This window comes from Papio anubis, unplaced genomic scaffold (genome assembly GCF_008728515.1).
Source record: "Papio anubis isolate 15944 unplaced genomic scaffold, Panubis1.0 scaffold364, whole genome shotgun sequence".
Lineage (NCBI taxonomy): Eukaryota > Metazoa > Chordata > Mammalia > Primates > Cercopithecidae > Papio > Papio anubis.
Window position 1 is genome coordinate 1 of NW_022163789.1, and position 72,089 is coordinate 72,089.

At 36.0% G+C, this 72,089-nt stretch overlaps 1 protein-coding gene across 1 annotated transcript; it reads right to left on the reverse strand.

The window, feature by feature from the left end:
* Positions 1-175: 175 nt before the first annotated feature.
* On the reverse strand, positions 176-34,313 carry LOC116273109 (cGMP-inhibited 3',5'-cyclic phosphodiesterase A-like). The gene is made up of 8 exons (XM_031662050.1): positions 31,573-34,313; positions 28,887-29,041; positions 23,563-23,678; positions 15,054-15,273; positions 11,386-11,471; positions 10,104-10,258; positions 7,747-7,884; positions 176-5,155 (listed from the first exon to the last, which is right to left on the reverse strand). The coding sequence occupies exons 1-8, from the start codon at positions 31,792-31,794 to the stop codon at positions 5,030-5,032; spliced, it is 1,218 nt and encodes a 405-aa protein (XP_031517910.1). The 5' UTR covers positions 31,795-34,313; the 3' UTR covers positions 176-5,029.
* Between the last annotated feature and the right edge of the window lie 37,776 nt (positions 34,314-72,089).

Here is a 72,089-nt window from a genome sequence, read left to right on the forward strand (position 1 = left end):
AGAAGAAGAAGAAGAAGAAGAAGGAGAAGAAGGAGGAGGAGGAGGAGGAGAAGGAGGAGGAGGAGCAGGAGGAGGAGCAGGAGGAGGAGCAGGAGGGGGAGCAGGAGGAGAAGGAGAAGAAGGAGAAGGAGAAGGAGAAGAAGAAGAAGAAGAAGAGGGAGAAGAAGAAGAAGAAGAAAGAAAGAAACTCAGGAAAAAATAGCAAAACTTGTATACCTGTGTCAATCATAAATATGAATACCAATATTATCTGATAATTGAAAGAGCAATTTTATTAAGATTGGCGTCTATATCCCTGAGTATAGACCATCTCAAGTGATATAAGCCCATTACATTTACAAATAATTCACAGGCAACACAATTACAATCATATTTTATGTCTGTACTTGGGCTATTTATGAAATTGATCATACTAGAATTTTCTGGATTTAGGACAGGTATGGTTTTACCTCTGCTATAATATTTATTATTCATGCTAACTTGGGTGAGTTACTTAAAATCCACTTCCTTATCTTAAAAATAAGATATAGTAAAAAGTCTCATTTCTTTACCTTAAAAATACAGGAATAATATTGCCAAATTCATAGTACAATTGTGACAATTACAGAAGGAAATAGATTTTAAAGGGCCTGATACACGGTGAGTTTGTAATTTGTGTAAACATTATTCATGTAAAATAAATTGCTGCTGCAGAACAAGATAAAACGAGTATAGATTACCAGCTTTCTCCCAGAGTCAATGCTGGATTTGCAAGAATAAAATAAAGTATCTTCTACCTCTATCGGTAGAAGATAGTAATGACCTGGTATGGTAGGAAAATGGCAGTCTGGGAGTAGGGTACCACTTTTGGGATATATGTTGGAAGCCAGCTTCTTAGTTAAATTATCTTCTCCTGTTGCAAGCTGGGAAGATTACTATATGCCAGTAGTTAATATTATTATTGCAAGTCAGAGAAACCTGTGCACGAGCATAGCAGTACAGAGGTGGATGGGGGGCAGTATCATAGTGTTGGCAGAGCCTGTTTGGGGTAAGGAATCGATAATATCTATTCCAGGTGAACTCGCAGCTTTTGAGCTCTAATCCTCCCCGCCCTGTCCCCCACCCCAAGGCCCAGGCCCAGAAAACTTTATAGGTAGCGCTTTTTTTTAAAAAAACAAACTTTCAACAAGCAATCAATTCTAAGTAAATAATCTAGTGCTGAAAATATAAGCAGAAAAGCTGCCAAACTCATTTTATGAGACTGGTACAATCTCGATTTAAAAACTAGGTAAAGACATTTTTCAAATATATATTTGAAAAGGTTCCTTTTGCTTTCGAGTACAGGTTTAAAAGTACTAAATTTTAAAAAAATCGCTAACCAAATCTCCCTGCTGATTTAAATATATACATCAAGTTGCATGTGTGTATGTGTAGGAGAATAACACCATCATCAATCACTTAGATTGAAGAATAGAAAACCATCTGTCCTGTTAGCAGTCAATAACATGTTTATTAATCAAATATTCACTTAGCATGTACTCGGTATTATGCCAAGTGCTGGCATCTCCATTGTTCTTGTCATTAATTCTCTGGTAACCCAACCCAGGAGCAAAGACACCCAGGAAAGAAGCTAGCAAGGTCAATGTAAGTTACTGACAGGTTTCTATGTGATACATAAAAATGCTCAAAGATTACTCTTCTTGTTCTGGCCAGGGTAGGCAACTGAGAAGGATAAGAAACGCTATCAGAGCTATCCTTATTTTATCCTTAATATCATCATACTTCTTCCTTCATCTCTGCATTTTGGACAAGCCTTCTCGATGACGCCTTCACTTACGTGGCAACCCCCTCGCCCTCTTTAATAACAAATAGACGTACATGCATACACTAGCACATGGTACACCCTACCTCTTTCCCAGAGTCCGCCCATCTCCCTCTTCCGTCTTGAAACACTTGTTTTCTCAACTTTCTCCTTTTCCCTCAAGCACAGAGTTGAAGTGAGCTGGTGTGGAGGGTTGGAGTTGTATGTAAATTCACAGATTTTAAGATCCAAATTTATATATTTTTTATTTAAAATTTTGTCTATGCTCCTACGCACCATAGGGGAAGCGGAAGTAGTAAAGAATAGAGGTAACACTTCGAATATTTTGTTTTCTCTTGGAATATAGCTAATACTCTGGTAGTTCTGCCCCTCTAGCATGTACCATGTCACTTCAATATCTATCTTTAAAATCAGTGGGCACATCATGTACAGCTTGATTGAACTGAACTAAATATAGGTTGAGCAGGACTATTCTCATTGCTGCCATGAAATAGCTACATGATCACAGGTACTTCTGAGGCATTCTCCCCATTTCCCAAACTTAAATCAGAATGAGAGATGTTAGGGAGAATATACTTTAGAGAGGAAACTCTTTGAAAATAAAAAAACTACCATCAAAAATACTGGATTGATGAATGAATACAAATGGATTTTTGTTTAATAAGCAAAATGCCCAACTGAAAGGGACTATGAATGACACCAAACATTATTTATCTCCTTATGCAATTGGGTATTGACCATACATTAATTTATCCTAAGTTTGATTGAACAAATACATTTTTATCACATTTATATTATTGAGTTGACCATATTTCTTGTCTTTCTATTGCTACTAACAAGAAATTTCCTTATTTAACTCTCTGTTTAAATCTAGATCCTTCAATTTTTGTCAGGATTCTAATTACAAATTTAAAAGCTTTCCTACTTACCCTCTTCTCTTGAAAACTGTTAAAGGTACACTTAGAACTATAATAAGAAATTTAGTTTCTAATATTAGCACACATTATCATATTAAAGTTAATCCAACCCTATTTTAACTTCGGTTCCTCTTATGCTTCTTTTCAACTAAGGATTTATTTAGATAGAACCATTAGAAATATAGTCCAAAGTAAATATTAAAATAAGTAGGTACATAGCAAATTTTTGTACGTGCTAATTATAACTAATAAGTGAAGCTTTTAATAAATATTCATATTAATTTACAATCTCAGCACATATGAAACATTATTAGTTAAAAGTGATCACAAATGAAGCTAGAGCTTTCCTATGAAAAGATGTAAATAAATTCCCTTTATGGAGAGTATCCGGGACTTCTAATAGAACAAGCAGGTTTATTATAACAAGTTCTTTTCACCTGGAATAAAGAACCCACTCATTCAGGGAAAAAAATATCCATTTACTTGTAACGTATAAAAATGTAATAAGAAAATGTAAAAGTGAATAATAAATCTTAGAATCTGAAAACTTATTTTTGTACTTAAACACTTGCCATCTTTCAACTATGATTTAATGATACACTACCTGTGAAAAAGTTGGTAGTTTTTATGTTTATGGAGTTTAGTATTACTTTGAACTCAGTGGAACTTTGCTATGGCTAATTATATCATTAAAATACATTTGAAAATATAACATGAATTTGGAAATTCAGTCTAGTGATTAGCTGTTTAGTGTTTTTAGTGGCTTCCTTTCTATAAAAGTTTATTTATGTAACTCCTTAACCTTTGAGAAATTGTGAACACTTAGGTCAATCACTGGCATCCAACCAGGGTGGGCCCTGGGAAAATCGTATTACGAAAGCAAGGCTTATCTTGAGATCCTTTCCAACTACCCCTTTTTTCATATTTCTCTTCCAGCTTCCATGGATTTGTCAGTCAGATGTTCCCAGGGGCCCTGGTACTGTTCAGCTTCTCTTTGCCTTACTCCAACTGCCTTACTCTGACTGTATTTTGGTCCCATATTCTTCAGAAAATCTCATTGGTAGATTCAGTTCTTCATTCTTTTTTTCTATGATACACTATCTGCTGTGCATATTGATTCCAATGTAGCATGTGGATGGGATTTTGAAAACAATATGCTCATAGTAAATCCCTAGGTTAATGTGATACCGCTTCCTGGAAATACTTACGCTTTATCAGTATTAATTTTTTTTTTAATGTAACTTCAGCTCTTTACAATTATGAAGAAGTTACGGGACTCTGAAGTCTGAGGTGCATAAAAGCAAATATAAAAGCTTTTAAAACTTTTAAGCTTAAAAGTTTTAAACTTTAAAAGTTTTAAAAGTTTAAAAGCCAAAACACGATTTAAATAACATATTTCCAAGACATGCTCCAATCAACATATTATGTTTGATTATTTTTCTTCTATGTATTTATTTCCTTAATGTGTTACATGGTTTTTGAACATCTCCATAGTTTCCCTGTTTGGACCTATAGACATTGTCTCCCAAACCATATATTTTGTAGCTCTGTAGGACCATTTTACTTATGTGTTCTGATTGATGGTTCCTGAAATGCTACATAATGAAAATTTAACATCTCCTCTGTGTTCCAATTTCTTGTTATTATAAATGGGAAACTTATTCCCACAAGACTCAAAGCTTGAATTCTTGATTGTGTGTTTCCCTTGGGTCTTCCCATTTACCTGATTTTTTAAAATGTTTCTCATCATTTTTCCATAACCACTTCCAGATGTCTCTTCTATTTTATTCATCAGACCATCATCCTCCTGTCCCTCTAAACACCAGCCAACTTTATCTTATGTGGAGAAAACATATATAGTGACTTAACTCTTCAGATGCCACAACAAAAGTTGAATTCACCCAATAAAAGAGATGGGTTACTAAATGAGCAATAAATTTAGTATTTATTTATTTCCAAAAAATAGCCATATTAAAGTGGACTTATGTTGGAATTACTGTGTGCCAGGCACTCAAATAACCTCTTTAAAATTATAATCTTATTTGATCCCAACAATCATATGAAGCAGGTATTATAATCCTCATTTTATGGACTAAGAAATGAGGCACATAGAGCTTAAGTAAACCCTAGGGTCTCATACAGCTGAAAAGTAAAGGAGCCAGGATTCTAACACAGGTGATATCTCCTAATCACCATATGATGTCTCCATATTGAGTGTCTACCATGTGTAATTCTGTGCTACCTGCTAATGATTCACTATCCCACTTACCCACAGCAAATTGGACATATTTTAAAAGTATTATTTCACAAATCAAGCATACTTACAAGGAATATCCCTGTATCCAATCTCCAAAGCATGAAAATAATTCATAAATTCCCTAATTGGAATTTTAAAAGCTTCAAAGAGGCCCATGTCTTCAAAAAGTCTGTAAGATACCTGTTAAAAAAAAAAAAAGACAAAGCCTTATGAAACATGAAACATCTCTATGTGTGTGTCAGACGTAAAGAGAACGATGGTAAATATTGGTAACTGAAAACACTAAATGCCTTTTCAAAATCTGAAGGATGTCCTTTTAAATTGGTTAAAATGATAATTATCAAAAGGCAGGCTGTATATTGAAACTGAGGACTTATTTCCATTGTACATGTCTCTTTAAAAATCTTTTGAAATTAGACTTTTTCCACTTAGTCTCAGCCAAAAGGTGATGTATTGGAATGTTCACATTAAATCATTTCACTGTCCTAAAGTTGTACTATGGCAAAAATATACGCATATTTTCCATAACCAAAATTTCGTAATTTTTGTTCTTGTAAACTCAAAAGAAAAAATCTCAAAAAGTTCTACTGAGCAAGTCATCAGAAGCTGCATTTGTTCAAAGTTTAATGTCTGGGAAATTGGGAAAGTAAACAGTGACTAATGAGGATCATATATCAATATATTACTCTGTTTTTGGAACATGATTGGAACAAAAGATACATTATTGAATTTTGCATGAATCTAATTGTTAATTATCCTTAATCTTTTTATTGTCTACTGGTATCCAGGACTCTTAGAAAACATTGTGTGGCAATTTTGGTCAAGTTGTTTTCTCCCATTCCCAGCTCACAGAACTTCAAGGGAGTGGTTGGTACCCGTAATGAAATTCTGTACGCCGTCATTTGTGCTGTAAAACCGACTGTTATCATAACCACTTTTCTACTAGGTCCGAATCCTCATTTGGAGAACTTGAACATATAATAAGTCAAGGTGTTTTATGAAGATATGAGAAGCAATTGAAGGAATGTAAAAACCCTGGGCTTCTGATATGGATAAATCTACTTTGGAATCCTGGGTTGAATATTTACTAGATGACTTTAGAAGAGTAGCATATCCTCTTTTAAGCCATAGTTTCTTCTTCTATAAAATACATATTTTAAAAAAATCCTGCACTAAATTTACTGTGAAGATTAAGTTTTTGAGAGTCTGTGAGATATACATCAAATATAAAATGAGATGAGATGTGTGTCTCTATACCAGGGAACATACTCCCTAGTGAAAAAAAAACTAAAATAAAATAAAGAGAGAAAATGCTTCTTGGTTCATTGCCACATCCTGTGGCCCTATTACAGGCTTATTTGCAGGAAAGATCACTCCCTCAAAGTTGCAGTTTGCCATGGGTTTCAGAAAGAAGATACACAGTCTTCCAGGTAAGGTATGAGGCTAAGGTGAATTGGACAGAGCAACTATCCTTAAATCTGTCCTTAAGATCAGCTAGTGTGAGACGTTGCTTAGCACTGAGAAGAAAGGAAGGGAAGAAGAACAGGACTCTCAACTCCTAGTAAAGTGCAAGGGCTGCCATTATATTCCTCAACATGGTGATGGACAGAATAGTCTAGCAGAGGCAAAATTGAATATTTTACAGACTTTGTAAGAATTTTTTGTCTCATATTCCATCAATAATGTTAGTGTACCCCCAGACTAGACAGCCATATGTGCTTGTAGAAGCAAACACTAGAAGAAAGGCCTGCTATCTTTTCCCTTCAATCTTCACAGATTAGGATCCTCACCCCAAACGAAGTTCCACATTGAGACATGTGTTGAGTGGTCCAAAGACAGCTCATCTCTGATGCACTGCGTAGAAATCAGCATTTCAGTGACTTCTCTTCTATTGTTTTGCAGAGAAGTGTTAGTGGCCCCAATAAATCTGGGTTGGGTCCTGAATTCTTACCTAAGTCTGATATTCACAACTTTGATGGTCCTTACTATCTCTGCTGTGATACTTACTCAAATTGATAAGAACACATCTAAAACGTGTGAAGATAAGCTGATACACATTATCGCACCATCCTCTTTATTAATTAAGGGTGTGTATTTCAATGGGTATTCCGTAGTACAGCAAATCTATCATTTTGTTTTGTGGTTTGAAACATTTTCAAATTCTTAATTTCTACTTGTTTTCTTTCTTCTTCAGCAAAACGAATAATTATTTATGTGAAAAGCCATGAAAGTAGTCTAGCCTAAAGAAAACAGTACTCAGAGGCTGGTTATGCAGCAACAGTATTATTCTATAACTCTATGTGATGTGTTTCTCAGAGCACTAAGAGGAAACACATTTTGGCACAATGTATTACCTTTGATAAGGTCTAACTGCTGTAATATTCGAAAGTTTTTAAAAAGTCATTGAAAATAATTACAGACAATAAGTTAGTATCTCTAAACAGGCAGTTTTCTTCTTTTAGGGGCTTCAGTCAGATTTTCTTTTGCTTAATTCTATGAATTCTAGATCATTTGTCCCTTGTCTATGTATCTCTATCCCCGCCTACTTTGTCTTTAAAAATAAATCATATTTTAATTGTAGAATATGACATCCGACTCACTTGAAGTTCCAGTTTCTTTTGTTAACCCACCACCAAGGAATCTACAGTGTTCTAAAACTTCCTTTCTCCACACAACACCTATCCACAAGTGTCAAGAATTTACAGAGCTTTAAGCAACCAAGGAACTGTTTTTCCTATATTTAAATTAGTGTGAATGAATGCATTTCTTACCTGACTAAGAATACGGCCACATTTTCTTCCTATATTTTCCACTAAATCGAAAATCGGAAAATTCCAAGTATTTAGCTGCTCCATAATTGAGTCCAGGTTATCCATGACAAGAGGTTCGGGAGCAAGAATTGGTTTGTCCTGTAATGTTTAACGTTCAAATACTTAAACAGCATGCAGTTTTTCTACAGGGCAATTTGTGCTTTGCGAAATTCAGTAACAACTGTGGCTATCGGAAATAAATGACTTAAAACTCCAAGGTGAATAAGTGATTTTGCTTAAAAAAGTCAAGATGAATGAGACATTGACCCCAAAGTAAGAAGGAAAGGAACGAATGCTATTTCAGATATAAATTTTGCACTATTAGGTGCTTGCCTATCACTGGTCCATATACACTCCAGCAAAAACATGGATGTTTCTTCTATAAGTTAGTATAACTACTTTGGGTCTACTGTAAGGTTCTTAAATAAAGTTTTAAAGACTTCAGAATATTCTGTAATTGCATGTAAATTTACGTCTCTTCATAGTTATGTAAATTTTTCAGAGATGAGGGTTCCCTCCTTAAATTAAGCTCTCAAAAGAAATCCTGGCCGGGCGCGGTGGCTCAAGCCTGTAATCCCAGCACTTTGGGAGGCCGAGACGGGCGGATCACGAGGTCAGGAGATCGAGACCATCCTGGCTAACACGGTGAAACCCCGTCTCTACTAAAAAATACAAAAAACTAGCCGGGCGAGGTGGCGGGCGCCTGTAGTCCCAGCTACTCGGGAGGCTGAGGCAGGAGAATGGCGTGAACCCGGGAGGCGGAGCTTGCAGTGAGCTGAGATCCGGCCACTGCACTCCAGCCTGGGCGACAGAGCGAGACTCCGTCTCAAAAAAAAAAAAAAAAAAAAAAAGAAATCCATGAGTAGGAGGACTTGATCATTCCTACCATTATTATTAAGTTTATATTAATGCTTTAAAACGGACATAGGATTAATGTTGCCACATTTTTTAGGGATTTTAATTTATTTCATGTGATCGACTGTTTCTTGAGAAACATGCACTATGTAAAAGTAAAGGTTTTTTATAATTGGTCCCAAACGAGGATGTTCTTAAAAGCACATTTGCCAAAAAAAAAAAAAAAAAAGATAATGAGGATAAGGAAACATATAAATTATTTTACCTGATGATCTATCTGACTTAGAAATACAAACAGTAAATACAGTAAAAGAAAAATGGTAATAGCAGCCATTGATGATCACTTGAGAGTCAACAGTTTTCTACCACTTGCCACCTCCCCACAATGAAGTTGACTCAAATGTATGCTTCCATCCTCCTTAAATGGATCTTTTCAAATACACAAAGTAAGTAATCATTAAAGGATATTTTAATAGGTGGCTAGTGCCAATATATGACTGACAATATTACAAGAAAAACAAATATTTGTTCATGTTCTAAGTCAAGGAGGTACTAGAGAAAACCAGCAGATGCCCTAAGTCAGTGAATATCTTCTTCCCTCCTTTCCTTCGTCTTTCTTTTCTGTGTTTATAAAATATTGTTTTAAGGAATGAAATAATACATTTTCCTGTATATACTTTTTGATTGGGTTAAGAAATATCTGTAATCATTGTGTAACTGTAAATGCTTATGCTTTTAATCACCAGATAATAGAACCACTAAGAGACCAAAAATGCTTGGAAAGAGAAAAAATATATTGATAAGTATGGGAAGGGCTGTAATACATGTGTAATCCAGATGAAATACATCTGTAAATCTCATGTTTCAGAGATTAATTTCTTTTTGTTTTGTTTTGTTTTGTTTTTTTTGAGATAGAGTGTCACTCTGTTGCCCCGGCTGGAGTACAGCAGTATGATTTCATCTCACTGCAGCCTCCGCCTCCTGGGTTCAAGTGATTCTCCTGCCTCAGCCCCCCAAGCAGCTGGGATTACAGGTGCCTGCCACCATGCCTGGGTAATTTATTTATTTATTTACTTTTTTTTTTTTTTTTAATTTTTTGAGACAGAGTCTCCTTCTATTGCTCAGGCTGGAGTGCAATGGCGCAATCTTGGTTCACTGCAACTTCCACCTCCCAGGTTCAAGGGATTCTACTGCCTCAGCCTCCTGAGTAGCTAGGATTACAGGCATGCGCCACCACGCCCAGCTAATTTCAGCATTTTTAGTAGAGACAGGATTTCACCATGTTGGTCAGGCTGGTCTTGAACTCCTGACCTCGTGATATGCCCACCTCGGCCTCCCAAAGTGCTGGGATTACAGGCATGAGCCACTGTGCCTGGCCTCAGAGATTCATTTCTAAGCCAGTATCTGTAACAGAAGCTGATCTCTCAAGTAAATGAGTGAGTTAAGTGATGATATGGGACTACCAGAAACATCATGGTCTCAGGAGCATAGGTGCTGCAAGCCGACGCTTTCCTCAGAGGCTCTCTCAGGCACTCTGTTTCATCTTCATTCTGTACAATGTCACTGCTGTCACTGTTGTTATTGGTTTCATAATCAGAGGTAACTTGAGCAGTGTCATCTACAATTAAAAGAGAACAACTTATTACGAGATCCACAATGGGGAAAGGCGGCTCATTTAAGCAAATTTTGCTAAGATGCATATGGTAAATATACTGTTTAGGGAAACAGGGCTTTCATGAGCTTACACTCCAAGAATATAGGATCATAGGGTGGAGAACATCACACATCTGTTAACAAAGTAAAACAGATGGAAATTATAATCTGTAATCCGCATGACATTCAATAATCCCTCAATAATATTTTTTAGATCAACAGTTCATACCTTTAACAAATCCTAGGACTTTATGTTTCTTTTTTCTCTATTTCTCTCCCTATACGTTAAACCACTGAGTGACTATAACACTCTAGAATGGGCACATGAGGTGGGAGAAATTGAATTGACATACCCAGGAGTAAAGCGCTCTGTAGAGCACAGAGTGATGGCATATGCTTGGGAGCATGGGAAATCCTATGTATCCAATCCCATTTCTTAGAATCCTGTGGCTTCCTTCCTTATCTGCCCTTTTTCACTGTCCCCATTTCAGTCAGCAGGAAACTGTACTAACTAAAAGACCAATCAGTAAATACCCAGAGTCTGACGTCTATGCTCTCTGAGCTCCTATGACGTTTCTCATAGCTGAGTAAGGTGCCTGAAGGAAGTTTATTGAGTATTTGCTATGTTTTGGGAACCACTTAAAGTACTTCCAATGTCAGAAGTAGCAAGATAAAATAGTATTTCTATATAGTTCTATATATTATATACAACGGCCTCTTGTGTTTTAGAAATATACACATGTATAAATGTATAAAAACATTTTGGAAAGCTTTGCACCCAAACTTTACCAATGATTAACTCCAGGGAGTAGGGGTACAGATGATTTTAATTTTCTCCCTTGTCTTTTTAAATCTGCAATTTAAAAAATCAGGCCAGGCGCAGTGGCTCATGCCTACAATCCTAGCACTTCAAGAGGCTGAGGCGAGAGGATCACTTGAGGCCAGGAGTTTGAGACCAACCTGGCCAACATCATGAGACCACGTCTCCCAGCACCCCCCCAAAAATCAGAAATGTAGGTCACCGTTTTGATCAGGAAAACAAAAATAAGGCAATTTCCATTTTGGGAAACAGAATCCAAAACAATGAATTACCTGTTCTACTTGGTGTTCGAGTGGCTACCCCACTTCTCTCCAGGGGCTCGTCAGCAGGATTCCCTTGGGAATATGGTCTGCCACAGCTAAAAAACATTGGAAAAGTCATAGGCACGTACCATCTACGTCTACATTAAGATAAACAACAATAATCAAATATTTCTACCTTCTGCTTATTTGTTTTGTGAAAATACTCATTTTGTTTGATACATAAATGCTGATATGCAGTGTACTACTTTCTTTTTTGTGAGACAGTAGTCACTACAAAGGATTAGAAAGTTCATTTGACTCTCAGTCTCCTCCTCCTTTACCTAGATCATATTTGAGGTGAAAGTGATGGTAAAATTTTGTTAGATTATTTAGAGAATACTGGTATAGGCTGCGACTTACTTATAGTGGCCATTTTGCAGGTGTTGATCTATATTTGGACAAGGGTTATCTGCCACAATAAATACCTCTGTGCCTGCTTAAAAGCCTCATTATGGGCCAGGCTGCTTAAAGGCTCATTATGGGCTCACGCTTGTAATCCCAGCACTTTGGGAGACCAAGGCAGTTGGACCACCTGAGGTCAGGAGTTCAAGACCAGCCTGGCCAACATGGTGAAATCCTGTCTCTACTAAAAGTACAAAATTTGCCAGGTGGGGTAGTGGACGCAGGAATCCCAGCTACTCAGGGAGGCTGAGGCAGGAGAATCACTTGAACCTGGGAGATGGAGGCTGCAGTGAGTGGAGATTGCACCACTGCACTCCAGACTGGGTGACAGAGTGAGACTCCATCTCAAAAAAAAATAAAAAATAAAAAAAAAAGAACCTCATTGTTAGATTTATTTATTTGGGTTACGATATTTTCATGTCTAAACAGACCTTTAAGACAGGATAGGTTGAAACAGAATGATAGTACATGAATTTTACGTTTTGCTACAAAATAAAAAATTGACTTCTTTTTATCAGATTGATCAGTTACTTGTTAAGGCCCTAGGGAAATGAACAAAAGACGGGTGCATTTTGATGACCAGTGAATGTATGACTGACTACAGAGGATGCTGGTTGAGAGAAACAGGCCCCAGAAGTACTATAAACCACCAAGACAAACAAAGTTAAGGGAGGTAAGCAATGCGCTCTACCAGAGGGTGTTGGAGGAATGAAGTTTGACTGTTTCAAAAATTAAACAGTAACCCCACAAATGACATGGCTCAGGCCATAAACTGGCTCTTCCCTCTTCTATCTTGTTTAGAGACTTCATGATTAGATTTTGATTCTGCATTTCGCTGCTGGGTTCTTTCTTTCTGACTAATATTACAAAGGGTCTCAGAGGATTTATTTGTTTGTTATTTAACCACAGACTACCCACTCTAAAATGAAAAAAGTAGTGATAGCTTATTGTTTAATATCTTAAATAACTCATCATTTTTTTTCCCTGAATTGTGCTCGTGTGTGCGCTAAGAGAAGAGCATTTTCCAGGAAGACCTCATCTGCATACTAAGTAACTTTACTTTTCAACCCTTGAGTGTAAATAGAAAAACATTACCTGTAAAATATTTCTAATTATTAAATCTGTCAGTTTGGGTTAGAGAACAAAAAGAAAATGATAGGACAAAAAGGAAAAAGAAAGGAGATGGAATTGGTAGGCTTACATTCTTAGACGAAGCTCAGAAGAAGTTGAGTTTATTAGTCTGAAAATTTTTTATTGCAAAGTAATACCTAAAAGGACCATTTAAATTAGTACTTCCAATATGCCAGCTCTCATGCCAGAAAAATAGCTTGTTGCATAGACATTACAGCAGCCAAGAGACTGGGATTCAACGCCAAACTCTTCAAGTTCAGCAGGGGAAACCACAACAATTAGTCGTGTGTTTCTGGAGCTCTCTGTGCCTACATGGGTGGCTGCCTTTAAGGCAATAATAAAACCGGGTTTGAATTACAGATTTATAAAGCCCAAACAAATAAAACACACACTACTGGATTTATAAACATTACTGAACAAGTAGACAGTGAAATCCTCTTGTTTTTCTCTGAAACCTTTTATAAAAATCCCATTGCATTCTTCCTGCTAAGAACACAAAAACAAACAAACAACAACAAAAAAACCACAAAAAACTACACTATGATGAAAAAAGCTATGTGAGTGGTAGAGCTTTTCTGAACATCTCTCTCCTTTCTTTAGGGGACTTATTTTCCCAAAGTCCGGAACCCACAGTGGGAGACTCTCCCTAAAAATGCTGAACCCAGATGTCCTTGATGAAGATTACTCCACTGGGCTTCATCTTGGCTCAGGGTGCATACAATAAAACAATGTTTCTTAATTGTGTTCTGCCAAACATTAGATTCGTGAGCAATTCTTGGGTGTTAACCCAAATAAATTGGTTCTGTGGTCAAATAAATTCAAAAAACACTAAATGAAACAACAAAAATAAATAAAGAGGGATTCTTTTAACAGAGCTTCTCAGAGTTTTTAATAAAGCCATGTGTGTTGTGAATTTCTAACAGGGAAGTATGATATATCTTCTGAATAGTTTACTACAAAACTTGCTTTTTTGTGGAAAAGAGATGAGATTAATATCCCGCAGAAATTATTTTATTAAAAAAGTCATAGAAGGCAGCAGAATAACTTTTGCATAGTAGAATAACTTTGGCTCTGGGCGAACAAATGAAAATAATTTCTCATTTAAAAATATCAGTAAAGAGAAAGGAGGTAAAAATAAAAATTATAAAGAACATTCATTTAATTTACAGAGCTTATGAGTAAAAATATGAAAATGAAAATTATAAGGCTTAATATAAGTTGCTATTTCTTAAATCTGAATAGATTGAAAAAAGCTGAGTCTGTGAAGTAATATTTGATACTAGAAAACCAACATGTTACTCATTTATTCAAACAGTTATCCTCATCAACCTCAGAAATGAAATACTATTTTATTCAAGGTACTCTCATAGTTAAAAACACTCAACTGTTTTTCTACTTAAAAAATACCATAATGCTTTAAGATAAATTATTCAAACTATTAGTGAAGAACAATAAACATACATTAACCAGTAAGAAGAGGTAATTATTTCTTGTGACAACCTTGGCAAAATAATTACTCTAGCCACGCTAGGCCATTTTTTTCTTAACCTCTGTGATAGATAACACTTTGTAATTTTGTTTCAACATGATAGAATAGCACATACAATTGCTTAAATTGCATTCAGAAAACTATTTGAGTCCAGCCATCCTGTGCGATGTATTATTCACACATTTTTAAGCTGTAAAAATGGGAAATGCAAACTGACGATTAAATATGGCTAATATCAATGCAACAAGTTCCCTGGAAAACAAGTACAAACATTCCAACAAAATGAAGCATTACAACAGAATACTTGATATCATTTTTTAGTTATAAATTTTCTATATTCACCATCAGGAAACAGGCAACATATACAGCTAACGATTTTGTATCCTCTCTAAAGATTAGCTGTATGAACTGCATGGATTCTAAACTTTGTTAATAGAAAACTACTAAAACATAAGTTTTTATTGTAGTCTATTCAACACAAATCACATTATCCTATACTTGGTTGTCAACTACTTTGGCAAATCCACCCCAAGCTGCGTGGGCTGGTGGTAGGTATTTCTAGGGGAAAACCATCATCAATTTTATTATTAAACTTCAGTTCATAAAAAATCCTTACCTGCTACATATAACAGGTGGAGTCAGGATTTGAGGGGATAGGTCAGGGGCACTCTGAGTGTAAGTTAAGGTCCTGTGAGAACCTAGACTTTGTTTGACAGTTGTGTCGGCAGATTCTGGAAACTGCACTGCAGAAATTTTGCTGACCAGGCTGCTGGCAGGAGTCCCTTGGAGAGGTGAGGAGCAGGGCGATGAAAGAGGTGAAATTTTAGCAAGGGCACCTGAGAAAGAATGAGAGTTAAGTAACTAAACAAATGTCTTTAAGATGCAAAATTGCAACTGTTGAACTTCACCTGGACTCTTACAAACTCAGTAACAACCACGTGCCTGCTCAGGTCACTGGGCTGGCCTCCTCCACATAGCAACATCTGAAGCCAGTGCGGTTGGGGTGTCTCCACAGCATTCAATGGGAGGAATGAATCATCATAAAAAAATAGTGGCAATGTTGGCACGTACAGTCAAAGCCTTGGTGTCCTGGAGTAACTTCAGGACAGGATATTATTTTCTCCTCCCATTTTTGTTTCTTCTTGTCATTCTGACATGGAAATAATAGTTAAAATTTTCTCATATGTTGATTTTCTCTTAGGTTGTGAAGGTTTTAGCAGGAACAGGATCTGCTATTGTTTTAAACATTAACCAGTATCTGGGGCAGAGTTCAGCAGGCATCAGATGCTTAAAATATGTAAATAAAGAAGATGCATTACTGAGAGGAAATTAACCTTCTTAACAACTCGCAGTTTCAGTGAAATAAGACCTTTTGGTGTGAAAGATTGCTTTGATCGAAAAAATTTTTGAAGAAAACATTTTAAAATGTAATATAATCCATTTCAGATCAAACAATAGACCTAAAGCTTCCATTTCAAGTGTGGGTATTTGTGCCAAACTGTCTGTATTTACTCTAGATTGTAAGAGTTTTACAGGACACTGGCTTAGATTTCAAAGTGTGGCTGTTGGAAGACAAGGAAGATATCTTTTGAAGTTACTCTCTCCCAAACACAGAGAAGGCAGCCTGCAATTAAAATGGAAAAAAGGAGAGAAATAACTTCTGGCCAAAAACCTGCTTACTGGTTTTCATGATTTTATGGCTGAACAATGTACTGTAGGGCAAATGAAATGACATTATTAAAAGTCGTTCTCTATTTCTCACCACTTAGGAAAATTTACAGCCATCCACCTTCACATCATCAAATTATGTGTGCGGTTAGCTGGCAGTTGGCTTACAGCAAAGTTTGTTTCCAGGATGTAGCTTCCTCAAAAGTTTGATTTGTCACACCAAAGGTTTTCTGGTCCAGTGAAAAGAATATTAAGTTTGTTGAGGGAGTGTGTGTGTGTGTGTGTGTGTGTGTGTGTGTGTGTGTGTGTGTGTATAATTTTCTTTTTAATTTATTGTGATTTATTTTTGTTGTTGTTGTTGTTAAAGATGAGAAATCTCACTCCCCCCTTGCTTCAGTGTGAAGAGCAGCACTCCCTTCTAGTTCTTTCTCAACCTATCTATTGTTAATTCCTAACCAGCAGCTCAACCCCCTCCCAGCCTTTATACTAAGCAAACAAAACCACTTAGACCCAGAGAGTGTAAAAAACCCTCCCAAGGTCACAGTACTAGTACTTGGAAGAATATAGAGCAAACTCAGCTATTCTTAGTAAAATGAGGCTTATAAGCCAGTACCTCTATCAGAGACTATCCAAGGGGGAAGTAAAATCAATGGCCTATTAGGCAGCATTTGCATTGCTCCTTATGTAATGCCTAATGGTTTTTATTTGGGTTTCTACTTCTATTAAAAAGACTCAGTTATTTTTCCAAAGATAACGACAAGCCTTCACATTACATAGTATCCTGAGCCAAAAACAAATCAAAACAAAAAATTAAGTTCACAAAGGTTTTAACTCAGAATTTCCCAGCCAATGTATGATTGTGTGCAGCAAGTGGGTTCCAAGTTTGCTGTGAATTATTTACTGGTTGAAAATATTTTTTAAAAAAGAAATATTTTATTTGGAAACTCTAGAATAAACTCAATTTTTAATATTATCTCCAATAGCTTATAATTAGTTTTTCTCATTATAATTTTATAAAATAAAGGAAATCTAGTTTTAAAACTCAAAATCCCTTCTCATTTCTCCAATGCTATGGTATTCACAAATACTATTACACATAGATGGGTGCTGTGATGTAAAGGTTAAAAAGGGTTGGTCTAATTTTGACCACTTTTTGGATTTAGACTGCAACTCCAGATAATCTTAGAAAGGTACCATAGCCGTTAAGGAGCTGAATCCTAGTAAGATGTGGTAGAAAGTTTAGCAAGGTATCTGTACTGAGTATCTCAAGGATTTATTCATCCAACAAGTATTTATTGTGAGTCTTGCTCCATGGATGGAGTAGGGTACAAAATAAAATCCCTGCTCTTAATGGAGCTCCCACCTCTTTAGGGGAGACAGAAACTAAAAAAATAAAGTCAATAAAAAAGAAAAGTTAACTTAAATTCAAATAAGAGGAAGAAAACAATGCACAGGGTAGAAGGCAGGGAAGAACATAAATGCTCTTTAGATAGGATGGACTGGGAAGGCCTTCCTGGCTGGGAAGGGGTGGGGGTGGGTAAAATTTGAAGAGAGGCCTCATGAAATACAGAAGACATTTAGAGAGAAGTAGCTGGGGAAAGCATGTTCAGGAAAGAGGGACATACCTGGGGGATGTCAGAGGAGCAGTCAGGGGGTCAGTGGTTGGCAGCTTAGCAAAAAGGAAAAAGAGGGGCAGGGAACGTGGTCAGAGAGGTTGCTGGGCAAGTCTGGATAGGGTTGGGTAGGGCCAGGGCAAAGTTTTATTAGGTTGGTGCAAAAGTAATTGTGGTTTTTGCAATGAAAAGTAATTGCAAAAACAGCAATTAAAAGTAATTGCTGTGTCATAAGAAAAAGAGATTCCTGATAGACACTGTGTTAGGCAATTCCTTAGTTGTTCTCATAGTAAACTGTGAGTTTTGGGACAGTTTTCTACACAATTTTTTTTTTAACAGAACAATAGTTCAAAGCCCATGAGAACATTGTCCATTTCTGTCTTGACACCCTGTTTTTTCTGAAGGCAATTTATGAGAAGAGTGATTTTTTTCATTGCTAAGTTTTAGTAGCTGCCAGCTGATTGCTTCAGATACATGCAATTCACTCTCAAACACAAATTTTAAAATTCACACAACCATTAGAGTTCTTGGAACTCACAGATTAACTAAATTTAAACAAACAAGCAGATTTTAAGACATCAAATTTACTGCCTGGGATGAAATTTAAAATAAACCTGTAATAGAGAAGCTCTGCTTCTGTAGTATTAGTCTACATATTTTGAACACTTTTAAAAGCATAACTCGGCTAGGCGTGGTGGCTCATGCCTGTAAGCCCAGCACTTTGGGAGACCGAGGAGGGGGGATCACCTGGGATCAGGAGTTCGAGACCAGCCTGGTCAACATGATGATACCCCATCTCTACTAAAAATACAAAAATTAGCCTGATATGCTGGCACATGGCTGTAATCTCAGCTACTCTGGAGGCTGAGGCAGGAGAATCACTTGAACCCGGGAGGTGGAGGTTGCAGTGAGCTGAGATCACGCCACAGCTACACTTCAGCCTGGGCGACAGAGCAAGAATCCGTCTCACAAAATTAAAAAAAAAAAAAAAAAAGGGTAACTCTCGGCAACACTCATGAGAAGCAGGGATATTTCTATTCTGCAGGTGAGAAGCTAAAGTTATAAAAGTGTAAGTTCTCTTTTTTTCCCAAAGCCAAACTACTATTTTTCCCAGTGTGCATTATCATAGTTTACTTGAAGTTTAAAAACAGAAAGAATTAGGATGTACATGCATGTTTTGAAGACCGTATCGGTCTTCAAAAAGATAGGGAGATAAATGCAGATAATAACCAAATTTTCTTTATAGAAAGGATAAACTATAAATAAATGATTTCAGATACAGGAAGAGGACAATCTAAGGAACTGGGAGGAATAACCTTTGGAAGTCTTCAAAAACAAATTTTCTAAAATGCTTTCAATGTAATCATGTCTAAAGTTAGAGGGATGACTGTTAGAACCTTTGAAAATCTCATCTAATTTTACATCGCACACTCACACATTTACACACTCACACATGACTGAAGAGATTCAGATAAACATGCATTCTCTCAAATATATTAATGTTTATCTTCACTTTATATTTGAGTAATTTTAGCAGATTCCAGGAAGAAGACATAGCTCATGAAACATAAATTTTTGAATGATTCAAACTGTCCTAATGTGAAATACTTAAAATCAAAACACTTAAAAACGAAGAATTAAAAATATAATTTTAAAAATAAAGTCTAAAATGCCAACTCCTTTGAGTAATTCGGCCTTTAATTCCTTGTTCCTGAGAGCATGAGAAAATGTGTGTCAGGACACAAGGAATTTTGGGCAATCAAAGAGAGAAAATAAACAATACTGCAGGGGAATTATTTAAGTGAATCCATCTGTTTTGTGCTATAAAACTCTCTCAGTTTAATTTTAATGAAACAAAAAAGGAACCAGCTTGTCTGATAAAGACATCTTTTTTTTCCATGCCCAGATGAAAATGGACAGCCTGAATATTTTTTCCAAAGCAGAAATTGCATCTAAAGAGAATGCCAAAGAAAAAGAATCAGAATACCGTAATTAAAGTTCTCTATATTTTCAAATTTTGTATAAGAAAAACAGTCTAGATTATAGGTGTAGAGATATCTGTTATCACTGCAATCGGCAGCCAAACTTACAAGAATCCGGGAAAGGACTACTGCAAATACAGTAACTATAAATTCAAGGAATTTTTAAAGCAGAATGGTATCATGGTAGCTCCATAATGTCAGTGACTCATACTAGAGGAGCAAAATTGAAAATACAAATTATATTTGAATCTCCTGCTTTTAAGCTTCAATTAAAGGAGTCCTATGTGATTTCATTCATTTATTTTATATTAGTAACTGCATAATAATTTGTGTTTCAGTTATTTAAAATTAACATGGATTGACTGAACTAAAGGACACTCTGTTTACTTGATTTGCGCAAAGAACAGATTTCATTAGCCCTCTCTGGAAACAGGGTATTTATCTTTCTGTATGTCTCTTCTTACTTCATACTCGCTTTCTCTCCACCTCATTGCCTATTGCTCTTACGTGTTTCCTCAGACTCTCTTCACATTTCATTTGATTCCATTTGCTTACACTCTTTGCCACGAGGGGGCTCTTCCCAGCTTCTTTCCATGGAGTTTATGGAAAACCAGGATGCATCACAGTCAACTGCATCAAACATGTCACAACTACTTAGCTCCATCAACAACCCAAACAGGGAAGCAAGGATTTTAAAGCAGAAGGGCCTATCTGATTAGGATAGAGTTGTAATCTCTTTTCGGCTCTCTGATTCTTGATAGATGTTTTTGTCTCTTTTGGCAGACCTTTAGGAATTTAATCAGTTAGATTCAGCATGCCTGGGATATAGGTTATTTTATAAACTTTTAGCTGTGCTGTGACAGCTGTCTAAAGATGCCACAATGAAAAATCCACTCCAAAATGATCATGATGGAAATGTCTTATGCACTTGATGGCAAGAATGGAAGGGCACTCTTGCTATGGCTGTGGCTCTCATTCCTACCACACATGTGGTATCTTATGTGAACATTCCTTTCCTTTTACACTTTGCTCTTTCTTCTAAAGTGCAGTCATACCAACTGGGGATCAGGACACAGGAATATGAGGCTGTTGCATCATTTGCTCTGTTATTTCCAGTGTCTGCCTAATCATAACTTTCAGCTTCTTGATCTTATCATGCTGGTTATTCAATAATTTTTGTGTTATTACTAAACCAAAGAAACAGGGAGAGAAAACCAAATCCTTCTATTATCTTACACCTACCCAAAGTCAGAACCAAAAAAAATCCTAACCTTAAATTATGACAATTTGTCATCCTCATTTGTTTCTAGTATGAAGTCATTAGGACAAAAGAAAGTATTCGGATTCATTGTATGACCTAGAGAAAGCAAATTACTTAACCTTCTTGTTCCTCAGTTTTCTCATGTGAACCCCCTTTCTGAGCTACTCATAGATTTAGAACACTTAAATTTATATTTCATCTCTTGAATTACATATTATTACTGTCTGAAATTTTAGTTCTGTCCTTAAAAAATCTTATAAAAACTATTCACAAATCTGGAAATACTACTATTTATGAATTTAATGTTTGTTTGGATTGACTTATGGTTTTCAGATTTGTTTAACATTTTTATTAGATCCCAAACTTTCTCTTCTTCCGCTTCTTTCTAGAATATATCCATCATAAATTCCTTTAGTAAAGATTTGGCAGATCGTAAAGTTTTGACTTCTTTCAAATTGTCTTTAGTTCGCTCCTATTCTTGTAAGATGAAACTGCCAGGCACAAAACTTTAGGTTATCATATTGTTTCAGAGCTTTGAAGAAAATATTCTACTGTGTTCTGACTCCTAGTATTTCTGACAGTTCTGCTCTCAGCCTGACCGCCTTTCCTGAAAAGGAAATTTGTCTTTTCTCTGGTAGACTTTAGGATTTTTGTGTGTGTGTATCTTTGGTGTTGTGTAGTTTCACTATTTTGTATCTACGTGTGAGTTTCTTTCCATTTACTAGGCTTCTCCTGAGTATTTTTTGTCTTCTATTTGCTACTAAAACTCTGATTACACATATCATGTATATTAGACTCTCTAATTTTTCTGTATCTCCTAAAATCTATTATATTCTCCAATTTTTCATCTGTATTGCTTTCTGGATAACTTCTTCAGATCATTCTCTACCCAGTTTACTAATTCAGTAGTCTACTATGCTATTTAATATTTCCTTGACTACATTTCCAAAAGTTATATTTAGCTGCTCTGCAGTTACGTCTTTTCTCATTGCTATTATTTTTTCTTAAATATGTAAATTTTTGAATTAAATTTTAATTTAAATATTTTCATCCTTTTACAGATCTAGAAAGTTGTATTTTTGTTTCTGTTAACTCAAACTCATGGTGTTTCTTTGTGCAATTAGTGATCCTGGTTGTAAGCTCTATGTTTGAATCTGATCTGATAAAATCTCATGGCCCTTAACTGGTGATGCTTCCCTTCCAAAAGTATCTGTATATATTTTTGTAGGGAGCCAAGGGGCCTTACATACCTAAAACCACTTTAGCGCTCCTTTAAGACTCTTGGGTTTAATGTGGAATTCTCAAATGCAGTTTCTCCACCTTGTTGGAGTCCCAGATGATTCTTCTTAGTACTGAGCTAATCCGCATTTGCCTTCAGGAATATCTCAATTTAAAAGTATTTGCCTACATTATCCTACATTGCCTGGCCCTGGTGAAAGCTCAATTTTATTAGCAGGTCATTAATAACTTCTAAGTGGCAAAATTTAATGAGCATTTCTAAAGAGCAGAGAGGACCAGATTAGTTGTTGGAAAAGTAGATTAGCTTAATGATCTCTTTTACTGATGTAATTCCAATAAAATGATACAAAAAAGTTATCGAGGCAGAGCACACAATGCTGAGGGACTAGATTCCCATAAAGAGGAGAACCTCAGAAAGGTGAGCCCAAATCTTGTAAACTGTTCTTCCCTTCATAGCACGATTTACTGACTATTGGCATGGAGTAAGAAGTGAAGGATCCAGACAGAGGGGTGCAGCTATTCGGGAGGCAAGCCAGCAGAGCTTTTAGCAATGTCATGAGGCTGATGACATAAAAATTGGAGTTTGGGGTTGCCATGGCAGCCAGAACTTGAATGTTTCATATCTCAGTGGGAAGTGGGCAGTTTTACTTTTAACCATTTGATGAACTCTTAAACTGCTAAAGGCAGTAGATTAAGAAACTAAGGAAGTTACTGAAAATCTCATTGATATTTTCTGTAATACTGAGAAGTGAAACTGTGATTCCAAAAAGGAAAGGTCAGAGGAAACATCCCAGATTCTTAATTGGGCTTCTAGGGGAAAGGCAATTCAGAGACAGAATCTCACAAAAACTCCTATTACAGGTTTGGGTGAGCAAGAACCCTGAACAAATGAGGTAGTCTTCCCCAATATCATTTCATGTTCCTATCTAAAGCTTTATTATTCTTAATTTTGATATCTCAATTCCTTATCAGAGTTCATGTGTAGTAAATGAAACACTTCCTTGAAGTCATATATCATACTCCTGAAAAACAATTTTAATAGATACTAAAAAATTGGAATTTCTATCATGAGATGATGCTACCAGAGATGATCCTTGATGGTAAAAGTGATTTCCTGTGCATCTAATTAGTTCAAGATAGGAAATCTGATACAACAACTTTGAAGGAATCTGTATCACATAAGGTAGAAATTTAAATAATTGGTTATTGAGGCTTTAAAAAAATAACTAATTGGTTATTAGAACAGACAAACCAAACATAACTGAATACAGGGCACCCTCAGAATATTTCAACACTTATGGTCTGGTTTGCTCTATGACTCCACACTTACAGTATGAACCCTTCTCCAGTTAAGTTACTTACCTGGTCGACTTTGCTTTTTAGCCTTTACATGGTTAGCTGCAGAAATAGCATAGGACGAAGTAAAGGATCTGCTTTTGGTGAGGGTCATCATCACTGGATTATTCCAAGAATCAGGACTAACAGCACCGACAAGAGAGAATTAAAAGAAAATAAGAGAAATTATTCATCAGTTATTGGGCCAGTCTTGCCAGAACCCAACCATCATTTCTGTAATAGATTTTCCAATCTGAGTATTGGTTCAGGTTCAGTGACAGAACCACTGTACTTCTCAGTGATGAAACAGATTATGTAAAAACAATCTCTGTTGCAGGGATATAGCAGTTACTCATCAACCATACTGGGTTAACAAAGAGGAAAGATAACCTCTTATTATCCAATTAATAAAAATTAAACACCTTCTGACTGTACTCTAAAATTGCATTTTCTAAAAGAGGCTTGCAGATTAACTGGTTAAGATGCGGGTGAATTTACATAAGCTGTAAATGTCATAATGCTTACTTCAGTACTCTATTATTTTTGGTGGATTTGTATTCAAAAACTGAATGACCATGAAATCATTCAAAAATAATTTTTTTTTGCATTATTTTCTTGTGACGGAAATGATTAGCAGCAGGCCTTTAGCTTATGATTTCTCTTTACTGGTGATAACCTAGGAAAAAAGTGATTATCTAGTCAAATTCCCTTGTAAAAAGGGAATTTGTCAAAAGGGACATGCCAACAATGGAGCTGATGCTAACCATACTGATGATATGTACTAGGTGAAAGGTAATGCAGAATCTTCATCTAGCAAATGCATTTACCAGGATATACTTGGTCTGCCTAGGTTGCTTATTGTAAATAAATGTGGAATTAATAGATTCATGGAAAACTGAGCTAGAGAATGTTATGTAAGTCATGCAATTCATGGGCTATAAATTTTGGAGGTATTCCAAGACAAAATTTCTCTGTATGTGTTGCTCAAAATTTATACACATTGAATCTGAAATAGACTCCATCCTAACTTGGGAGAGAAGGGAATTTCGAAAGTCGTGTTGGCAATCTTGGACTGCTCCAAGGGAAAAGTGCTTGGTCTATGTTTGCTAACACCTGTGTCCTTTCAAGCACTAGTAAATTTGGTACTGGGTACAATCTATAATTTACATAAATAGAATTTGACAATTTGATCTTTTGACAATCTTAGATTGGCAATGTAACCAAGATGTGCCTGGTCTGTCTGGGTGGCTTATCGTAAAACACCTAAAATCCATAGAATTGTGGGCTCACGGATGCATGGAGATTGCCATATAAGTTTATAATTAATACGGTAGAATTTGGAGAGGTTCCAGAGCTGAAATGGTTCCCTCTGTGCAAGTAATATTATGCATGCATTGCTTAGAACCCTGACTGCTAAATCCAAACCAGAACATGTGCTAATGTGGAATAAAGGGACTTTCAGAAAATTGCACTAATAGACCTCTCAAAGGAAAGCATGCTAAGCATGAGTCTTACTATTGTCTGTATCCTTTGATTACTAGTAAATTCAGCAATGGGTAAGATCTGTAATTTATGTTGAGGTCAGTTTGACACTCTGACACTTCTTATCTCAATTTTTTTTTTTTCCATTTCAGAGAGATTTTTTCTTCAACTATTGACCCAGGTATTTTAAAACTTCATCTTTTCTCCCCACTTCTAATAGCAGTTTTCCATATATGAGGACATTTGAAATGTGGTATGACCTTCAGCAATTATAAAATGCAATTGAGTAAGGCATAAAAATATTTGTTTGACATCCTTCTCAGAAAGCACATCCTACGTATTTCACAAGTTCTTGGTAGTTAGGAAATAATGAGATGAAAGAAACTTTGGATCTGAAACAGATTACAACACTGACTATTTTCTGGTGGTGCTGGTCCCTTTTAATTTATTTTGCTGGATTGACTGACTGATTACTGTGAACAACTATTATATAATGTATATGTGGCCTAAATGTTTGCAGTTCTCATTACATAATACAGTGAATAGGTTATTACTTTTACTTTTCTAAGTAGACTTTTTAAAGACAATGCCTTACAGTAACTGAATGTTTTAATATATCAGAAAGATATATTATGAAGGCTATCTCAACAATTTACTATTTTTTCAAATAAAAATATTTAAAATGTGTTCATTTTAAAGTTTGCAAAATACATTAGAGTATCCTTAATAAATGCAGATTTAATGAACTCAAGATAAATAACATCCTAGTCATATCATATTCTTAATACAATAATTGTATTTTACTATTAATACAATAAATCAATGTATTATATTATACATAAATGCATTATAGTTTACAGGTGCTTTCATATATTGCTTTGTGAGACCCTTACAGTTTTCAGCTTTTCATCGTTGTTCTTTATTTCCGGATTCCTGTTTAAATTTCATGAATATGAAATATTTGGATTCTGTAAAGGAGAACAGCTTAGGAAAGGCTTTACATGGTTTCCTCATGCTGGCACAGCAGAGGAAAATTATCTATGTGCCTGTGATGGAAGATCTCAATCTTCTTCCCAAAGGTGGTCTTATGCTCTTATTATCCCCACAATGACTCCATTCTAAGTCCTTAAAGTCTGATCAGGTAACTGTCTCTTTTGCCAAGTTTACTGCTTTCTTTTTGCCTGAATATACAGGCAAGGGTCAATTCCAAGGTCAACTTGGAATGATTTAGGCTCTGATGTATTTCAGCTTTTTCTATTTCTCTAAAGCCTATTTTTTAAAGCACCTACTTGTATTCTTCCATCTAATTTACTCCTCCAATTATGTCCAAGCTCCCCTTTTTCCTAATGACTCCTTGTAATTGGGTACAGAGACTCTGGCAGGCTAATGACTTGCCTCTAAGAACACAGTACATTTCTAAGTAGTAGGGCCCAGACCCTTCAGATTCTCAGTCCAGTGTGCCTTCTACAAGACTGTATTTAAAATTACCCAGAGTAAATTATCCAGCTGTATATATAAAGGAATATAAGTTGTGTTCCTAATTTTTATTTCTCACTCTTATTCTTCTTTTGATCAATGTAGTCCTCAAAGAGACCCAATAAATGAACAGATATGGGAAGGAATAAATAAAAGGGCTAAAAGGGAAGAAATTTCAGGGCTAAAACTCAAAAGAAGGTTTTAACTTTGATTTATGATCAAGCCAAAACTAGCTGTATTTAGTGGTGGTACTACTGCCACTTACTTATAAATGGTTTTTCCTTAAAGGGATCAAATTCTATTCAGAATGAATTTCCTTTCTTCACAATGATGAAGAAATTATATTGCTTTCAGATTTTACATCAGTACTTTTCACAGGACAGTGAGATTATGAGATAGTATATCAGGCAGTGAGGAAAACGTATACCCAGGCAAGACATCTATGAGTATTTTTAGGAATGAGAGAATGAGAATGAATGGAATCATATGCTACTCCTTATCTCTATTGTAAATATTTGGATGTATCCATTTTACAAAGAAGAATGACAAGATCCTCGGGCGTTAAGTTCTTAAAAGTTCTTGGAACTTTTTTCCTTGTCATGATTTCAATTTAAACCCTCAAGTTCATCTAATTGACTAAGAGAAGAGAAAAGCAGGGGAAATAGGATTTGACTAGAAGTAACAAAGAATAACAGAAAGAAAGACATTTGACAAGGCATGAGTGGATTTTTGATAGTCATTCTATGGGAAGGAAATCATGAAGCACTACCTATGCTATGACAGGAAACAGCAAGGTGCATTGGCAGAATAGGCAGACTCTAATGATACACACTGAAAATGTAATTCACTTTATTAAGCAATAGTTAACAGTAATACTATTAACATTTATCAGTATTTGCTGCTGTAGCAATTGTCAATGATCAATATTTTTAGAGAAAAATATTACCATTGACTTCTAATTTCAAATTTCAAGAAATTTTCATGAAACACTGCATAATCTCTTCTTGTGTTTACAAGTTTTACAAAAGTCCAGGTAATAGGATGGAGTGGAATTTTACTGACATATAAAATATATAATGACATTTGAGTTTGCTTCCAATTCTTTTTTTTTTTTTTGAGATGGAGTCTTGCTGTGTTGCCCAGGCTGGAGTGCAGTGGTGCGATCTGGGCTCACTGCAAGCTCCACCTCCCGGGTTTGTGCCATTCTCCTGCCTCAGTCTCCCAAGTAGCTGGGACTACAGATGCCCGCCACCACGCCTGGCTAATTTTTGTATTTTTAGTAGAGACGGAGTTTCACCGTGTTGGCCAGGATGGTCTCGATCTCCTGACCCCGTGATCCGCCCACCTCGGCCTCCCAAAGGGCTAGGATTACAGGTGTGAACCACCAAGCCCGGCCGAGTTTGCTTCCAATTCTACAGATTTTTTAGAATACAAATAATATGGAAGAAACCAATTAAAAAATTTTAATCAAAAAAGAGAAGTCAGCAGTCATTAAATTCTTATAATCTGAAATATTTCTATTAGTTTCAGTATGGTGGTTTATTTATATCCCAGACTAAGGATCAGGAGAAAATTACTTCTGATATTGCTATCATGTAATACGACATAAATGTGGATATTTTTCATTCATTAGGTTATTGATAAAACTGATATATGTGCTTTAAAAACCTGAAATCATATGGTAAATGGTCTCACAATTAATGGATTTGAATAAAGTATGATAAGTACAATATTTTTATTCTAAATAGAAAAGGACACAGTATCTCCTTCTAAATGCACTTTCCTTAGCTATTTTCTTCAAAATTCTTTTTACATGTTAATATAACCTTTTCTTTAGTTTTGGTAATTCTGTCTTTTAAGTTGCTTTGAAAAATTAGAATTAATATCCTCAGAAAAGTTTAAATTACCAAATGTTTGCACTTATCTAGGTGTTCTTAGGATGATCTGCTTTTGATTTGCTCTTTTGTCTTTTGTACAAAGCTAAGACAGCTGGTCTTGGGGGAGGCTAGTGACTGGGCTAGGGGCATGTCATATCAATTGCAAATGTCAAGTTAGACACTTTTGATTTAAGGATCCCAGTATGAATCTCAATGTAGATAAAATTACCTACCTTTGCCCTGGAGCTTAACCCTTCCCCTCTAAGGTCACAATGGCAGAGATCACATCAGGTCATGCTTTCCACTTATATTTAGGGTCACACAACAGATGTTAAACCTAATTATCTGATGTTAACCCCTATACTGCTCTGCATTTAAACCATGTACCCTTTCCATGTTCAAAGCTGACCTCCAACCAAATGTAATGGGTTAGCCTTCCTTCTCTTGTAATTTACAACTCATTTTTGGTAAGTAACTTCTCTAAGAGACATTAAACCAGCAGGAGCCGTATGCCACCTGGATGAAGGTGCTTCCTGCAGTTTGATGCTGGTGCTGCGGTCTCTCCGTACTGGTGCAGGCTCCAAGGTAGGTAGACCTGTGGCCGAGGTGGTGGTGGTCCAAGTGGAAGAAACTCGTCTCAACAAGCCAGGGGGCAAACTCCTTCTCAGGCGCTAGGAAAGAGACTTGACTTCATTACCAAGCATATTTTATATCTCTTAAATTTTATGTAATATAATAGAAGAAAATGAGCTTTTCATTAGAAGTGAATTGACTAAATTATATTGGTTGAATATCACCTATCTAAAATTTGAGTGCTCAGCAACTTAATAAAAGATTATCTGGCCAAAATGAACGCATATTATAAAAATCAGCAGCCAGGCGCAGTGGCTCACGCCTGTAATCCCAACTCTTGGGGAGGCCAAGGTGGGTGGATCATCTGAGGTCAGGAGTTTGAGACCAGCTTGAACAACATGGCGAAACACCATCTACCAAAAATACAAAAATTAGCTTGGTGTGGTAGTGGGTGCCTGTAATCTTAGTTGCTCAGGAGGCTGAGGCAGGAGAATTGCTTGAGCCTGGGAGGCGGAGGTTGCAGTGAGTCGAGATCATACCACTGCACTCCAGCCTGGGTGACAAGAGCAAAACTCTGTCTAAAACAAAAATAATAAATAAATAAATAAATAAATAACCTTTTAGGGTCTTTATTTCAATGCTTATACAAATATGTGATTATAGGAGTGAGTCAATTACCTCTGGGATAATTTTATAGTTATATTTATTCAACAGGATTTACAAACCTATACACACATATTAGTTATTATGAGAAGTTTTTCCTCAAAGGTCACTTGCTTGGGAGCATGAATTAATTTATATCACCTTGCACCACAGTCTATACCCCCAAGTATTATTGACTTTATTACCTTCATTTACAAACGAAAGGAGCTCAGTGTAAGAACGTAAGTCTTTCACAAAATGCACCACTTCTCTTATGATTAATGTAACTTAGACATCAGAGATATGAGTAATGTCATCAGTGTTAACTCCTCTTAATAGGAGACCCTGCTGGCCAACCTGCTGTTCCCCTTCTTATTTCTTCTCCCACCATATCCTAAACAGGACATGTAGCGTCATCTGCACTGAGACAAGAGTCTGGGATCACTAGGATGAGCACCAACCCTCTAAAGTGAGTCTTGACCTTAAAAGTTAAACTAGGGGGTGCGGTGGTTCATGCCTGTAATCCCATGTAAACCTCAGCTACTTTGGGAGGCCGAGGCGGGTGGATCACTTGAGGTCAGGAGTTTGAGACCAGCCTGGCCAACTTGCAGTGAGCCAAAATCGTGCCACTGCACTCTAGTCTGAGCAACAGAGTGAGACTCCATCTAAAAATTTAAAAAAAAAAAAAAAGTTAAACTGAAGGTCTTTTTTCTATAACTTCAGCAACAGTCATAATAGACAGAACCACAACCCACTTTTGTTTATGGCTAATCACTCCTAATAAACCTACCACACAGGCATAGTTCACAAAAACATTCTGCTCTTCCGAAGAAGGTAAAAAATTTTGAGAAATGAATTATATGTCCACTTGGGATTTAAGAATAGCTCTGACATTAAATAGTTTCCAGTGTCTCTTAAACATCTGAATGTGCATCTTAGAAGGTAATTCAGTTGGAAGAGAAAAAGTCAAACACTCTTAAATACCAGGTTTCTTGCCTTAAATCTGTCTTTGACCTCAGGTCTATTTTGAGACCTGAAGGAACCAGTTAATCTCTCTCTCCATTTCCTTACTGTCATATTATACTTAGGTATATCTTTATTAGGGAATTGCATATTGGAAGGAAACTATGTAAATATGTTATTGACAAAGTTATGAAGATCACATTCCTGAGAGAAGAGACGCACAACAGCAGAAGCACAGGTGTTACTGACTGACCACCAGCTCCAAGGGATAGCTGACTGTCTACTAAACAAGTAACTGTGCTGAATATACCAGAGACCACTGACACTCTGATTTTCTTGTCTTTAATATGCCTTATTTTTAATTAATATTGAGATCTAAACTGAGTGAGCATCCTCTTATAATTGACTTTCGTAAAACTCATACCATATATGTAAAAAGAATAAATTTGTGTAATTTCTTCTTTTTACATATAAAATATATGTGTATAGAAATCACTAAGGACATATTTCACTTTAAGTAATCTATAATTGACTAAAACTGTTCTGGGTTCAAAACTGATTGTGTATTGGAAAGTCATGAGGGCATTTTGAAGTATATCATTCAAGAAAATCGAAGAGTAAAGAACCTTCAGTTTTAGGAGTCAACGAATTTTAAACAGAATCTGCACTAGAAAGGAGCAAGGATTTATGTCTTTTTTTGTTTTGTTGTTGTTGTTGCAATATCCTTATCACCTTAGAAAAGCATCTGGCATATAGAAGAAAAAACTTCTTGCATGTAACATGAAAGATTAAATAAAAGAGGTAACATAAAAAGATACATTTTCTATGTATAGAAAACTATCAAGTATAAGGACAGAAGTCTTTATGTTTAAATATTTATTACTTTTGTCACCATGATCAACACATTTTGCCTGAGTCATTGATATTAATCTGCAGATGGAGTTGAGGTGACAGGAAGGAGGCCTAGAAGACAATTAAAAAAAAAATAGTTTAACCCTTTAAGGAGTAGGTCATTACTACCTACCTTTGGAATAGCAAGCTTGTCTTTTTCAGAGCTCTCTTCAGAGTCCGAACAGGTATAGTTTTCACTGAGCGAAGTGACGGGATTCACTCTGGGCTTGTGAATGGCCTGGAAGGTGAGCTGTGTGCTGAGCAAGTTGCTCACGGCTCTCAAGGATGTGCACACGTTTGGTGGAAGAGAAGGGTCTGCCAGGAGGTCGGTAATGAGGCCGTGGGCCTCGCCCATGACGGCGATGTCCACAGTAATACTGGTTCCTGAAGACTGGAACACAAACCAAGACAAGATCAGGTAGGAAAAGGTCTGAATCGGAAGGCACAAAGCATTAATTTGAACTTTTTCACTAAGAAATGAATGGGATGAATCTTTAGGATTTTAGTACAGTAAAATTCACATCACCTATTTCAAATTCTACTAAAATATGCCCTAGCAGTCATCCTTTTTTGCATTTGCGGCACATTTTTTAATGCTAGAACTCGGGGAGGGGTCAAGCATATTTGAAGAAATTAAAAAGATGAACACTACTTTTAAAAGGCAAAAAGTTTCAGAGATCTGGGGGGAAAAAACTTCATATCACTCCTTATGAAGAGCTCAACATTTTACATGTATGTTCTTTAGGAATTTCACTCCAAAAGCAACATTAATATACCATAAAATGTTATTTTTTATAATATTTTAATGTGACACTTGAACCTGATGTTTATTCAATGAATATTTTTGCTAATGGTAGTTATTCAACGAATGTTGTTAGAGATAGACACACAAAAAACTCCATTTGTGTGCTAGTTCACAATCTGTCTCTCTTCTTGTTGTTGGTAAGAACAGACATTTCAGTTCTGGGATTCTGTGGCACATCTGTCACATTCTGCCAAACTGCCTATCAGAGCAGAGTCATTACTCTGTCCTCACAGCAGAAACGAAGAGCACAAAACACAGAGGCCAGGAAAATACATATAAATACATAAAATAAACTCCAAAGAGAGAAAAAACAGAAGTATAAAGTTGTACGATTAAAAGAAAATATGAGGGACTATTTTATAATCTTGAAATTACAACATTTAAAAATAATATGAATTCATAAACTGCCAAAGATATTCCTAATGTATCTGACTAAATGAAGATATAAAGTTCTACATAAGAAAATATACCATAAGCAAAGGAAGAAATGGTCTGTGAGAAAATGTTTGCCACACAGAGAAGATAAAACATATCCAAATATAGAGCTTCTAAAATCAATAAAGGGTAAAATTGAAAAAGGAAGTGAATAGACAATTCAAACGAAATGTAAATAACCAATACATATAAAAAGCCTCTTATGTCCCCTATAATTAAACGCAAATCAACATAATAAAAACAAATTTCACTTACAAAATTGGCAAAACAGTAAAAGATTTATAACACCAAGCATTAGTAACGGTTTGCATAAATGAGTAGTGAGGAAAAACAATCCAAAATGTTTGGCAGGAAACTTTGCTAAGCCTATCAATTTGTAGCTTAAATGTGTGTATCCTATGATCCAGCAAAACAACATACACATCTGGTCAAAAGAAATACTTCTACAAATATCTAAACATATAAAAACAATAACACAACGGGTATAGCAGTGCTCTGGCAACGACAACCAAAGAATGTAACCCCAAGATGCATATAAGTAGATAAACTGATCTTTTAAAATTGTCATTATATCTGTATTATAAAGTTGTATATCTTTGTTTAAAAGATGTGGGTAGATTCATAAATTATTGTCTAGAAAATATTGTTCAGTGGGTGGAAAAGTATGTTGTAGAAAAAGTGAATATATATTATTCTTGTAATTAGAAAAGTATCATAATTATAACACCTAACATCCATAAAGACATCTAGTCTTGCAATACCTATAAGTAATGAATAAATGACTCTGTAAAATTCTCATACAGAAAAGTTATGTCTTTTACTGCTAAAATTACAATAACTATAATAATAATGGTAAAGTTGATATTTATTACCCACAAGTCTACAAAGTATTAATAGGTACTATAATTACTTTCACTTTTATTAGACACAAATAATTTGCCAAAATCAGACAGGTTGAAAGTGGAAATATCAGGCTGCAATCAAAGATAGCTTGATTCCACAGCTCAAGAGTTGAACCAGCATGGTGGGAAAAAAAAACAAAAAAACAAACAAAACAACAACAACAAAAAAAACCCAGAAAATCTTAATTTTATGTGCTTAAATATGTCTGTAATTACTTAATGCATAATTTAATAATAGTGCCCATGTTCTCTGATCACAGGCATAAAAATCTCTTATGAACCATTATGAAAATTTAAGTGAAATATTAATAATTTTAGGATATATAGTCATGCATATGTCATATTTGTGCCTGCAGGGTTAATTTTATTTTTCTGAGCTAAAAGGAGAATTTTACTTTCCTTATCTTAAAAATAACTTGTATTGTGTATCCTTGAAGCTTACAACATGATGGTATGTGATGTGTACAGATAGTCCAATGGTTACTATAGCGAGACCGATTAACATACCCAGCATCTCAAATAGTATTTTTGTGACAAGAGCAGCTGAAATCTCCTTATTAAAAAGAATCTGTAATACAATACAATTTTGTTAACTGTAGTCCTCGTGTACATTAGATTCCCTAGACTTACTCATCCTATACATCTGCTACTTCGTATCCTTTGTCCTACATCTCCCCATTTCCTGCCCCTTCCCCTGACTCTGCCCACGGTAACCACTGTTTTATTCTCTCTCTCTGAATATTTGACCTTTTTTTTTAAAAATTAAGATTCTACATGTAGGTGAGATCATGTAATATTTTTCTGTGTCTGGTTCATCTTACTTAGCATAATGTCCTTTAGGTCCATCTATGTTATGGCAAATGGCAGGATCTCCTTCCTTTTTAAAGGGTGAATGATATCCCATTGTATGTATATACATGTGTGTGCCTATAGACATACCACGTTTTCTTCATCCATTCATTCATGGACAGATGCTTATGGTATTTCCATATCTTGGCTATTGTGAATAATGCAATGGACACGAGGGTGCAGATATCTTTATGAGGTGGTGATTTTATCTTATTTGGATCATATAGTTCTATTTTCAATTTTCTTAAGAACCGTTATACTATTTTCCAGAATGGCTATACCCATCTACATTTCTAACAGCAATGTTCTAGGGTTCCCTTTTCTCCACACTCTTGCCAACATTTGTTATATCTTGTCTTTTTGATAAGAGGAGTGAAGTGATATCTTACAGTGGTTTTAATTTCCATTTCCTGATGCTTAGTGATGTTAAACACTTTTCCATACATATATGTCGGCCACTTTCATGTCTTCTTTGGAGAAATGTCTGTTCATGTCCTTTGCCCACTTTTTAATCAGGTTGTTTTCTCCCTATTGTGTTATAAGAGTTATTTATAAAGTTTGGATATTAATTCCTTATCAGATATATGCTTTGCACATATTTTTTCCCAGTCTATCAGTTGCCTTTTCATTTTGTTGATTGTTTCCGTTCCTGTGCAGAAGCTTTTTAGTTTGATGTGGTCCCATGTACTTATTTTATCTCTTTTGGCCTGGGATTTTGGTGTGTTATCCAAAAAATCATTGCCAAGGTCAAAGTCCAAGAGCTTTCCCCCTATGTTCTCTTCTAGAAGTTTCATGGTTTCAGGTGTTACATTTTGGTCTTTACCTATTTTGAGTTGATTTTTGTGTGCGGTGTAAGATAAACATACGATTTCATTCTTTTGCATGTAGAAATCCAACTGTCTCAGCACTTTTTTCGAAGAGATTACTCTTTCCACCTGTCTCCTCCTAGCACTCCTGTGTAAAATTACTTGAGCATGTATGTTTGAATTTACTTCTGGGCTCTCTATTCTGCTCTATTGGTGTAGGTTTCTGTTGTTAGGCCAGTAGCATACTATTTTGATTACTATAGATTTGTAATATAGTTTTAAATCAGAAAGTGTAATGCCTTCTACCATTTTCCCCTCAGTACTGCTTTGGCTATTTGGGGTTTTTTTTGTGGTTTCATACAAATTTTACGATTATATTTTTCTATTTCGTGAAGATGCCACTGGGATGTTGATAGTTATTGCATTAAATTTCTGTATTTCTTTGGGTAGTATAAATATTTTAACAATACTTCTGATCGAGTAATGGAATATTTTTCTATATATTTGTGTCTTCAATTTTTTTCACCAATGTTTTACAATTTTCAGTGTACAAATCTTTCACCTCCGTGGTTAAATTTATCCCTAAGTATTTTTTATGCTATTGTAAATGGGAGTGGTTTTTAAATTCTTTTTCAGCTAGGTACTTATTTGTATATAAAAAATGTTATTGATTTTTATCTGTTGATTTTTAATCCTGTAACTTTGCTGAATTCATTTGTTAGCTCTAACAAATTTTTTTTGTGTGTGGAATTGTTGTGGTTTTCTACATATAAAGATCATGTCATCTGCAAATAGAACTAATATCATTATTCAATTTTTTAATGTTTGTAAAAATGCTACTGACCTAACATCCCTTTTAAAAATAAGTATTTTAAAGTGCATCTCTAATCATTATGCTTCTGAAAATCTCATCCAGTGTGGTCCTCTGAAATAGTAATGTTTATTTTTGGCCATGTTGTTCTAATAAATAATTCACTGCACTGTTTCCATACAAATTTGAAATTTTAAGTCAAACTTTGTTTTCAAGACATAAATGTTTTTGACAATGAAATTAAGTTCATTCCCTAGTAATAACTAAAAAGTTCTCTTAAAATGTTCTCAGTACATAAAATCTGTAGGTCTGAAGAAAAAGTAGAACATGTTCATGAGAATTACATGTTTTAAATAAAATATTGGGAAGAACACAAGTCTTTTTATAACTATCAAATTGTGTGTCTTTTATAATACATTTTATTTTTTCTTTAAAGTAATAGATGTATGTCTTGTATATACAGAAAAAAATAGTAAAAATTTAAAAAGTAACTTTAAAATAGAAACAGAAAACTCATCTTTATAAGTCAATGTCACAGTTATATAAGAATTTAGAAAATAAGCACATTATGTATTTTGATGCTACTATGCTACAGCTTTTGCAAAAGCAAAGGTCTTTAATTAAGGGAAAACAAAAGCAACATTCAAGCCAAGAGACAAATTATCCGTATTGAAATTGGCTAAGAAACTGAAGTGAACACTTCTACTATTGGAAAAAAAAAAAAATCTCCTCAGTATCATTAAGTCAGGTCCTCGCTTTACTGTCTTCATGATTCTAGAATAAAATTATGTTACAGTCAAAAGATACATCACACATAAGAAGTTATTACCACTTTTTTGCTCAAATAACTAAAGGCTTCAGTGAGGCATGCAATTTAAAACCAACAATCAGATTTATTTGCAGCAAACCTGCCAAGGCTAACCACATATGAAATGGTGAAAGATAGAAAGATGGACTGGCTGCTGTTTCAATAAATAGCAGGTAAGCTATAAAGGATGGGTATGTCTAAGATGTCCCTATTAAGGAATTTTAAGGGAGAGGGGTTTTGGGTTTTGGTAGTGTTTTTTAAATCACGTACAAAGTAAGAAAAAATTGCATGATTCACACAGAGGGTATTTCCGTGCCTATTAACTTTGAAAAAATAATATAATTAAATATTGAGGTATACCAATGGTACTCAGAAATATTTTATTTAACTGGTGAAATTTTAGATACCGATAATAAATACTAAATGTTACGTTTATATAAAAGTCAGTTTAAAGAAAAGTCTTAAAACTAACAATCTGAAACCATCTTTCAGTGCAGTACGAGCCACACTAAGCACAAAACCGCAGTTGAATCTTGTTATGGTGCAGATGATCAAACAAATCTTTTCCTTTTAAAAAAAAAGTTACCAAGCAATATAAAACATTCTACTTCACAGACTCTCCTTGTAATAGAAATATCTATATTTAACATTTAAGAAAATGCAAGTGTATTTCCCTAGACAGTATTCAAATGGCAACCAAATTTGGATTGCCACCTTTAAATAGAAAATGTGGAATTTCAGTGTCATAAACAGTGGAGGAAAGTGCGGTTTTACATATTAAGCCAAAAATAACTGATACTTTTGGTAAATTCACCATTTTTCAAGGTTTTTTTTTTATACTCTGTCACCTAGTTTGAAGTACACTGGCACGATCTCGGCTCACTGCAACCTCAGCCTCCTGGGCTCAAGTAATCCTCCCACCTCAGCCTTCCTAGCAGCTACAACTAGAGGCTCAAACCACCATGCCTAATTTTTTGTGTTTTTGGTACAGATGGAGTTTCGCTATTTTGTCTAGGCTGGTCTTGAACTCCTGGGTTCAAGCAATCCTCCCACCTTGGCCTCCCAAAGTGCTGAAATTAAAGGTGTTAGCCACTGTGCCTGGCTGACTACTCAGTTTTTAAACAACTTCCTTTTCCTCTTTTATCTTCATCCAGTCTACCTTCCCATTTCCAGGATGTCCTACCTCATCCTGGCTTTAGACTATCACAGTTGTTAATGGTCTTGGTATATCATAATCTAGAGGGGTTCCAAGTTATTTCACTCATCATTAACCAAAGTCCCAGAAAGTTTGATGCTATAGATAAGAAGTTTAAAATACAACAAGTGTAATCAATATTTTACATACTTTTAGACATGTGCCTATCAATTACAGAAAATTTGTTTTAATTTTTTTTTTTTTTTCAGATGGAGTTTCGCTCATCTCCCAGGCTGGAGTGCAATGACATGATCTCAGCTCACTGCAACCTCCACCTCCTGGGTTCAAGCGATTCTCTTGTCTCAGCCTCCCAAGTAGCTAGGATTACAGGCATATGCCACCATGCCCGGCTAATTTTATATTTTTAGTAGAGACAGGGCTTCTCCATGTTGGTCAGGCTGGTCTTGAACTCCCAACCTCAAGTGATCCGCCCACCTGGGCCTCCCAAAGTCCTGGGATTACAGGTGTGAGACACCGCGCCAATTTGTTTTAATTTTTATTACTAGTGGGTAAAACCTTTGACATTGCAGTTCTGATATTATAAAAGGAAAATCTTCAAGTATGCGTGGAGGTCAAAAGGCATCTTTTTTTGCATGCTATAAAAGGCATCTAAGTTTCTAAAATGTTGTAAATTGCAAACTATAAAAAATTCTAACAAGTCTATGTAACCAAGTTACTAACAGAATGTAAAATAAAATTATATATCATTAAGTAAGATATCAGATTATTTGCTGTGGTGCTGTGTTTGAGTTCATGTCAAAATATTGAGAACTGGAAAATTTCTAAAAGAAAAAATCTAAGAATGCTTAGGAAACAATTGTGTGAAAAGGGTAAATGAAAACAAACCAAAAAAAAGCAGAAACACATCATTTTATTTAAAGAAAGTAAAGGTGCCCAAGGGAAAAATCAGAAAAAGACTGGAGAAATGGTAGGGTAAACAGAAATTAATTCTTTAAAATGATTAGGGAGATGATCTAGCTTGGGGTGTAGATGAAGATAATGCATCCAATTCTTGATAAATTTGCTCTGAGGTAGCACCAATATAGTCAAATTATGGCTCTGCTTCCTATATATTTTAAATCACAGATTAAATTGATAACTTAATTAAATAGGCTGAATATGTCCCTGCCCACAGGCAAAAAATGCAATAATTCTCCAGTCTTCTGATTCAGTGAACAATTTGGCGTGTCACTTGCTTTGGAAATTAATTTATTGTAACTGGAGGAAAAGAATTAGAAGCAGCACCAAAAGCCTCTCTCCATAAGTCTACATGAAACTTAAAGATAGGTTACAAATGCTGAAACATTAGAATTGAGAAATTATCTAGATAACCTAGTAGAAATGCTATATACTTCAAATTAGGCCACTTAAAACTATTTTAAGTTTTACGATGATTTCTAAAACCAAACCCACAGGTTTCCTAGAGGCAATACTGTATCCAATAGAGCACTCAGGCTCTTTTCCTCTGAAATCAGAGAACTGGGCTGGATCTCTTGAAGGTCCCTCCCAGTTGTGCAAGTAATTCATTTCTCTACATAGTGTATATACATACACACATACACACACACACCCATCAAATAAGAAAAAAGAAAAAGATTTTAAAATTACATCTTGGCATCCTAAAGCATTTTACATTTTTAAAAAAGATTTTAAATTATTATGTAGCCTTAGAAAAGTCCTTATTGTATTAATTGCTAATATTTCACAAGCTCTATCTTATAAATTGTTATCAAGTCACTGATGCTATTTCCTTCTTATGGTAAATTGCTTAGCGTACACTGAGTGCTCACAAGGAATAGGCTATTTGGTGGAATTTCCATATGCTTCTCCCAACAGGTAAGTTACGCATTTGCCTAGTGTCAGTTTCCTTTCTTCCCAAATCTCTTTAGGCCTGTTGTATTTGTCACTGTAAATTACATAGGCTAACAAAATATCTACAAAGAAATGACACCTGCCTAAAAATGGAGTTGTTTCCTTGAAAATGAAGTTAGGTAGCTTTACACAGACTTCATAAATAGACTTCATAAGGATGAGAGCCTAAGAATGGATTTCCCTTGATTTAGGTAGGGGAGATACAACTATAAAGATTCAAAAAGAAAATCATGACACACCTAAAGGCTTTTCAACTCAGAATGCTTCCAGGTTCCTAAATTGTTTCCACTATAAAGAAACTGAAACTGGCAAGCAAGTACAAGGAAATATGGGTATGGTGTAAGTAAGAACGGCAACCTGAAACTCCAGTCACTTCAGTGAACACATACTTGAGAGAAACATTCTTGGCTCTTCATCAAAGATGTGCAAAAACCTGCATACTCTATGTATTAAGTTAAAATATATTACTAGAATTATGAAAATTTATGTCATAGTTTTATGATTCTCTGCTTTAAAAACTTTTTAAAATTCCCAGACCAGCTATTGATCCTAATTATGTCTGTTAAGAGAGCTCCACAGTATTTTAAACTCAATATTTTCTTTCACTTAAAATGAGACATAATGTAATTGCTATGTTAAAGTTATTCAATAACATTCCTGGAACAAGAGATAGAAAGCTAAGCTTGGTTTACGAATTGGCATTTGGGAAGCTACATACATATGTAGAAGTACATATTTTCATCATATATATAATTTGTAAGGTTGTGTATGTGGGAAGTTGGAAAACAGAGTTTTAAAACATTGGGAAATAAGAGGAAGATTTTTTCATTCATCAATATCAAATATTTATTATATGAGGTAATACACTGGGTCTTTAAAGATGTAAGACCTTGTGTTTAAAGACGTAAGATGGTAGACTGCTTGTGTTCAAATTTCAGATCGGCATAGATTCTTTTTATTTAAAAAATAAATTCATTCTTTCTCCTTTCCTTTCCTCTCCTCTCCTCTCCTTTTCTTTTCGCTTTTCTTTTATTTTTTCTTCTTTCTTGACATGGAGTCTTGCTCTGTGGCCCAGGCTGGAGTGCAGTGGTGCGATCTTGGCTCACAGCAACCTCTGCCTCCTAGGTGAGAGCAATTCTCCTGCCTCAGCCTCCCGAGAAGCTAGGATTACAGCCATGCACCACCATGCCCAGCTAATTTTTGTATTTTTGGTAGAGACAGGGTTTTACCATGTTGGCCTGGCTGGCCTTAAACTCCTGACTTCGTGATCCGCCTGCCTCGGCCTCCCAGAGTGTTGGGATTATAGGCGTGAGCCACCATGCCTGGCCCATTTTATTTTAGCTCTTGTTGTCTCATCTCTAAAAAGGGATTAATAGTAATATCAACTGGATAGTATAATTGATGATTAAATAAGATCATAACCATAAAAAGCCTTGGTAGAGTGCTTGGCCCAAAATATATGTTTCATGAGTATTATATATCACCAACATTATCATTATTGTTGGTGTAACATTGTTATTGAGAAAGATTGTGTGTGCAAAGGAATGTATGTTGTGCACGTGGGTGTTTGTCCCCTACATGAACCGGGCTAGTAGTTCCTTTATAAATGAAGATAGCCCAGAGATATGATTTCTCTACCAAAAAAAAAAAAAAAAAAAACAAAACCAAAAATAAAACAATAAAAACAAAAACCTAACTATTTCACTATTTCCACTTCTTATTCTAGGTAAATGCAGTCAGATATATTGTACTCCCTACTCCAAAATACTAATAGTCCTGATATGAATTTTAAGTTCTTAGAAAGTTGATTGTACAAAAGTCCTGGTTTCAGTTAATATGGTTGATTGCATTGGAATGATTTATAACACAGGATGTGAAAAGAATTCTAAAAGCAGGCATCATAGCTCCATTGTTGGAAGTATTTTTTTCTTTCTATTTAGTCATCCTGGGAGGCACCCTGGGAGGCAAACCCAGCATGAGAGGAATATTCTCAGGGTGGAAAGGGAGTTGGGATAAGAGATGAATAAACAGTATAAGAGATGACACATAAAAAGGAAATAGTCACTGGGGCTTTTCTCATCCAACTTTGGTCCTCAATGCTGGGAAAAGATGTGTGATGAGTTTTTGGAAGCTGTCTCCTCCTACATCTCTGTAGCACAATGTGCCACTCCATCCCTCCAACTCTTTCTCTGGGAGGCTGTCTGTGATACCAGGAAATGGTATCTTGGTCTTTAATGTACTGCATTAATTTAGAAGATGAGCTGGATTTGATACAATGATCTTTAGTGCATTACTGGTTCTGACCTCAGAGACAGCAAAATTGCATATGTGTTTATACTTTCATAGGACCCACTTATAATTTTAGACTTGAAGTTGGTTGGGAAATTTTTAAAAAATGAAATCATGTGAAAATTTTGCAGTAACTCATTGTAGGCTGAACCTTGGCTAAAGGCCATCCTAAGGAAGCAGATGTTTGCGTATTTTAATTTTCTGGCAGGGAATATGAGTTTACATTTGGATTTTTTCCTTAAGATAATATATATGTACAGTAGAAGGAAAACATGTAGGGCATGTTTTCATCAAACTGCTTCCCAACATGTCTGTGGGCAGGTCTCATGTGAGATGTGAAACACAACAAACTTCATTAGTTACCAGAATTCTTAACTTCTTTCTCTTCTGATGTTCAGTGAGCATTGCAAGTCACCAAATGAGATGGAGTACATGGCCTCTGTTCTTATACATGTCCCTACAAGCTATCTGCAAACAAGTCAAAAATTGTTGAAAAATTCTGTCTTGTTTATATTTTTTAACTACTTTCCAGATACGAGTGAATTCACTTAACAACTCAAAGTTAACAATTTTACAATAGTGTTTCATTGTTTAGGAAATAGAACATACTCCCCCGTATCTTTCAGACGATAACCTTAGCTGCCTTTAAATTGCATGCTGGTTTTCTCTCTTTGTCTTAATTAGAAAAGATGATGTAGCTGGCAAAGATATAATAAATTCAGGCAATGAGCTACTCATGTGACTGCTCACACAAATGTGGGAAGGTTTGGTTAAATACAAATTGCGATGTAAATAAAAAGCATTATTATTTCTGTTGTAAGAAACAGGAAGCAAAGAGAACTGGATGTGAGCACTTCTCTGATATGAGCAAGAATTTTTAAATATGATAGGAATAACTAAGAATCTCTGAAATAAGTATGAACTCAGAAAGCTGATAAATGTGGGGTGGTCTTTTGTTAAATAACAAGAATTGCTATTAAACTTGAACTTGAGGTTTCTGTTTGCTTAGGCTAAAAACTTCAGTGAACAACAGATGGCAGTATTCTGCCTTTTTAAAGAATTATCTGACTATCTCTTAAAACAAGTGCTACTGCCTCATTAACAGGCAGAATATAGTTTTAATTATTTTTTTTTCAGAAAACAAAAATAAGCTAAAAAAGAATAACTTATAGAAGTCTATTGGTAGAAAAAAAAATTTAAAATGTGTCTTATCCCTCAGGATCATTGTTAAAGTGAAATTATAATTACATAATTAAAATTCGTCTAAGTTGCAAACATTTTAGTTGTTACTTTTCTCAATTTTTATAAGACATATTAGAAACGGGACTTCTTCCCATACACGATTTGATTAACATTTTTCCCACATGTAATTTTCTACTATAATTAAAATATTAACACAAAAAACATCAAATGCATTTGAACACAATTGTTTTGTGAAACTTTATTGCCATTTGTTTTATCCACATCAACACTATACTTTTTCCTGCCTCATATGCAATGGGTGCTTATCTAGGCTACTGACTTGCCTCTTCTACACTTAATCTAGGACATCTTCCCTGACTGCTTCAGGACCATACAAACATCTCCACGTTAATACCTATTGGGATATTCCTTTCATACACTGAAAACAGCAGAAACAAAAACAAGCCAAAAAAAAAAAAAAACAAAAAAACAAAAAACTTTGGAGTTATACCTTCTGAGAAACCTGGCATCTCTGACCACATCTTACATATATACATAGACCCTTGTTGCAATAGCACCTGCCACTATTCTCAATTCAACTTTTGGTATGTCTATATGTGATTTTCTATCTTCCTCCTTTAGGCTCAAAGTTGTTCAAGGACAAGGGCAATGCTAGGTTTCATTCACTTAGTGTGGTATCTGGTACTTTGTAGGCACTCAATAATATGAGAAATAATGACTGCATAAGTAACATACTCCACACCTTCAAAGATAAGTAAATGCCCTCTCTCCAATTCTGTACCTTAAAAGACAAGTAAATTAAAGTGTTTGAGACAGTTATTTGAAACAAATCACTGCTTTTCTGGAAGCCATCTTAAAACATTCAACCTCCTAGCACAATTGCATGTTCTAATCTCACACTTAAAGCATATTGAGAATTGTTACACTGAAATACTGGAGTCATGATTAAAAACTACATTTAACAACCTGATTCTGGAATAAGCACTATCCAGAAAACAGTGAAACTGCCAAGAAGTAATAGTACTGACACAAAAAGCAATCCTACAAACTTTTCCTCAATTGGGTACATACATGAAAAGAGTAAGCAAAGGATCAGGGTGTACTTTCTGGAAAAGGAGAAGATCTTAACAGGCCTGGAGGTAAATGAAGAATGGCCTTTTGAAGACAAAGTTCAGGTGAAGTACACAGTGCTTCAGGTTGAAAGGATGATGCTGGAGAGGTTTGAGGAAGCAGATCATGGCAGGAATATGAACTATATTCAAGAGCTTTGATTAACTAGTAAGTGCAATAAGAAAGTCCTGTAGAGTACTGGCATCATCAGTATGTGTGGAGAGAGGAGTCAGGCTAACTTTCATCATGAAGGTTTAGGAAGATGTGTAGCTTAGAGTCTTTCATAGAATGAGGAATCAAAAGAGAAGGAATCAGTTTGGACGAGGATACTGAGGTATTGGATGATTCAAGTGGCATATTACGAGAGACTTTTGATCTGGAAATAAACATTTGGGCGTTGATGACATATATATGGTCATTTCAATAGCATGTTGCCATGAAAGTGTGTGAAGAGAAAGGAGTATACTGAGGGTAGAGCCATAATCAATACCAACTTCTAAAAGCTAGGCAGAAGAGAAATCTACAAAAGGAAATAAGAAGGGACAAGTGAGAACTAAGAATGTAGTGTCCATGGGGCCAAGGAAATGTTAAGAAGCAAGGAGTGGTCAGCAGTGGATCAGTGCTTGAGAGATTAGTAAATCCTGAAAACTGTTTATGAATTTAGTATTTGGAAGGTCACTGGTAACTCCAGAGACAACAGTTTCAGTGAAGCACTGAGGTAGCCAGCCACATTGCAATAAATTGAGCAATGAAAGGAAGATAGAAAAATGAAGATCAAAGAGACAAATCTCATGAAAACCGGTTGTAAAATGGAAGATAGATATATGTCAGTATCCAGAGGGAAAACAGGGTCTACAGTGTTATTGAGCACGTGAACAGCCTAAATGCTGAAGGGTAAAGACAATGGAATGATAAATAGATAAAAATTCAAGAGAAGGAAGTAAGGGGTACAGGAGTAACCTTTCACAATGGGAGATACCCTTTCCATGATAACAGTAAGGAAGAAGAATATAGATTTATAGGTGAGAAGTTAAATGAGTTTTTATACTTTGACTTTTATTTACACTGTGAATCACACTGTGATTTAGGCACTGAGTCCCTTGCTGAGAATGTGATGTGGGCAATGTTGAGGTTAGAGGTACAAACGAGAATGAAGAAGTTTGGAAAGAGGGATAAAAAAGAGCTGGCTAGATTCTCAAGCAATACAAAGGTCCAGTTAAGTACTTTCCAGCGTTACTCAGCATAAAATTTGATTTGAAAAGGCAACAAAGAGAAAACAGGAGAAGTATGACAGACAGGAACGAAAGATTGGCCGACTGGACTAGAGATCCTGGTGAGGTGAAAGAACAGATCTAGAGAGAGTAAGTGAGGGGCAGGACAGAAAAGCTGGAAAAAGCATGAAGGCAGCACATCAGGACTGCATAAGAAGGATGAATGGGTAAAGGAGTCCATTAGCAGATTAGATTCTCAGGCAGAAGTTACTGCTTTTTATTAGCAGAAATGAAGGTTGAAAGGGAAGTATGAAGCTAGATTTCAGATGCCCGAGAATGAAAGACAAAGATTTCTAATTCTATCAGTTGGTAACTGAATGATGAAAGATGGCTGAGAAGGAAAATGATATAATCAAACAGTACGCAGTGCTTGAGGAAGATTAAGGTGTGGCATAGAAGAAGGCTGATCTGACCAAAGCTGCCACAACAATATACATGGAAAACAAGGCCATTCACAGCATGAATGTCCAGGAAGAAAAGAGTGAAAGTTACATTAAGGAGAATCATTTGCACTTGGAAATAGATGAGATATGCAGACATAAGAAATGAAATAGGTTTACTCCTGTAATAGTCTTCCTTACTCTGTCTACAATATTCTTTCAATTTCTTCTTTCAGAAATCTCTTTAAGTGCCCCCGGCTTCACAAAATAGTATGTGAATAATTCACTTGTGAGTTTATAAAATCTACATTGTGTCTGACCAACTAAGAAAATGTTCCCCTTTGATATCTCTATTGCCTTCCACAGTGTAAACATTTGAGGAGGTGGTTGATTTCAATAGTCTCCAATTTTTTAACACAACATTAAACACCTCCCTACAAAATGTATTTTAAAGTCAGTAGGCCCTGTGTAGTGGCTCACACGCCTGTAATCCCAGCACTTTAAGAGGCTGAGGCAGGCAAATCACTCTAGCTCAGGAGTTCAAGACTAGCTCATAACACATGGTGAACCCTGTCTCCCTACTAAAAATACAAAAAAATTAGCCAGGTGTGGTGGCGGGTGTCTGTAATCCCAGCTACTCAGGAGGCTGAGTAGGGGATTCTTGCCTGAACCCAGGAGGTGGAGGTTGCAGTGAGCTGAGATCGTGCCATTGCACTCCAGCCTGGGAGACAGAGGGAGACTCCATCTCAAAAAAAAAAAAAAAAAAGAAAAAAAGATAATAATAATCATCATCATCATCATAAATAAAATAAAAATAAAAAAGTAAATTTCATTTTCTACAACTAATCAAGGATTTCATCAATTGAATAATAAAGTTTCCAAACTTAAAAATAGATCAAATTTCAAAACACTTGTAAAGAAAGTATTTTTGGAAAATAGAGTGCATTTTCTCTAAAGAAACACTGTTAGAAGCGATTTTGAAGTTTATGAACTAGCTCACAAAAAACACATAATAATAAGTATGATAGAATTTTGTTTTCCACTGCAAATTCACCCTATTTCAATAATGTCATAAAGGGAATACAGAGGTACTGAAAAAACATCCATTTTTACTTCATTTGACAAACATTAACTGAAGTCTATTGGGTACCTGGTACTATCTACACCTTAGGGCTACAGAGATGAATGAATCAGGGCTGCTGCCTTTAAGCAGCTTGCAGTTTAGTGGAAGGCATTCAGGAAACTGAAAGGGGTCACAGGATAAAAGAGAAAACTCTGTGGGTATATCCACCACCCCGGTCATAAGAAGAGTGAAAAAAGTTGGTTGAAAGTGAAAACAGTTGTTTCTCAAAGTGCAGATCCCAAAACACCTGAATCTGTCCATGTGGTTCTTTTCCAAACTTTGAAAATGGCCACTCTGAACAGAGTCACCATTATCATTCATACCTCTCTTCAAAGTAGGATCAAAAAAGAACAAAACAAACAAAAAAGCCTATTATCCAGAAAAAAGAATTGTGAGAAGCATGAAGGACAGAGAGCAAACATACTTATCACTATAATATAGCATTTCCCTCAAAATTTTGAGCCCCTATAAGTCTCATAGAACCAACACCTATGTCTTATCTTTGAAACATGGACTTCAAAGCTTTCTAGCTTCTGATCTCCCCAGCAATGAGTTGGGAACTTGAAATTCCTTTCCCTCCCAGAATACCTGAAGGTTCCTTCTTGCTTACCGGTTTTAAAGAATGGAGTAAGCTTATCTGTAAGTCATTTTACATATAGGGCAGGTAGGTGTAATACATCTAAAGTTTGTAATATAATTTCTTGATTTTCCAAGATGCAACTCAGAGATCTAAAAAATGACACTGTAAAGGGAGTGACTTTCAACATTTGAAAGCAGTGCACACAAAAGGTGATGTAATTTGCCCAAAGATCTTAAGCTGCAGAGATGACATTCCAACCCAGGTAGTCTGGATCCAAAGCCCTACGCTACTCACAGTGCTAAATACTGGGTACTCTTCCTATGTACAGTCATTTACCTCCAATGATATGAAAATATCCTTGACAATTTGCTATACAGTATTATTTCTAAATAAACACTTCCTCCAACTAACAGGAGCCTAAGTAGATAAAGATTATTAAGGGGAACTTGTTAACGTCATCAGTAAACTCCAAGATTTCATGGTACACTCCATTCTTTCACATCTTCTTTGAAAATGTCAAATTAGACTCTTCCCAGAACTAAATATTAGGAAAGGTCCTACTATTAATATTTTTCCATCAAGAAAAATGCCACTTATTCTCTCTCTCTATTTCTGATACTTAAGCCAGATCGTTCACATGGTTTGCCCAGGAAGGAAAAACTTGTGGGCCCTTGTGGAGACTTCCATTGCTAATAGGAAGGCATCTGTCTTCATTTTCCTCTTAGGTGGTAATGAAAATAAAATTGTATGATGTATCTGTCTACAAGTCTGGGTTAATTACTTCAGTTTAAGAAACTGGTTTCAGTTGTAATCTTATTATATTCAGAATGTTATGAGACAATTAAAAAATATGATTATCCTAGGATCAGCAGACATGGTGGCTCACCAAGACATTTAACAGGCAGATGTCAGGCAGGATCATCAAGGTTTTGTATGGGAAGTATTTCAAAATGATACCCTACTCCACGTTTAGCAATAATGTGTTGCTGAATAAAGGAGGAAATAAAGTAAGTAAATAAGTCATTTGGTCATAATAGTGAGTCACTCAGGATTTCTGTCATAGATTTGTTTTCTTCTTGTGGACATAATTGCTAGTTCAGTCAATGCTTCCACACACCGTTTGTATGGTAATACCAGCAGATTTATGAAATATGAAGAGCCAATTTCTACAGAAATACAGCACATGTTCAAGACAAAGATCTATGCAAAAAAGGACAAAACAAATTCAAAAATAATCTTTTAAAAATTATAAGACTAATACAGTCACTGATAAAAATATGTTTTTTTCTGAAAATAAGGAGGAGGATGTAGGAAACACATTGATATTAAATTTGTCTTTATCATTTCAGTCAATTTTAATTTTATTTCATCTTAAAATAGGGAGATGAGGACTGAAGTAGGGTGCCAATGCTTTAATTGAAATACGCCATAAAAACAAATAAGCAAAGCTTTATTTTAAAAATGGCCATAGAGCAGATGTAAAGGCCCCTTTCAAGTGCTGGCCCTGATGGCAAATTGAAGAATATAAAATGAAGACAGAATAAGGTCTAACTAAAAAGAGCTTCAAAATGTCTCCCTACTAGTTTCAATACTTCAAACAAATACTTTAAACTTGCTATATTATCCCTGTCATCAGCTACATTGTACTCTGTCTGGCTCAAAAGATTATAACAGCTTCTCAAATATCCATCAAGCGTGTCTTGTGGCTGCTGGACCAATTGACAGCCTCATTAAGTTTCCTATGGACTATGATAACTTTCTGATATCAAGACAAATAGGTCCAATGACATTTGGAAATGTTTAATTCTAAACTGTCTTCAAAGCATATGTAGTGGGTGTCATGATGGACTCTCTGTGCCAATCATGATCATTTCAACTCCAAAGCCAGGTATTTGGTCAAGAATGGGTAGGCCAAGTCAATGTGAGTCAATGAGATATGAGGGGAATGTAGCTTCATGCTTCTAGAAAAGGAAATCTTTTTTCTTCAGAAGAAAGCTGGTTGCTGCCAGCAGTCGTTTTTGGATCACAAGTAGAATTGGCATTAGGATGATACCTATACTATAGACAGTAGCAGAGTACAGAGAATAAAATACCTAGGTGCATTATAACATTGCTGAATTCACTAAATGCACTAATCCTGAATGCTTCTTTCCTTTGGCCTTCTATTCATGAGAAATAATAATATCTCTTTATTGCTACAACTAGTTGAAGTAAAGTTTTCTTTTATTTACAGCTGAAAATATTTTAACTAATACAGCATAATTTTTTTTTACCAACTGTATATGTAATAAGTAGATAAATAGGTGGTAATAATAAAATTTTATAATGTATCGATCTACAAGTCTGGGTTAATAACTTCAGTTTAGGAGAACAGTTTTAGTTATAATCTTATTATATCCAGAATGTTATATGGCAATAAAAAAATATGATTACCCGAGGGTCAGCATAACATGGTAACCTACTGAGGGTTGAGTGATGGGCACCAACTAGTTCTCTCAGCCAAAAGACTCACTTCTACCAGCGAACCCCCAACAGACTATCCATATCTGAATCCTAGATGCAAATTAATAATCAAAATGCTACTCATTTAATATTCTTATAGAAAGACACTTTAGATATGTTTGGATTGTAAGCTTCTTAAAGATGAGCGTCATTTCATATTTATTTTCTAACCCCACAGCATTTTGCTCAGGTACCAGGCGCACACACACACACACACACACACACACACAGGCCCCTAATTAGTTTAAATGAATTCTCTTTTCTCCAGTTCTTCTTGACAGAAAATATACAAAAATAAGCTATCCAATCTTTATTGAGGACTTTAATTCGGCTTCACACGAATTTCTAAATATAGATAGGACTTCATAATTCTTGACTTCCCCCCTATTGTTTCAATGAGCAAATAATATTTTTTCTTTTGGTTAATACCAGTCTTCTACCACTGTACTTTTAATTTCATCCTTCGAGTAGACAGCATATTTGTTTTAATTAGTGCATTTCTTATTCATTCTCTTTTTCCTCCTCGCTTTCTCCTCGCAACTTAAAAACATTGTTAGCATTTTCACTGCTAACAAAATTAGGGTCTTTGACCCCATCTCTAAGGAGCTCATCATTTTTTAAAAAATTATAATCCATTAACATTTTGAAAGCCTTTAAAGACAGCTCTCCTCTCACTAATTCTCTATCAATATTAATCAATATCTTAATCAAAATATCTAATGACAATATTTCTAGCTTTTTCTTGCTTCACCACCAGACACTACTGAAGCCTAGCACCTCAGGCACAGCCACCTCCTCTTCTTCTGGCCTGGCTTTTTTCCAGCCTCTCTGAGGACAAACTCTCTGTCTGCTTTTCTTTTTATTACTTTTATCCACATTAATCTGTGCCCTTCCTTCCCAGACCTCACCCTATGTTATAATGAATACATTACCCGCTAATCTGTTGTTCCAACACTGACCACTCCTTCGAGCTTCTGGACAGCTCCACTCAGATATTCCAAAGCAATTTCACACTCAACTTTCCGAAAGAAAATATTTTATCTTTGAAAATCTTTTCCTCATGTATTTCCTACTTGGCTAAAACCAAAATCACTAACCAAAACTGGACACGTTGACTCTTGGGTTTTATTTGTATTTATTCTTTGCTTTCTTACCTTCAACATCAAATTGGTCAGTGGATCTGGAAATTTACATGCAAGACTGCCATTGTTTTTTTCCTTAAAAAGCCTCTCATCCCTGCTTTAATCCGTCTCTCATTATATTACATGAGGATGGCTACAATATTTTTTTTTTTTCCTAGTTTCTTCCTGCCACAAACTTGGCTTTTCCCAATACGGAGATATTATTATGCTGCTCTGCCATTTCAGGGCTCCCCAAAGTTAGAGAACAACATTCAACTTCTTGGTTGTCTTTAAGTGTGTTAACATTTAACCTTTCACCCACCCCTCTTTTGCAGTTACATCTCCACATACTCTACAAATGCCTCATCCCTCCAGCTAACCTGGATTCTCTTTATAGATACGATGGCATAACCCTATGCTTTGGTTTATGGTGTTACTTCTGCCCACCACTTCTTTTATATTAGTATTGATTATCGAGATCCAACTTTAATGCATAAAAACATTCTAGCTTCATTCTCAAACTGACACCAAATTAATCGCTTCAGCCTCGAAGTCTCCATAGTGCTTTGTCCAAACATCTATTATGATACTGTTCTGTTGCTAATTATGACTAAATTCCTTGCCAGATTATGAATTTGAGAACATCTTTTGTTCATTTTTATAACCTTAGTACTCAGCATACTGTAAGAACTCAAAAACCTAATTATTAAAAGAATGAGCTCTAATTGCCTTCTAACACAATGTGCTATTCTTACAAATGGTTCTCAAATGTTTAGAGAATGTCATTATTCTAATTCGTCTGAAAAGTGTGACTTCTCCACCCCTTGTATTCAAACAAGACCTCCTTCTAGTCCTCACCACCTCCTACTGAGTATCATGTCACTTAAGGCAACTGTCTGCAATAAACACACTCCATTAACAGGCAAACACAGATTCCCACGAGCAATGAACAAAAAGGAGTATTGAAGAAAGAAGACGCAGAGTGCACTAATTTCCCTGATGCTCTCCCGAATTTTCAGCAGTCCCTGACTACCTGCCCACTGCTTATTTTCAGAGCTCCTTTCTATGATTAGTACTCAAGCAGAGGTGAACACGTCACAGAAAGTGGCTTTCTTTGTAGTAACGGCACACATACATCATTGGAAAACACTAGAACACTGAAGGAAAAAAACAGAGTGAACAAATTTTTACTTATTGCTAGCATAGCCATCTGATATTATAGTTTTTAAAATCAGAAAGATTGGATATGGTGTTCGAATTCCTTTTATTTACTGCAGGATGACAATTTATACCTTTAAAGAAAGGTAATTCTGAAAATCTAGAGTCAATCTCTCTGTTCCCTCAAAACAAATACAACCTTTTGAGCTTTCCACTGTAATTAGTACACTGGCATTCCCTATGCTTTTAAGACACAATATTCTTTTTTTCCTTATGTTTGAAGAGTTAAAAAAAAATTCCTCTTAAATCAAAACTAACATCTTTAAACAGATGCAATTTATCAGCTTTCAGTAATGAACCTACCTAAGATTATGAATCATTGCCTTCCTGCTTGGAAGACATACTGGTATCTGTGCCATATTGAAAATTATGTTAATCGTTGCACTTGAATTATTTGTTTGTATATCTTTCTTTAAAATTAGACCACGTATTTTACTTAATCCTTTACTATATCCCCAGCGCTTATCATAATGAAGTGTATAAAAATGTTTGCAAATTATAAATACATTTACCTATTCACTGATTTGTTTGCCCAGGTAGACTTTCTTACTTTGAAAACAAAATACTGGACAACCACTACGAGTATTACAATCTGTTTGGCTAGGACAGTTCTCAAGAAAAAGGAGTACACTGACATTCTGGTTTATTAATCAGCCTCTCATGAGATAAGTTAAAATGCTTAAGTTCTGTGAAACCTGAATTCTCGGGGTAAGCTTACAGTTTTTGAGTCTGAGAAAAAAGAATAACACCTCTCCACCAGCCCCTAGACTGGACTTATGGGACTCAGCATGAGAGAATGGAACAGAGTATCATTCTTGCTGTCTCTGATCCCTAACAATGCACATATTTTGGCAATTTGCCCTTGGCATTAGAAGGCTGTATCTGTGTGTCAGCACGAAGCCACTTCTATGGCTACTTTCTTTTTTTTTTTTTTTTTTTTGAGACGGAGTCTCGCTCTGTCGCCCAGGCTGGAGTGCTGTGGCCGGATCTCAGCTCACTGCAAGCTCCGCCTCCTGGGTTCAGGCCATTCTCCTGCCTCAGCCTCCCGAGTAGGTGGAACCACAGACGCCCGCCACCTCACCCGGCTAGTTTTTGGTATTTTTTAGTAGAGACGAGTTTTCACCGTGTTAGCCAGGATGGTCTCGATCTCCTGACCTCGTGATCCGCCCATCTCGGCCTCCCAAAGTGCTGGGATTACAGGCTTGAGCCACCACGCCCGGCCTATGGCTACTTTCTTATACAATGTAATTGTATTTTGGATCATGCCATCAGCACTGAGACACCAGGTCCTAAAATATTATATACTAATTTCTTCTAGTTAAAAAATAGTATTACTAAAGTCAGATCAGATGATGGTTTGACCCTAAGGTAGCTTGACAATTGATTATTTACTTCTTTGTCATTTCACTTCATTCAAAACAGAGTTAAGTAAGTACATTGGCTTTATACTGTCCTTGAACTGTAGCACTGCCCAACATATGAAATATACTATATTACTGCACAATCAAAAACTGATTTTGTGGCTAAAGGAGATGAATTAACAAAACATTATTTTTCTGTAGCTGAGACATAAAAGAGACCTAGGTTTACTGTTTTAGGACTTTAGGGGGAAAGGCATAATATGCCAGAAAGGACTATTACCTGTAGTTACACTCAGAAACACATTGTTTTAATTCATGTTCAGGCAAACCTTAACATATCAGAGTAGTGATGATAATAACAACCATTATATTATCAACAATGGCAATACTTATGCCTGGTACAAGTGCTCTGCACTTTCAAAGTGGACAGGGAGCTAGGACATGCAAAGTAGGACAATGCTATTATCACTACAGCTTTCCTAAGGTTTATTCTTGGAGAAACATGAAACACACGTCACAGACCCACCACAACCTACACACTCTTGGGATTTAGGCCCAAGTATACCTGAGGTGAAACATTTACTCATGAATTCATTTCTAATTTCCATTCTATATGCATATCTTCATACCGTCTGGGGTGGGAGTATATAATTTAAATGTGTGTCTGCTGCCTTTTAAAATTCCCACCACTCTGACAATTTAGATTGTTTTCTTTCTTTCCTTTTCCTTTTCCTCTCCTTTCCTTTCCTCTTTCCTTTCTTCCGGTTAAGATGAGGGCTCCTTATATTGACTAGGCTAGTCTCAAACTCGTGGGCTCAAGTGATCCTCCCAACTTAGCCTCCCAAAGTGCTAGGATTAGAAGCCTGAGCCACCACACCCAGCTTGAATTGTGTTTCTTGAAATGTCCTTTCTCCTCCAGACTAGTCTTGGATGTTGATCTCTCATTCCTTGAAACTGACCACATGCCACCTCTCACTCAGGTCTGGACCTTGCTCATAAATACAAGATACTGATTGTGCTCCTTTTCCCTGCAGTTGAGAGAAGAAAAAGGGGTCAGAGGCAGTTGGAAGGTGCTTATTGAAATTTTGTAATCTTCACCATCACCTCCTAAATCTCGCCAGACCCTGAAGTAGAATTAGAAAGAGAAATCAGAATGACATGAATACACTCACCAGCAGTTCCACTATTTACATTTGGAAAATATTCCATGGCTGAGCTTATGTATGCATTTGGAGCACAGAATAGTAAGAGTACCTTTGTTGGTTTTATGTGCTGTGTAATAGAGCACTCGGAAAACTGCTCTAGGTTTGTCCATCACTCAAGCCAGTGGCCTTCACATCCATGTAATATGTTGCCAACTGACAAGGTGGCATAAGTTTTTCACTAGATCTGTTGCACTGTAGGTAACCTATTATGACAGTCAGTGCAGGCATAAAATTGAAACTAGGTGATGTTTCATGTGAACTAATTTTTTTTTTTTTTTTTTTTTTTTGAGACTGAGTCTTGCTCTGTCGCCCAGGCTGGAGTGCAGTGGCGCGATCTCGGCTCACTGCAAGCTCCGCCTCCCTGGTTCACGCCATCCTCCTGCCTCAGCCTCCCGAGTAGCTGGAACGACAGGTGCCTGCCAGCACCCCTGGCTAATTTTTTTGTGTTTTTAGTAGAGATGGGGTTTTGCCGTGTTAGCCAGGATGGTCTGAATCTCCTGACCTCGTGATCCATCCGCCTCCGCCTCCCAAAGTGAGGGATTACAGGTGTGAGCCACTGCACCTGGCCGTGTGAACTAATTTTTAAGTTTCCCTAGTCTCCAGACTCCAAAGCTCTTGGTATACTTGCTGCTTCTTATCTCAGCACAATGCACAGACCTATTGCCAGCAAACCTTCTAATTCTGTTAGTCATCATGTCATTGATTTCAGATGAAGGTTAGGAAGAAAACAATCCGGGTAACACAGCTTAGGTCACGTTTAGCATGTCAAATTACTTACCATGAACAATATAATTAACAGCAACCATGGCAAAAACATTGTTTCTGGTATAAATACTTTATTTTTTTTTTCAATTTCCAATTTGCTCTGCAAATCAATTTATTCAATTAACTGTCCCAGAAATAAGTACATTATAAAAAGAACATACTTGAGGCTGGGTGCGGTGGCTCATGCCTGTAATCCCAGCACTTTGGGAGGCCAAGGCAGGTGGATCACGAGGTCAGGGAATCAAGACCATCCTGGTTAACACGGTGAAACCCTGTTTCTACTAAAAAATATAAAAAAATTAGCCGGGCGTGGTGGCGGGCGCCTATAGTCCCAGCTACTCGGGAGGCTGAGGCAGGAGAATGGAGTGAACCCAGGAGGCAGGCGGAGCGGAGATCGCGCCACTGCACTCCAGTCTGGGCGACAGAGCGAGACTCTGTCTCAAATAAATAAATAAATAAAATAAAGTAAAATAAAATATTGATAACCCCATGAATTAAAAGCTTGACAAATTCCAGGCAAAAAATAAGTAAAACGTGAAAACTTCTGACAATGGGAAGGGTTGCGGTATAGACAGGACAGGTCACCCTGGCCTGAGAGTGTGGCCCTGGGGTCAGCTTCTAAGAGCAGCTCTTGGCATTTCAACTTCATTTTCTCCTACATATAGGCCCCCAGATTTTCGAAAAGGTCCATTTTTTCCCCAAATTGAGGAGGGGCTTACAAGGCAGCATAGGGCAAAATGGTGAGAGCAAAGCTGTTTGTAGTGTGCTCAGGTCTGTGGCGCACTGGTTATTTTTCAGTCTTGGGGTCAATTCATGGAACCTGTCTTTTTGTTCTGTAGCCCACCGCTGCCATGCTAGACCCTTCAGGTGCCCCTGAATGTGTTTCTGCCACTGTCAGGATCCATGAAAGTCCTTCTGGAGAGAATATTTTTTGAATGATCACATTATAGTCCTAATTGAAGCTGAGTAGTTTATGGTCCTCTGAAGCTGACAGTGAAACATGGCATTCTCTGAGCCTGTGTCCCTTATCAGAGCCACTTAAAGTAACAACATCCTACAAAAGGCCCTCTGGGTCTCTGAAGGTACAGAGCCCTCATTACTCCTACATTAGGGAAAGCTTTAGACCACTTCTGGGAATGCAAATGAATGAAACCCCATGTGACAGCTGTAATAAAAGGCTCCTGTCTTTTTGCAAAGCATTCAAATGCCATCTGGCAATTTCGTTGACGTCAGCAGGCACAGAAAAACAACTGCCCCTACCGCCTTCTTCATGGTTCTCTTCCACCTCCAATTTTGCTCTCCCCTCCCCAGCAGAAAGCTCCAACATTTAGTTATGGAGAAGGACAGGAGCAAAGCAGCCTTTAAAAAAGATTTTCTCTATTTTTTTTGTCTGTTTCATTTTCAGAAACAGCTTTAGCATCAGAGCTGCAGTGGTATTTGGCCCCAGCTTTCAAATTCCAGTTAGAGGTTGTATAGATCATCACATTAAAAAGCAACTTTAAAGTCTTTCTCTATCTGTATGTCAGGACTTGAAGCACATTTATTGTGAAAGTAGAGGTGTTAAAGAAAACTATTAATCTAACTTCTGATGTAACACATTCTCACTTTGATGACTGTAAATAAACACCCAGTGTTAAAATGCTGGGAACAGGTCTGCTGCCCTAGGCTGAATCCATTGGCTTAGGAACTTACATACCATATGTACTTCTTTGAACCATTCAGTAGAAGCTTAGATGTACATTTGTATGTTTTCCAAAGTTGAAATCAGATGATATAGTTATTAAGCTATTTTGCTTTAGATATATTCCATAAAAATATAGTTTTCTGTATTACTGAATGAAAGACAAACAGGTCAACTGAATGTTGGTACTCTCTGTGAAAGAAACAGTAAAATTCTAGAAGAAACACTATGAAACACAAATCTTTTCCAGAAGTCCTAATTTAAAAAAATGTTTCATCCCAATATTTGTGCATAGTATAGAAGAGTCTAGTAATTTTAATGATTTATTTATTTATTTTAATTTTTGAGGCGGAGTCTTGCTGTGTCGCCCAGGCTGGAGTGCAGTGGCATGATGTCGGCTCACTATAACCTCTGCCTCCCATGTTAAAGCGATTCTCCTGCCTCAGCCTCCTGAGTAGCTGGGATTACAGGCACGCAACCACAACGCCTGGCTAATTTTTGTATTTTTAGTAGAGACGGGGTTTCACCATGTTGATCAGGCTGGTCTTGAACTCCTGACTTCCTGTTATGCCCGCCTCGGTCTCCCAAAGTGCTGGGATTACAGGAATGAGCCACCGCGACCAGTAGAGCCTAGCAATTTTAAGTTATTTATTGCCTACTGTCACTTTTTTCTTTATAAGGGAAAAGATAAATACAATACCTAGCCTGTTCCTTCAAATGAACAAATACAATTAACAGCAAAGAGTAAAATGGCCTCATTAAAAGCCAACCAAATGGACTACTCCTGAAGGTAAAAAAAATACATATCTGAATGAGATTCTATATATTATTGATCCTTGCTACTTAGACCACTATAAGTGCAAAAGATTTTTGAGAAACAATATTATGTATCAAATTAAAGATAAGGCTAATTAGTGAGTATTAAGCAATCTTGGAATTGCTTAGTTACATTGCTGTAGACCTAAGGCTTCGTCTTTCCTAAGTTTTGCTTTTTCACTTTTTTTTTTAAAAGTTAAACATTCTAATATTAACAATAACCTTTAAAACCATTATTTTCCAATTATAATTCCTCATAAATTTCACATAGCTCTGAGTTCCTCAAGTTAAACAAAGTTTTGGCAGAGACATCTTCACACAGAATCTAAATTTTTCATGAAAATTCCTTCATCCTATAAGTTAGAGAAGTGATTTTAAAGTACATATATGACTATGTCACTTTAAGACTAAATCTTTTTTAGGAGCTCCCTTTTATCTAATAAACTTTTAATCCTACTCCAACTTACATGAGGAACATGACACAGTACCACTAGGAAAATAGCTAAGGCAGTAAAGGACACGTGAGAGGTTTGGCAGAGGTGAGAAGAAATAACAAGAGTGCTGTATAATTTGAAAGTTTGCTCAGACTAACTTTAAAGGAGAGGGTTTCATATCTAAACCCAGACCCTCTATGACTTAACTCTCCTTTCCCAGTCATTTCCATCTCAACTCATGCCATTCTCTCTTCTTAGGAAATCTTTGTGGTTTCTTCTTAACAGATTGTTTCTTGCCTTTTTGCTTTTGGAACATGTTCCCTTTATACAGAAGACATACTCCCTTGTGCACTGGTTTAGTCCCACCCTTAAAGGTTTACTCCAGCTATTACCCTCCTCCAGGAAGCCTTTGATAACCTGTTTTGCTTTGCAAATGCCCAGTACACTTGTCCTCATTTTAAATTCTACATTTAGTTGTGCATGTCTATTCTCCCATAAAACCATGAACTCCATCAATAGTATCATTCGTCTTTGTACCTGCAGTGTCTAGCATAGTATTGAGTGTTCAGCATATGTCCGTGGAAGAAAGGAAAGAGGAAAAGGCAAGGCAAGCATAGTGAAGACATAGAAAGGAAAAGGTATGAGCCAAAGTCAAAACTGAAATATCATTACTAGAGAAAGAAAAAAAATAGTACTTAAAAGATAACTTAAGGCTGAAGGAGAACAAAGAGGATTTATTGAACATATGCTATTTGTCTAGTAGTGTGCTAGACATTTTCACACATTATCTCATTTAATAATGAACAAAAGCTTGATAAGTGGGATTGTTATTACCATTTACATATGGAGATACAGATTCACAGAGGTTCTGTTACTTACTAAATGTTACCCCGTTGGCAAATGGTGAGGACAGAATGAAACGCAGATCTGTTGACACTGTAGCATTATATGATATTCAATAACTTACGTTGTTTTGGTTAAAGCAGAACATGACAATGGGAAGAGAAGGCAAGAAAATGAATAACCTATTGTTGAAACTGGGTGAATCTTGAAAATTCCAAGAATAAATGCTTAGGGCAGAGACAAAAACTCAACAAAGTACGTTTGGAAAATACCAACTCTGGGCTAAGCTATGTTTCAATTACAGGACTTCATCTGGATCGCTAACAACTCCCTGGAACAAAAGGTCATTAGTAGCTGCTGATTTAGAGGCAATGTCTTCTCTGAACGTATAAACGAAGCAAGTTTTCCAAAAACACCTGTCACTTGGTAACTACTGTTTTTTTATGAGCTGTGTGTGGCTTAGGGATACAGAGTAAGAAATCCTCTGACAAAATCAGGCGGAGGAAAATATCAAAATGTCAAATTAGCAACTAGAGAAAGAATAAGACTGAGGTACTATTAGATTTGTACTTTTAAGCTTTTATTCATTAGCAAAAAGGTCTAACATATTTTCTACAGTGTATCAAATGAAACAAAGAAGTGGAAAATGTTCTGAGTGCCTTGCCTAATCATAACTACCTTTACGTGAAACTTATTTTTCTTATAATAACAGCGAAATCAAGGGAACAGAGAGTAAAACTGCCCAGAAAACAGGTAGCATGCTTTTAGGGCAAGGAAAGCAAGGACATAAAAAAATGAAATTTGCCAGAAAGGAAGACATTCTGAATATTAACGGCACACTTGAGATGGATACTTTTTACAGAACAGGCCTTGTCTTGCCCAAGAACGAACCTGCGTTTGGGTCAAAATAAAACATCTCAAATTCCTAGCCCATTCTTCTGAGTTATTCCTAAGGATTGTAATGTAATAAAGGGACAATAGAAGTTATTCAGCAGTCATATAGTCAATTTTTTACAAATAAAATATTTTAATCAATACTCTGGCATTCTGCATTACATTAAAAATACAGGTTGCCAACCCCCAAGGAAAAATCAATGTGTATAAATCCTGTCCTGGTAAAAAGGAGGTTCTGATATTGGGGGAAAATGCTACTAAACTTTATAAATAGAAACATTCTAGAGATATGAGACTTACAGAGCATAACATTGATTTAATGCTCTACATCTCTCTGATCAACAGTTTGAGATTCTGAGTGGTGCCATGTACTACTTGTTGGAATGCCCTGGGCAATTGATCACAATCTGTAATTTTCTGACAAACCTATCATGTTTTTTTGAGTTGACAAAGTTTCATCTCACTCATTTGTAACTCTCCAATGAGCTAATATTTCAGACTTTAATTTTCTAGGTTACCTCACAAAATGAATTTCCGGACCTGCAAAATCAAGGATTATGTCTTTGACAAGGGACACTTCCTAGGTGTTCCACGCTGCTGAAGAGCACAACCAGTCTTTCTCTGGATTCTCCTTTATTGAAAGCAACAAGGAATTCACCTTTCACACAGTAGGTGCATCTATAGCTTGAAGGTGGTGGTCATTAGATGGCTCTCTCTGAACCTGAGCCAAGACCTACCTTCACCAATCAGCATTAGTTCTGTCCTCATCAGTCAAACTCTTTGTACTTCTCAGTTTTCATAGAAATGGAACAGTTTTCCCGTTCCATAATAGAATTAATACATATTTCCCATCATTTGTGATTTTTTTCCTACTATTTCTAGACTATAAAAATGAAAGTAGGTACATTAGTTACTTAAAATAATTTTCATTGATCTATGAAAAAAGCCAATTACTAACAGTAAATTAAATAAAAATGAATATTTGTTGAGGGTTTATCTTATGCCAAGGACCAGTCTATGCACTTTATATAGATTATTTCATTAGTCCTCTTATGATCTGGAAAAGTGGTACTAATATTATACGTATTTTACAGATTAGCTCACAGAGTTTAAGTAACTTGCCCATGGTCTCCCATCTAGTAAGTGATGGGGCTTGGATGTAATCCCAGGCAGTCTGCAATTCTACAGACTGTTGCGCTCTTAACCATTAGCTTCTACAAAGTACCATCTCATTATTGAAATCCAGTTTGAAGCTATTCTTATCAAAACCCTCTCACTCCTAGTGAAATCACCAGCAGGAATTAAGGCAGCGCAAATAAAACAACTCCTTGAGGGCAGTCTAGAAATCACTGGGAAAATTATGTAGTTAAACTTCATGACCACCTAATTCCAAACTCTTTATTCACTGAAACTACAGAAATTGTGAGAGATTTAAAATGATTTTAAAAATAAAGTTTTTAAAACAAAACTGAATTTTTTATTAGATTTTGGTGCACCTATCACCAGAGAAGTGTATACTGTACCCAATGTGTAGTTTTTTATTTATATTCAAAAACTTACTCTATGAACAAGGCAAGGTAGAGGGGAGTATTTCAGAACCTGAGTTCTGAGGGAAAACAAACCAGCTCACCAGGTTTCTGGGCAGGGGCTTGACTGAACTGAGTAGAATTTGGACAAGTTATAAGTGAAAGCCAGATATCTGACAATTGGGGGAAGGGAAAAAGTGAAGGATAAGGGAATCAGTCTGTAATTTTTAAATTGTTCATTGGAATACAAGAGTTCGTTTGAGGGATAGTTTTTCAAGAACAGTTAAGTTTCAATGATTTCTAAAATTAACATTTTTACCCTCTGCGTATTAAGATTGTGGGAGAATGCTGTTTCTAAATGCATTTCCCTTTATTCTTTCACCTCTGTACTCCATCGTAAATTCACTCCACCAGTGCACTTGTTTTTGAGTGCAATCAAGAATCACATTAAAAATAAATGTTTCCATTTACAAATAGACAAAACCAAACACAAAAATAAAAAGTCTATGATCTCAAAACATATTCCTATGAAGATCAATATCTGTAGTTGCAATAAATATTGTTTCAGAGTCTAGCTTGTAACATGGATCCATGGTGACAAACCATTCTAAATTTAATTATCTACTATATAAGCATATATATTTTATCACTATGATTTTATTACAATATCCTGTAATATTTTGAACTATAATTATTAATAATTCAGTATGTGTTATTTCCCTCAAAATAATTTTGTAGCCTCCCAGCATCTTGGAAGGCTGAGGTGGGCGAACCACTTGAGGTCAGGAGTTCGAGACCAGCCTGACCAAGAAGGTGAAACTCCATCTCTACAAAAAAATTTAAAAAGTAAAAAAATAGCCAGGCATCACAAGACAAGGATGCCCTCTCTCACCACTCCTATTCAACATGGTGTTGGAAGTTCTGGCCAGGACAATCAGGCAGGGGAAAGAAATAAAGGGTATTCAATTAGGAAAAGAGGAAGTCAAACTGTTTGCAGATGACATGATTGTATATTTAGAAAACCCCATTGTCTCAGCCCAAAATCCCTTTAAGCTGATAAGCAACTTTAACAAAGTCTCAGGATACAAAATCAATGTGCAAAAATCATAAGCATTCTTATACACCAATAACAGACAAACCGAGAGCCAAATCATGAGTGAACTCCCATTCACAGTTGCTTCAAAGAGAATAAAATACCTAGGAATCCAACTTACAAGGGATATGAAGGACCTCTTCAAGGAGAATTACAAACCACTGCTCAACGAAATAAAAGAGGACACAAACAAATGGAAGAACATTTCATACTCATGAATAGGAAGAATCAATATCCTGAAAATGGCCATACTGCCCAAGGCAATTTATAGATTCAATACTATTCCCATCAAGCTACCAATGACTTTCTTCACAGAATTGGAAAAAACTACTTTAAAGTTCATATGGAACCAAAAAACAGCCTGCATTGCCAAGAAAATCCTAAGCAAAGAACAAAGCTGGAGGCATCACACTACCTGAATTCAAATTATACTACAAGGCTACTATAACCAAAACAGCATGGTACTGGTACCAAAACAGAGAAATAGACCAATGGAACAGGACAGAGCCCTCAGAAATAATACCACTCATCTACAACCATCTGATCTTTGACAAACCTGACAAAAACAAGAAATGGGGAAAGGATTCCCTATTTAATAAATGGTGCTGGGAAAACTGGCAAGCCACATGTAGAAAGCTGAAACTGGATCCCTTCCTTACACCTTATACAAAAATTAACTCAAGATGGATTAAAGACTTAAATGTCAGACCTAAAACCATAAAAACCCTCAAAGAAAGCCTAGGCAATACCATTCAGGACATAGGCATGGGCAAGGACTTCATGTCTAAAACACCAAAAGCAACGGCAACAAAAGCCAAAATTGACAAATGGGATCTAAACTAAAGAGCTTCTGCACAGCAAAAGAAACTACCATCAGAATAAACAGGTAACCTACAGAATGCGAGAAATTTTTGCAATATACCTATCTGACGAAGGGCTAATATCCAGAATCTACAAATAACTTAAACAAATTTACAAGAAAAAAATCAAACAACCCCATCAAAAAGTGGGTGAAGGATATGAACAGACACTTCTCAAAAGAAGACATTTATGCAGCCAATAGACACATGAAAAAATGTTCATTATCACTGGTCATCAGAGAAATGCAGATCAAAATCACAATGAGATACCATCTCACACCAGTTAGAATGGCGATCATTAAAAAGTCAGGAAACAACAGGTGCTGGAGAGGATGTGGAGAAATAGGAACACTTGTACACTGTTGGTGGGATTGTAAACTAGTTCAACCATTGTGGAAGACAGTATGGCGATTCCTCAAGGATCTAGAACTAGAAACACCATTTGACCCAGCAATCCCATTACTGGGTATATACCCAAAGGATTATAAATCATGCTGCTATAAAGACACATGCACAAGTATGTTTACTGTGGCACTATTCACAATAGCAAAGACTTGGAATCAACCCAAATGTCCATCAATGATAGAGTGGATTAAGAACATGTGACACATATACACCATGGAATACTATGCAGGCATAAAAAAGGATGAGTTCATGTCCTTTGTAGGGACATGGATGAAGCTGGAAACCATCATTCTGAGCAAACTATCGCGAGGACAGAAAACCAAACACCGAATGTTCTCACTCATAGGTGGGAAATGAACAATGAGAACACTTGGACACAGGGTGGGGAACATCACACACCGGGGCCTGTCATGGGGTGGGGGAAGGGAGGAGGGATAGCATTAGGAGATATACCTAATGTAAATGATGAGTTAATGGGTGCAGCACACCAACATGGCACATGTATACATATGTAACAAACCTGCACGCTGTTCTTACCCTAGAACTTAAGGTATAATAAAAAAATTTTTTTTTTAAATAGCCAGACATGGTGGTGCATGTCTGTATTCCCAACTACTCAGGAGGCTGAAGTGGGAGAATCACTTGAATCTTGGAGGGAGAGGTTGCAGTGAGCCAAGATCTTGTCACTGCACTCCAGCCAGGGTGATAGAGTGAAACTCTGTCTCAATAATAATAATAATAATAATTTCATATTCATTTTTAAAGTGACTAACCACAAAAGGATATTTCCTTAGGTCTTAATTTGGAGGCAAATGTCTTTTTCTTTTAAGTGCTTTTTAGAAGAATCAGAATCAGAATACAGAAACTTGTTAAGAGTTTGGAAAATTTTGAAAAAAACAACTAAATAACACAATACGTATTTTAGAATGTAGAATTAAATCTTTGAAAGGAGTTTCTTTTCATTATCCTGGTAGTCAACGAAGTTGTGCCCAATTTTATAATTCCGGTGTTCCACAGTTTCTCTATAGATTTTACATTTAGAAATCTATGTACATATACATACTACATGCTCAATTTCAAAGAAAAAATTGCAAAGTCTATAATGTTGCAAATACATCTATTGGATGTATTCAACTGGCTTTACAACAAATTCTAACATGAGAAAAAAAAGTAATTGGTGAGGTAGTAGTAGATATTTGGTTCTAAACCATGAAGCATGTTCTGTCTTAGTTCCCTACAACTTTCTCATACAACAACCTGTATCAATATTACTTACTCATGTGCTGCTTGATGACCCTTTAGCAAAACAAAACAAAACCAAAACCAAAATCCATTATTTTACCTCAAAGCCATGAAAGTCTGAGAATTTGGGGTAAAAAGCATTCTGTTTGGCATTAAGTTTTTACCCGCTATTCTAGTTAAATTTAATACATTTCTCCTATTAAACTACATAAACCATTTCTAGTTTGCCTTTATTCTGTTAATGATTAAGTCCAATGTTCTGAGTGCTTTTCATAATTTGAAAAGAAAATTTAGAAAGAACTGTCTTCTGCTATTTTTTTCCCTCAAACCCAAATTAGTTCATTGTAAGAAAGGTTGTTTGAAAATCTCAGTAATTAAACAAACCTAGAGCCTATAATTTTCTTGATAGTGAAACCCTCCATTTGCTTCTGAAAGCAGACAGAGGACATGTCATTCTTCCATTTACTATTCACATTTCACCACTATCTTTTATGTGCTACAGTAGTTTTGAAAATGCCAGATTCAAGAGGTTAATTTATACCATTAGCTGTCACTTTTAGGAAACGTTTGCATATTTGCGTGTTAGGAAAGCAACATGCGAGTGTGCAGAGGGGACGAAGGAGCATTACTTTAATACTAGGCTGCACATTTATTCCTTTGACTTAGCACACATTACTGCTCTTGATGTCACAAAAAATAAATAGCAAAATATAATTTGTAGCAATTTTCTTAGCCCCATGATCAATAGAAGGAGAAACAGAAAAGAATCAGAAAGCCTTTGCTTGTCAAAATGCACACTACTTCATTGATTGCTATGATCACAGTCCTAATTTGACTAAATGCTTTTGGACCTGAGAATATTTTTAATATTACCAGTGTGGTTATGACTTGAATTTTGAAGTAGCCTTTTCTTCTCTTCCACCCCAAACAACTTTTATGTATCCTTTAAAGCCACCAGTTTATATGAAATTATCCCTGAAGGCTTCAGTCTATACAGATTTTTCTCCTCTTCAACTTCCATCTACTGTAGTCAATAGTAGACCATTAAAATGTCTTCCTAACTTTTGTGTGCCTTATTATTTTTTAATCCAAGTTGTAAGTTTTGAGGTAAGGAGCCATGTCTTTTGAACCCTACAGGAATTACCCAGCGAATCTTTCTTCCCTCCTGACAATTCTCTACCCCCAAGTCATGAGATTATTTTAACTGCCACAGAATCCCCTAAGAGGTGGCTTGTTACACGATTAATCTATCATGGGCAAAGGTGAATTTAATTTAGTTAAACAGATACTTCTCTGATGCTAACTATACAATTTTAATTGATTATAGTTTATGTTTATATTTGTTTTTATATTTATCAGATTTTGATCTAATGTGTACGGTCTCATTTGTACATCCCAAATACCAGGCTGTTTTCCTAAAGCGTTTGTAATTTTCTTTGTGAATTAATCAAATCTGGACCAGCCTTTCAGTTGGTACTTTTCTTTCTGTGAGAGTTCATTCCCACTCCAATTTCTATAACACATGGCTCTTCAATTGTTTTCTCTGCAGTCTCTTAGACTTTTCTCAATCCCTTTGATTGAGCCTAAGAACCTTTGATTTTTACCAAAGCATTACCTAAGGTGCACCTCTGAATCATTGCATATACTGCTGATTGTGGAGTAGAAAGATATTCAGAACTGGTACCCAGAGTGGGCTGTTGCTGTAAAGTATCCCAACTACATGAGGTAATGGGGGAGGGGCCTGAGAGCTAGTGCTGAGGAACCTGGCATTAGTGGCTGGAAAGAGGTGGCTTATGTGACACAGAGAAGGAGCATATGGTATCGCTGTCTGCAATATTTCGAAGGCAGATGAAGGACCTAATGGACTTGTAGCTCTACCAGAGAGAATGGACAACAGGATGTAAGTATCACTTGTTGGTTACTGTGAGCTGTATTTGACAAGGTATGAGACAAATGAGCTCAAAAAAGACTAGATTGGTTTGCAAGGATGAAAAAAAGGGAATAGAAAGGTCCAAGAACAGGGAAAAGGCAACTGTTTTCCCTTCTTAAATAGCAGAAGAACTGGGAAGGGCACTGAGCTAAAAATGCATATTTTAACTCAGCCTCAGTAAGGGTTAAACAAGAGGTGGTCACCACACCGGTTACAAATCCTCTGAATGCATTAAAGTGTTTAAGAGCAAAATCAAATTAAGGTTATAGTACTCAATATATCTTTTCAGTTGGATAAAATAACTCAAGGAAAAGAGACTAAAAATTCTTTTCTCATGGAAAATCTTCTAGGTTTTCCCAACAAAGCCTGACAGTCTGAAATTATCATCACCTAAACTGGGAGTGAGAAGCACAACGCCTAAAGGACACAGAAATACAGCAAATCTTAAAAGTACATCCAGGGGAAGGAAAAAAAAAAAAAACTGACGGTGCAGTTATTAGCACACAAAACTGCACTGAATTAATTTTAAAAGGGATGTTTTTGAGAGTATTATACTATGAAAAGAACACCATACAGTACCTAACACCACTATTAAACTCCTGAAGACTTACATAGAGGAAGTGATGAAATGAAACTGTAAAGCCCCCAGGGCGGAATCCTTTCCAATGCTCACTTTATAGGTGATCATAGAAGGTAATCAGATCAGGGAGACCAGGGAGAGTGGGACCAGGGGATCAGAGAATGATCGACAGAGGCTTTCTCCCAGGACGCAGAACCAGATCTAATAATAATAATTTAAAAATATATCTAGCCCTAGGATAAGGGACTTTAAAATAGCCTCCCAGTAAGATTTTGGTATTGCTTCAGGTTAGTGATGGTGTGTGAGTTCTTTTCTTCTCTTTCAAATGATAGTGCTTACTGTGATGATCCTATTTTCCACCTGTGCGTTAGTGAGTACGTGTGTGTGTGTGTGTGTGTACATGTATTAGTTGTATTACTCCAGAATGTGACACTTAACTGCCAAAGCCATACCCAATAGAATTCTCCTTCCTTCTGCCACTGTGATGAATAATGTCTTAGGCGGCGGCTGCTCTATCATCTCTGTCTCAGAGTAAGGGCGATACAGAACAGAGCCCTCACCAGCACGGAGCAACAAATCAACCTCACCGTTTTGAGAACCGGGGTCTGTTTAATACTGCAGTACCACCTTGTCTATCCTGACACAGTCCTTGAATTGAAAATAAAGATCATAAAGAATATAGCTTATTTATGAAGCCTTCTCTGGGGAGCATATCCGACTAACTCCTGCCTTGTACTCTGTTGGAATAGTGTGAAACTCCTAGAGAAAAAGTGAAACCTAATGCGTAAGGAATCTTTAAGAATTTCTTCTGACTCCATTGACCCTAACCTATCCAGTTTCTCCCTGGAACATGTAACAAAATGAGTGGAATTCTCACAGGACTGCCCCTCTCCCACTCTGGTAAATTTTTCAAACCTACATTTGTTACTAGTTTGTTTCTGAATTCACACCTCTACTTTCTTCCCATCTTTTGAAAGCTACTACTTCAATCGTCTTTATATTTTCATCAGCTTTCTCTGAATTATACAAGAAAACAAATGCTTCTGCCCCTGGCCCGCCCCGTGTTTGGTAAATAAAATGACTGTACATTTCCTGAATGTGTTAAATTCCATTTGTGTGTCACAGAACACAACCACAAAATAAAGGAAGAAGAGATAGTAGAGGTAATCCAAGCTGGATTCATTATTTTTAAAAATTTACAAAACTGGAACATAAAGATGTTATTTGACTAGTTCAACATAATGAACACAAAGAGATTATTTGACTGCTCCAAGATTACCCAGCTCATTTGGGGCTACACCAGCTGGAATCTAAGTTCAGGTCTCCTGATTTCCAGTCTCGTTCAAATTATACAAAAACACACATTAAACTGAATATGCAGTTCAGTTTAATGTGTGTTGACATTACTTGACAGTTCAATAACACTGTGAGGACAGGGGCATTAAATGTAGCAAACCTTCTTTACTTAAAGTCCTTTGATTGTTCTTTATTATCTACCAGGTGAATTCCCAGGTCCTTAGCAGGGCAAACGAGGTGTGTATCAGTGATTCCTACCTAACCCATCATTTCATCATATTTCAGCACTCTTGACCCACATGGACTGCGTGCTCTAGAATGCTGCTCTTGGCCATGCTGACCTAGTCACTGGGCGCCCAAAGCACCACAGTTTCACACCTACTTATGTAACTTGGCTCTAGCCAGCTCTTTAAAATTAGAAAACTCTTCTGTAATTCCTTGCTTGGGGGGTTAATATATAATCTCAGTAGTCTTTATTTCAGTTCCTACTTGTTACCATGGGAAGATTTAATATTTTCCCCCTCTAATGTACTTCTAATACAGTGGTATTGCGTTTGCTGTACCTGTGATGTATTGGAGGGTGCTAACTCCTTAATCTCCTCATTGTATTTGGGGGACCTCATCTGGTTTAGTTAAAAAAAAAAAAAACTTCATGTTTCCAACTTATCCTTTTATTTCTTTGTATAATGCTGTGTTCCTCTCTAGGTTGCTGAATCTTGTATTCTGACAACTGGACACATTCCATTTAAAAAACGAGAAAGTCAATCTAAGCCCGTAATAGCACGTGGCTAAGAGAAGATAAATAACATTCTCATTATCAATATCTTTTCCATAACTGACAAGAAAATTGTTCTACTTGACAAATTATACTTCTGTGAATATCCATAAATTGAGCACACTTAAAATGAAAACTGTCTAACTTCATTTCCACCGGCGAATGCTTAATGCTGAAAGTCAGTTTCTCTTTTCTGTTTATTGCTAGTAGTGGATATAGTCCTTTCACATCGTGTAAGACCAGGGCAATTCTTATTTCCTGTTTTCCAGTTATCTTAATTCTTCTGCCAAACTACTCATCCCTCTGTTTTTAATTAGTTGTATATAATATTCTTTATTTCAGGATGTTCACATCTCTATTTTAGTCAGTTTTGCTATTTCCTGACAATCTAACATTCAATAGATAACATAAAAATTCTAACATATGAAATAGTACTCATACTTCAATCAATACTTGAGACTAATCTTGTTTTCAAATTCCTTGTTTTGGAAAGGAAAGATAATATTTTACTCCAAAACCATATTTAGAAAACTTAAAGACTGGTAATGCTAAAATTTAAGCAATTCTCTCAATAATATTAATTTCATAGATTAGTATAATAAAAGTGCAAATTAATAATTGTACATTTTAAAATAACTAAAAGAATATAACTGAATTTTTTTAACACAAAGGATAAATGCTTGAGGGGATGGATACCCCCTTTCTCCATGATGTGACTGTTACGTATTGCATACCTATATCAAAATATTTCATGTACCCCACAAATATATATGCTTATTATGCGCCCACAAAAATTAATCAATTTTTTTAAAAGTTCAAATTAAGATATAGCAATAGGTTTTAGGTATAAGTTCTTTGTGTATATATACAAATACTGACCAAATTTCTTAGTTGTTTTGCATTGGGTTTTGTGGTACTTTTTTTAAAAAAAGACCCTTATTTCAATCAGGTGTATAAGAAACTAAATATTACCAGATTATAATTTGTAACTTGAGCTCATTTTTCAGATTAAATCAAGTACTTTGATCTTAAAAAAAGATAGGAGGATGAAAGAACAGTCTCTCAATGAAACTTCACAAACAGCTAAAATTAACGGGACCTTGTGACCTAACTCAGAATGAAGTAGAACTCTTTTTCACTTGGATGAAAGTCTGTAGATGATGCCAAACAATCTTAGAGAGTAATATGTGTCACCTATTAAATTATGTGTTAATAAGTCAGATTCCCAAATATTCCCTGTATTGTAACCAGTAGATAGCTGATGATTTTTGAAGTTACCTAATCAGCTAATACACTAATTGTACATCAAAACCAAATTGCAGGCAAATTTATCTTAGAGTTAAAATTTATTTCTCTGCAATTGTTTATTTAATTAGAGCTTTAATTTTCCCTCCTAATTTTAGTCAGAACTTTTTCTTACAGCTTAATTTTAATTAATTTTATAGCTTAATTTAAATACTATTAGCCATAATGAAAGACTTAGATAAATAAGACAGATAAATTAGGTAAGTTGAAGTTTACTTAACATTTTGCTTGATGCCAACTAATAAGGATGTTGATTAAAAAGTTAAATCCAATTTTAGTAAGAACAACTTTGTCTTAATTTGTTTCATAAAATACAGGATATAGGACGTCAAAATTAGTATTCCCACTGAAAATTCCTG

Bases quoted from the DNA above. Each gene is read 5' to 3' on its own strand.
- LOC116273109 (XM_031662050.1), bottom strand. From the start codon at position 31,794: ATGGGCGAGGCCCACGGCCTCATTACCGACCTCCTGGCAGACCCTTCT. The intron at 23,679-28,886 runs GTGGCATACGGC...CGGTGCTGTTAG, and splicing joins CAGGAAGCACCTTCATCCAG to TCCTGATTCTTGGAATAATC. The intron at 15,274-23,562 runs GTAAGTAACTTA...ATTCTTTCTCAG, and splicing joins TAAAAAGCAAAGTCGACCAG to GTGCCCTTGCTAAAATTTCA.